This window comes from Heloderma suspectum, chromosome 2 (assembly GCF_057233095.1).
Source record: "Heloderma suspectum isolate Gila_16-S chromosome 2, 16-S_ref, whole genome shotgun sequence".
NCBI lineage: Eukaryota > Metazoa > Chordata > Lepidosauria > Squamata > Helodermatidae > Heloderma > Heloderma suspectum.
Window position 1 is genome coordinate 182684300 of NC_139459.1, and position 60948 is coordinate 182745247.

The 60948-nt window shown below is 48.2% G+C and overlaps 1 protein-coding gene across 1 annotated transcript; it reads left to right on the forward strand.

The window, feature by feature from the left end:
• Positions 1-36588: 36588 nt before the first annotated feature.
• GLI1 (GLI family zinc finger 1) lies at positions 36589-58288 on the forward strand. The gene is made up of 11 exons (XM_084836604.1): positions 36589-36685; positions 40491-40589; positions 41703-41898; positions 43700-43868; positions 44565-44672; positions 48367-48507; positions 49965-50114; positions 52328-52492; positions 52971-53201; positions 55293-55566; positions 56223-58288. The coding sequence occupies exons 1-11, from the start codon at positions 36589-36591 to the stop codon at positions 58286-58288; spliced, it is 3696 nt and encodes a 1231-aa protein (XP_084692730.1).
• Positions 58289-60948: the final 2660 nt, after the last annotated feature.

Genomic DNA, 60948 nt, shown 5'->3' on the forward strand with positions numbered 1-60948 from the left:
AGTCACATTGTGAAAGTCGTTTGTGCTGTCTGCACCTATCTGGCCTCGTTCGTGCTTCATTTCTGAAAGTATTGCTTAATCCAGTGGTAAAAGGAAGAGCTCATAAACCAGGTGCTAATCTTACCCCAGTGTCACTTAATGTTTCAAACTACTATTTTGATATAGGTTTCCCAACTCCCTTCATCCTGCTCATTATCCTCCTCTTTTATTTCTTGAATCTGATTGAACTAATGCCCAGTTAGTCACCAACTTCAGCTGCCCCTGAATTTGCAAAAGACATTGTTTCGTTTCCCATTCTCCAGGACTGTTTATATTCTGCATTAAAAATGAATCTCAAAATTCTGCGCCTGGAAAAGCTCCGTTCTATGATTTGAATGACCTGTTCTAGCGGGGAAGCTGAGTTCGTCTATTACGGCAAAAAGCCACAAGAGAGTTCCAGTGCCACTTTGCAGACCAGCAAGTGTATTGTGGCATAATCTTCCATGGATTAGAGCTCATGTCATCCGATGTATAAAGCTGGCAGAATATTGTATATATGCAGATAAAGAAAGAGAAAAAACCATTGTAATTACTGGATTCAAAAGGCCATGAAATGACAGTGGTCCAGTCTGTGACATTTCTGTGCAAAGTTCAAATGTGTACAAGATAAGCTCAGTGAGCATACATAACAGTTCTAATCGGTGCAGCCTTAGCTTTGCTATGCTTATTTAACACCTATAGCGGAAGAGAAAACCCTGGTTCCAGCTGAGCCCTGAAGAAGTAGAATCAAACTTTCTGGTAAATTCTAGTTCAGCAGTTTCACACTGGAATTCGTTCTGGAAGCCTTTTCATTGAATAATGAGTGACTTTCAGGGTGACCAGTAAGTAGTGTCCTGGAAGATAGAAACATTCTCCTGTGGGTGTCCAGATGTTGCCATTTTTAGTGTCAGTTTTGTGTTCACTTATTCCAGGGATACAGAAGCTCAGGCATGGGGTCCCAATCCAGCCCTCTGTGATTCCCCAAATGCCCTTCCCCTGGCCCCACTCACTTTCCCCCAACCAACGATCACCTGGTGGTTTCCCAGCTTTTGTGGAATGTCCTCCCCATTCTGAAAGGTTAAAATACCTCTCCTAAGACTTCGTTATTGGCAGTAGGAGCTTTAACCAAAAATATGCTTGCATTTTTGGTATTTTCACCCTGCCCCGTTTGCCTTTGGCCCCACCCACCACTGGAATGGAGCCCTCGAGAGCTGAATTTGGCCCTCTGGATGAAACTGGTTCGACACCCCTACTCTAGTGCTTTACAACCCTTAAATCATCCTTGCAAGAGTCCCATGAGACGGGCCATTGTTTTCCCCACTGAACAGGTGGAGAACGGCATCTGAGAGAGAGATTTGCTGAGAGCCAGCCAGCAATCTCATGGCCGTGCCATGGTTTTGAACCCAGCTTTCCCCCAGGCTAGCATTCTATCGGCGGTAGCCCCTCTGGCTCTCAGCAGGAGGTCAGATCTAGAATCTCATGATTTGTAAGCGGAGCTCTTGATTCTGGCAGAAGCACACCGGCTCATGACCCCTGCACACATTTAACAACCCAAATCTTCAGGGCCTCTTCCCTCTCCCTGCCGCCGCCCCCCATGCTATGTGGTAGAAGTTCCTTTGCTCACAACAGATGGAAAGGGATGAACGTTGGGCTATACTTTCAGGACGCTCCAGAGCCCAACATGGGGAACAGAGCATCATGGCTGAAACTGTAACCCAGCCCTGCCCAAGGGCAATGGCAGCAGGGAAGAAATTTTTACAATTGCAGTAGCATTATGGAATTAATCACTAGGGAAACAGAATTGTTTTGTAGTTGGAGAGGTGCGTTGGCTGGCATCTAAGATGCCCAGGTTCTCTTACCAGTCCAGTTGTTGCTGCAACAGACTCAACCGCTCTGGAAACACTTCTGGAAAGGAGGCGCCGTTTAGTGCTGAGTCTTCAAGCTCTGCTGTAGCTATGAGCATTCCTATGTTGTACTTAGCTTGTGCAGTGAGAAGACCTGGTTCATGGCACAGCACGGCATGGCACAGCTACTTTTGTGTACATTGAAGCAAAGGCAAGTTTTCAATGCAGCTGCCTGCATTGAACTAATCTTGCAGATTGTTCAACTCATGGGACAACATGGAGCATGTGCAGAGTCCTTTTTGAAAAGCAAAAATAATCCTGCATACCAACTCTTTAGCAGGGAAGGAAGAATGAGTGGCCAGGGGCGGGGGGCTGAATAAAGCCCCATGTACCTCTTCCCAAACAATCAGTCACTTGGATTTTAGCTTTTTAGAAAGCCAAAAACATGTGCACAGTCTCAGCTGCTGGACTGAAGAGGGGAATCCCTGCACACAGCACTTACTTGCACACACAGTTCCTGATCCAACTGGGCATACGCATTGGGCCCCCGAGCACTTCTCCAAAATTAAATTCGGCTCTCAGGCTAAAAAAAGTTATCCGCCCCTGCTCTAATGAGATCAGGATGGCATGGTCCAACTTTCTTTTCAGGATATGATGTGTGACAACTGGGGCACATGAGGGAGGGAGAAGGAAATTGGGCTAGGTAGGGGTGGGTCTTTTGAAAGTGGAGGGATATATTGTCAGCAAAAAATAGAGGCAACCCACTGTTACAGCTTGCAATAATTCTGCTGTTTTAATAACAAAGCACCCTTTAGCACCTTAAAAGATCCTGTCAAATTTGTTGCAGCATAAAATTTCATAGGCTGGAACCCACTTTGGCAGAGGCACGAAGTGGTTTGGAACATTTGGCAGACAGACGCAGCCAATTGGAAGGCATTATGCAGCTATTTTGTCTTTTTTCACAGTAAGAAAAAAGATAGACAAAGTGGTAGAAAAACACAGGAGGGTTAGGAGTGGAAGATGATGACGTCTAGACCACACACACACTCTGTAGAATTCCGTGAATGAGGCAGGGTGGTGCTGTGATAAAAGCCTCATCTGGAAGCACCAACAGGTTGAAAAACAGCACAAAAAACAGCCTTTTGCCCAAAGCCAGCGTGGGCAAAAGGCAAAGGAAATACAAGAGACAACAGTTCGTGCGGGTGCTTCCAGACAGAAAGCTCCTACTGCTACTACCTAGAAGGCTTTAAGCAGCGATTTCATCTTTCCCTCCTTAACAGATTTTCTGTGGTAAGGAAAAAAGACAGAAGAACTGGTAGGAAAACACAGGAGGGTTGCAAGTGGAAGCCAGTTATAATGTCTGAATCCTGCATAGAACTCAGTGCACCAGGCAGGGTGCTTACACAATAAAATCCTCATCTGGAAGCACCCAGTGGGTGGTTGCAAGAATGGGTCCTTCAGTTATACCTGGAAAAGCACATATTTATTGTTGTTGGGAAGGTCTGATGATCAGGGCTGCATGTATTAAAAGTCCAAAAGATTTGCGCTGAGGTAATGCAATACCTTCATAAGCGGAATTCACAAACCTGGATTCTGCAACCTGGGGATATTCTGCAAATAAAGGAAATTTGTATCTTCATTCTCAGCTTGCGAAATGTATCATGCTTCTGCCTATAAGGAGCAAAGGAAAGAACTAATGCAGATGACCCAAGCCTCATTCCCCAGCCTCTGGAAATCTTCCTCAGCCACCACTCTGGCTTCTGTGATTTCACCAGCCGTTGCTCACTTGCAAACTCTGAAGCCTTATCTTCACAGCCATAAAAATTAGAAACGTGCATTTACCAACAAGAAAAAACATGAATGCTGTGGTTTTTAGCATGCAGAATTCTAGCTGGTATTAGAAATCAGGCTTCTGCACATACTCTGTGTTTCCACAGAATCATGGGATTTACACATAGCCCATGAGTCGTAGAAGCACTAATGGTGGATTCTCTTCCTTAGTTGTTTCTTAGTTCTGGCTAGATGCTTCCAAAGGAATAAGCTATAGCTTAAGATGACTCACAGTAATAAGACTGGTGTAGTGGTTAGAGTGTTGGACTGGGACTCGGGAGATCCGGGTTCTAGTCTGCACTCGGCCACTAAGCTCACTGGGTGACTTTGGGCCAAGTCACTGACTGTCAGCCTAACCTACCTCACAGGGTTGTTGTGAGGATAAAATGGAGAGGGGGACCATGTACATCACCCTGGGCTCCTTGGAGGAAAAGGTGGGATATAACTGGAACAAATAAGGCAGTAGTGTTCCACTGATAATCATCAGAAGCAATGCTTTCCAGTTCCTAAGCAGCAAGGAAAAGCACCAGTAAGATCTGATTGGGTGTTATGGTGCTGTTCCTTTACCATTTGTGGCATGAACTTATAACATTCTCCTATGCTTTGTAGTAGCTATAACTATAAGCGGTATCCAACATTAGTCCTTTAAGACTCATTTAAAATAAAAAAGTTATTCACAACTTACTTAAGTCCCATTCATTTCAGTGGGTCTACTCTATGTAGGGCTAATATTGGATGTTACTCTATATATGCAGATGTGGGGGGCGGGGCTGTGACTATCAAGGAAAGAGATCTTGGGGTTGTGGGGGCAGTTCATGGAAGCTGCCGTCCTCAACACGCTTACAAGGGAGTAAGCCCCACTGAACATAGAAGGACTTACTTCTGTGTAAACATATGTAGCATTGCACTGGCCAAGCATCAAAATCAGCGGGCAGTAGAACTAGGGGGGAAAGGCAAATTCCACATTAAGCATTATTAGGAAAAAGGTTTATAGAAATCTACAGTGTGTCCAGCATATTGTATACAGTTCTAGTTGTTCCATCTCAAAAAATGATCAAAGAAAAGCTAACGAATTGAGGCTAAGAAGTTTATTACGAAATCCAAACTAACTGGGAGGGGGTGCGATAGAGGTTTATAATGAATAGTATGGATTAGATAGGGATAACATCTTATCCATGGGGTTTGCCTGCCTGGTGAAATTGACTGGCAGTTGGTTCAGGGCAAACAAAAGGAAAATATGTCTTCGTGAAACGCATAATTAAATTATGGAACTCACTGCCACTAGCTGAGGGTCAAACTACAAGTTGCATTAAATTCATAGCTCTTTGTGAGCTTTTCCACACAAGACATTTATTGTACACTCATCATTCCCTACTCACAGTTGTTTACAGATTCATTCGACAACAACATGTTTTGCTTCTGTTTTTAAACAGTACTTTCAGCATGCTTTCTAGAAGAGGGAAAATGCTATATTGCTTTTGAAGGTGAAAGAAAACATTTCCACTTGTGTAATTGCACTATTCTACTATACCACAGTGTCACTTAGAAGTTATGTAGCAGAAAAACAGGAAAGGAAATGTTCTTTGTAGAAAAGTTCTGTGTGTTTTTGTTTTAGTTGAAAGTAAGTGCCAGCGGGGGGGGGGGGGGGAGATCCAGATTGGGAAGGGGAGGGTGATTCCTTCCCCAGCCAAGGCTCCCTCCAAAAATCACCTCCTTGTGCTTGGCACTTAGTGCTAGTAAAAAATCCTTCCATTAGTGCCAAAGGGGGCTTTTTCTTTTTTTCTTTTTACTAGCACTAATGTCTAGATGCGGGGGGGGGGGATTTTCAGGGGGATTTGGCTGGGGAGGGAAGGATTAAACCTCTTCTCCCTGCATGCTGCATTCCCAATCTGGATCCCGTCTGCACTTACTTACAGGTAAAATGAACACACAGAGAGAGCTACACACCTCAGATGTAACATACCGTGTAATTTGATCCTGATGGCGTGAAGCAAGGATGGGATGATTTGTCAACAGCCATTAGACATGAATGGCTACCTTCATATAAAATGGAACCTCCCTATTAAGAGACAGTCTACCTTGGAATACCATCAGCTAAGGGCAAACAGCAGGAAAGGGCTGTTGCTTTCATGCCCAGCCTTGTTGTCTTCCAAGACGCATTTAGCTGTCCACTGCTGGAAACAGGATGTTGGATTATAATAGACCAGGTGCAGGGAATGTGATGCCCTCCAGATGTTGTTGGACTGTGACTCCCATCAGCCCCAGACAGCATGGGCCATGGCCAGGGATTATGGGAATTGTAACCCAAAAGCATCTGAAGAGCTGTGCGTTTCCCATTCCTGATATAGTCCCTTAGTAATGGGGTCATGGGAGGCTGTAGCTGAGTGGTAGAGCCTGTGCTTTGCATGCAGGAGGTCCCAGGTTCAATTCCCAGCATCTCCCGGTAGGGCAGGAAAACCCTATTCATTAATTTAGGGGTGAGAGTCACCCATTTAAGTATTATTCTTTTTAAAAGACCATGTATATAAGAAAGTCATATATTCAAACCCACCAATGAGCAATAGTAGATAAGACTTTGTATGTGGAGTGCGGTCAAGGGTGGACACCTACATACACAGAAGCAGTGGCCCAGCCCTCTTGGCTTTGCCACGCTCTCTGAGGCAGGAACTCCAGCAATAGCCCTCCCACTGCTGCCCTCAGTCCCAAATTTGTTTCACAGCATCGTGCTCCTGACCCTTCCACACACACCCCCACACACACTTTGCGGCATCCACCCCGAGCCACCTCTTTCCTCCCCTGCCCTCCGCCTCGCCTCTCCCCTTCTCTCTCCAACCCCCATCGGCGTATTCTTCCTTGGTGACATCCCAACAATGGGCAGAGATGAGCCCTGAAAGGGGGAACTCAAGCGGAAGGCTGCTGCCCTTCGTACCAGCAATGAGACCCTTTTCTCCCAGCGGGGTTTCATTCCCCTTCCCTTTAAAGGGGGGTGGGTGTTGTTGCCCTCTGTCTCGTTCCCTTTTAAAAGCAGCGACTAGAAGGAGGGGACACTCCCAAATGCCACACACAGGCAAACCGCTCCCCCCCACCCTCACGTCATCCTTCTTAGTCAGCTCGTTCTCATTTCTCTACCTCACCTATCTTTCCCCTCAAGTTTTCTTTCTTTTCTTTTTTCATGGGACAAGGGGCTGCTTTAATTGCAGGCAGAGAACCTGTAGGTTTTCCTCCTCCACCACCGCAGCCAGGCCTGTCTCAAAACGGCTGTAGGGTAGCAACCGTGACTTCATGTGTGCAGTACTCACACACACACACACACACACACACACACACGTACCACAACACAACACAACACATAAGAACATGATCTTTCAAAGTCTTTCCAGTGTGCCCTGTAGGAGGCTGGAAATAAAGGTCTTAGGGCTGGTGGGAAAATTACAGGTTGTGTGGCATTGAACCCAGGTCAGTTGCCACCTGCCCTGCCCCAAGTGCCCCCACATACTGAGATTCGGTGGTTGGCTACTCGTAAGCAGGAGTTTTCTGTAGCAGCCCCGAAATTGTGGAACGCCCTTTCTAGAAAGGTCTGCCTGGCGCCTACTTTGTTTCTTTTTCATGCCGGGCAAAGACCCTTTTATTCCCCCAGGCCTTTTAAAGGGCTTTAAAAAAAATCAACTGCTGCTTGTTCTATTTGTTTAATGCTGTGTTATAAAAATTGTCTTTTCCCCATGTTTTAGCTGCTTGGATTTTTATCTCCTCTTTAAAATTATTCTAAATTATTGTTGCTGCTTTTAAAACTTTAAAAAATATTTCAATGTGTTTTAGCATTGGTGTCATTGTATTTTTTAAATTGTGTATGCCACCCTGAGAGCTTTGGCTATAAGGTGACAAATTTAAATACCAACAACAAACATTTCATTAGTGTTAGGCTGCAGTGATTCCCCTTGGGGATTTTTCAGTAACTTCTACTGGTGCTGTTACCTGTACTTACTGCTTCAAGATAGCCTTGCAGATGTGTACTCCTAAGGGTGCTTCCAGATGAAGCTTTTACCATGCCTTCACCCTGCCTTGTTCACCACATTTTATGGGGGCAGCAGGCCAGATGCGGCCAGCTCCTAACCCTCCCATGTTTTCCCACTGCTTCTTCAGCCTTTTTTCTTACCAGGGAAAATCTGTTAAGAAGAAACAGTCAGAATAGATGCACAGTGCTTTCTAACTGGTAGTGCTAGGAGCCCTTCATCTAGAAGTCCCTTTAGATTTATTTTTTGATGTGATCCAGAGTTGTGATAACAAAATCTAGGGCTGCTGTGACACAGAGAGAATGTTAGGAATAGGAACTGATATAAGACAGTCATTCACAAATCCATTTCCCAGCTTGGAATAGCTGCACAACACCTTCTGACTGTTAACGCTAGGAGCCCTCCGCTTGGAAGCACCCTAAGTATTTTTACTCTTGGTAGGGGGACCAAAAAAGTAAAATGTATCATGTGCACAGGCCCTTGGTGGGATATATATGAGAGGAACCATGCAGCAACATGTGCGCGTGCACACTTATGTGTATATGCATTGTCAGATAATAGCTGTGTGTATTGGTTGGTTTGTGTGCGCACACTAATGTTCATAAAAGGACAGAGGGACACAACGTAATACAGTTCAGCAGGGGCAGAAAAGGGCGGTGGACACAGGGATCTTGCATTTTGTCTGTGCCTACATATATGCAACCCAGTCTCATTTATGTACGTATGCATCGTTCCACAAACAGGGATATCTACACTCATAATCTCAGTTTAGAAGCATGTGCACACTGTTATTTGCACATGTGCATACTAATCTCAATACATAAATACCTATGTATATGTGTGATCGTGCATTTTCACTCATTAATTATTGGTGGGCATGCATACTCACCCATTTATGTACACAAGTCAGGAAGTGTGCAAATCTGTTAAAAAAAAAACAAAAACTGGCTGCCATCCAGCATAGAGTTAGGAGTGCATAAGCCCACTGAAATAAGTTCTAGCCCATGTATACACCTGTACACAGCCATTAATATATACATGTCACTCATCCATAATGTGTGTGCACCTGCATTTAGCTGTCAGTTTCCAGGTGTACATATAAGATCCATTAGCAACAGTGGGTATGTCATGTGCCAGTGTGCACCTCTGCATGCATCCAGGGCCATCAGTGTACACAGATGTATGAGCGCGCACACACACATACTAACATTCATACATGCACCCCATGTAGCTTTTTCCCCCAAGTACAGCACTTCATTCTCCCCTGATAGGAGTGAAGAGCATTTATTTATTTCATTTCTATATTAGAGAAAGTTAAGTAGTACTTTGGACCACTGAGGTGGGGCTACTTACTGCCTATTGTGAATTCAGGCAGGGGTCAGGGACAGGCTTCACGGCCTCTTGACTGCCCGAAATTGCAGGGTATTCCCCTCCCTAGAATTCAGTGGGAGCCCTCCCTCCCTCTGCAGATCCATCATGCCTGTCTTCGCATTCCCAACGGGGGCAAACCGTGTTCAGTGGCCATGGAATGTTGAGTACTATGGTGGGGTGGAAAAACGGGGGAGAGGGGATTAGAATGGAGTATACTGGGAAAGGGCATGGCTGCCTGGCTGGATCCATGAACAGGAGCAATCAACACTGCAACATTTTGTTGCAGAAATCCTTCCAGATGGGCTTTCACTGTGCCATCACCCTGCCTCATTCACTGAATATTATGGGGGATCTAGACATCTTCGCCTTGTAACCTTCCTGTGTGATCCTACCACTTCTCCTTTTTTCTTACCGCAGAAAGTCCGTTCAGAAGAAAAAAGTCAGAACAGATGCAGAGTGCCTTCTAATTGGTAGCGCTAGGAGCCCTCCATCTGGAAGCGCCCTTAAATGTGATTCTTGATGTCATGCTAGAGCGTGTGGGGAGAGAATGTTAGGAATAGGAATTGATATAAGACAGTCATCCACAAATCCACGTCAGCTCATCATTGGCGAGTGCTCCCAGCCCTTTGGCGAGCAGGACACACAGCACCACACAGATCCCTGTCCCAGAAGGCTTATTTGTGCTGCAGTTTGAGAAGGTAAGACATAGCAGGGGCTCCTTCTGAGTAGCGGGAGACCCACCCACTGCTTCTCACCTTTATACCCTGCACAAATGAGAGAAGACCCTGCCAATCTGTGCATGTCAGAGGATGCCAGAGGGATTAGTGGTGAACACAAATAATGCCTGGCTAGAAAGCCACACCAACATCTGTAGGCTCCCAGATGTCGATATAGATGTATACACAGATTGTGTGTGTGTGTATATAGATAGATAGATAGATAGATAGATAGATAGATAGATAGAGCAGCCTTCTCCAATCTGGTGCCCCCCATATGTGTGGGATTGCAACTCCCAACCAGCATGGCAATTGGCTGGGGATTATAGGAATTGCAGTGCAATACATATTCAGAAAATTGTCTATATAACAAGTACTTCACAGTGATTCTGTTCACAGCACACCTATCCCGTTATCCCAGTTTATGTCATTTACAGGTGGGTTACTAGGGGAGACTGACATGCCAGGCTGCCAAGGTTTTTTTTCTGGCAGAGCTCTTGTGCCTTTAGCTGCTGTGGGACAAGCAGACATTCTTCTTGTTGTGCAGCTGCTGAAGGCATAGGAATTCTGCCAGGAAAAAAAGTTGGCAACCATCACGACTTGCCGAAGGCCACCCAGTAAGTCTATGAAATGAGAACGCGAGGAAATGAGATCATCATCAGTCCTCTGCCTGCTGTGAGGAAAGTCTGTTGCTGAAGAAGGACGTTTGAACCCAAGTCTCTGCTGCTGCGTTCTGTCCCCTTGAGTACACTGCTGTGGCTGTGGAAGAGGGCAAGAAACAGCACAGGTTTCTAGTCCCTCACATCTGGGGTGGGCAGACGGTAGATCTCCAGATGTTTTGGACTCCAACTCCTAGAAGCCCTTGACAGCATGGCCAATGGTAAGGAATGCTGGGAGTTGTTGTCCAAAACATCTGGAGATCTTTGTGCCCACCCCTGCCTTCTGCTCAATCTGCTCTTCCATCATCTCTGTTATCCTTCCTTACCTGGAGACCAAGCATTCTCATTGTCGTGCTGCAATGGAAACACTCTTTTCTGTCCTCAGTTGGCAGTTGGCTGCTGCTACCCTGCCCTCACCCACCGTGTGCAACATCCTCGGCTGTAAGCTCCAGCAATCGCAGCTGTCAGCTGCTACTTCAGCCTTCCCCAACCTGGTGCCCTCCAGATGTTTTGGACCTCGACTCCCATCCGCCCCAGCCAGAATGTCCAATGGTCAGGAATGCTGAGAGCTGTCATTCAAAACATCTGGAGGGCACCAGGTTGGGGAAGGCTGTGCTACGCCCTGCTTCCCCCACCCCACAACACACACACATGCAGAGCTCCAGCTACAACCTCCCACAATCCTTGCTTGCAGTCACTTCTGCAGTCTCCATCTTGCCACCACCCAACTGCAATACTGAGATGATAATAATATGGTCTACCTTACTGTGCTGTTGTATGGCTCTGGTCTAGTTTAACCTGGAGGGGCAATTTCAGAATATGTGTAAGGGTTGGTGGGTAGATTCCTGAACCTGCACTCCTTAAAGTGGCCAGCCTGTGAGTTCTATCATCACTTTCGGTATACCTCTTTTGCCTCTAGACTGGCAAATTGGTAGGAGTCAGGTGGCACCCCTCAGGGGCCAGATATGACCCAGAGGACTCCAGTTGCTGAACCCTGTTGTAAAGGTTATTGAGGTCCAGTTTAAAAGTGGTGGTTAAAAAATACACACAAAACTCCCTTATCCATATGGGGTTACACCTGGGGATGTACGAAAGTCACTTACCTTTTTGAAGGGTGACATTTGCGGTGCCTGGGAGGCGCTCCGTCCCTCCCCCCGAAATTCTCTCCGGCCGACTCCGCTCCACAGAGATTCCACAGAGCCGCCAGCCGGGGCCACCAGCAGCCGGACATCCGGCCGCTGGGCAGCCTGCAGGGACGCAAATGGCGGCGGCCATAGCCGCCATTCGCGTCCCTGTATTTTGCCGTGATAGGCTACATAAATATTTACGTAGCCTATCACGGCAAAAAAACAAAAACAGTGAATGCAAATGGCGGCTATGGCGGCCACCTTTTGTGTTCCCTTTTTTTTTTTGCCATGATAGGTTATGTAAATATTTACGTAGCCTATTACAGTAAAAAAAAAGGGGGGGGATGCAAATGGCGTCCACTATGCCATTTGCACCCCTCTTTTTTGCCGTAATAGCCTACGTAAATATTTACGTAGGCTATCACGGCCAAAAAAAAAAAAGGGAACACAAATGGCGGCTGCCGTAGCCGCCGCCATTTGCGTTCCCTTTTTTTTTGCCATGATAGGCTACGTAAATACTTACGAAGCCTATCACAGCCTCCGCAGGGACGCAAATGGCGTCCCTGTGTTAGCCGTGATAGGGCTATAGTGATGAAGTGAATGGCGGCCGCAGCTGCAGCCGCCATTCACAAGTCAGCACGAATGGCAGCAGGTAGGCGTCTCGTTTCGCGTGCCTTTCGTGGGGTGGGGGGGCTTTGTTCCACCATGGATTTTGGGGGGCCGAATGCACTGGCATTCGGCCTCACCGAGATCCATGGCGGAATCCTCTGACATCCCTAGTTACACCTGGCCAGTGTCTGTGACTGAAATCAGGTCCCAGCCATTGGCATGAATAATCATATGATGTTGCACTAAAACTACAGTGATGGGGTTGTCCTCTTTTCTATGGCCATGAGAGCAACAGGACAGGCAAAAATTAAACGGGTGCAGTGCATCCCTGCACGCATCTCTTGAATGTCTGCCTTTGACGCAGCTATTGGAGGCATGGAGTTGCTGCCCATGAAAGGGTGGCAGCTCTGTACTACTGATCTCCAATCTATTGTCCTTGACCATTACTGTATTCAGCTTCCCAACAGTCCTGTGAGGTAGGTCCATATTATTCCCATTTTGCAGATGGGGAAACTAAAGCTGAGAGATAAGTGACTTTCCCAAGGTCATGGCAGGGCTTTGGCAGAGATGAAGCTCGAATCCGAATTTCGCAGATCTGGTTCCTTATACACCAGATCCCAAGCGTAGGTGGCAGGGGGACAATGTGGGGGCTGGCTCATTCAACCACAGTCCTTGTAGCTAGTGGTTTTTCCTCTTGCTCAGCTCAAGCCATGCCAACTGAGAGCAGTTTCTCTTCCTGAGCCATTTCTCATTAAGAGACTCCACCATTTTGTGCGTCACTACTCAGTCCGCTTTGGGGGACTTGTAGTGGTATGCAAAATGACTGCAAAGAGACCATTGCTTAGTTATAGCCCACCTATTTTGCATGTACAGGATTCCACATTCATTCCCTTACACTGCTGGTTAAAAGGCAGTAGGGTTGGAAAAGACCTGGAACTCCCTCGGACACTACTGGGTAGACGCTATTTATTTTATTTGTTACATTTCTATACTGCCCAATAGCCAAAGCTCTCTGGGCGGTTCCCAACAATTAAACCATAAAATGACTGCAAAGAGACCATTGCTTAGTTATAGCCCACCTATTTTGCATGTACAGGATTCCACATTCATTCCCTTACACTGCTGGTTAAAAGGCAGTAGGGTTGGAAAAGACCTGGAACTCCCTCGGACACTACTGGGTAGACGCTATTTATTTTATTTGTTACATTTCTATACTGCCCAATAGCCAAAGCTCTCTGGGCGGTTCCCAACAATTAAACCATAAAATACAACACTACTGACCTGGATGGATCAATGGACTGGCTCATTCTAAGGCAGGGCCTATTGTCCCATATCTAGATGACAAGTTGCAAACAGGTTTGAGTCTAAGGAAGAAAGAAAATCCCCGCTAACAACAGTGGTCATGTGAAGTGTCCCCATAGTTTAATGGCAGAGCACATGCTTTGCATGCAGAAGGTTCAGTCTCTGTCATCCCCAGTTAAAGAATCTCAGGAGGCAAGTGATGAGAGAGAGCCCTTTCTGCCTGAGCCCCTGTCAATCAGTACTAAGCTAGATGGACAAATGGGCCCAGTTCAGACATAATTTCACACATGGTTTAGCACTACACAAATGACCCTGCTTCAGCCTTGGGCTCGAGCATTCCTTCTCTTTCTCCAGCATGTGTCAGAGGAGAGATCGAAAGCATCCACTTCCTGGTTTAAACTAACCGCAGTTTGTCGTTACAACCAAACCAGAAACTGAAGTTAGTTTAAACTGTAGTTTCTTGGAACAAGCCCAGATCAGAAACCACAGTTGGATCTTTGCTTGTTTCAATAAATTATAGCTAAAACTAACCACCCTGGTTCTGTTTGGATGTAACACTAAGCCATAGTTCAGTGTGATGTGAACGATCCTTGCACTTGTGTGCTCCCCACTCCCTTCTCCTCTTGTGAAACCACAAGGAGGAGATTGGAAGCATTTGCTTCTCTTTTCAACTGACCGCAGTTTGTCATTTAACCTGAACAGGAACGAACTGTGGTTAGTTTAAACTATGGTTGTCTGAGCAAGTGAAGATCAAATTGTGCTTTCAGATCCTGGCTTGTTCTGTTAAATCACAGTTAAAATTAACCACAGTTCCAGGATCAGACAAAATGACAAGCTGTGGTTAATTGAAAATGGGATGCTTCTGATCTCACTTTGTTTAGCATTATGTCCAAACTAGACCCAGTTTGTTCTTGTGACGTGTAACGAGAAACTGGTTAGCTTAAACTGGAAGCAAATGCTTCCAATCTCTTCCTCACAGCCACAATGAAAGAGGACAGGGCAGGGTGAGCATATGATCCCAAGGCTCACCCAGGCTCATATATGTAACACTAAACTGTGGTTTAGCACTACATCCAAAAGAGGCCAATGTCGGACCTAGTTTAAGGCAACTTTTAATGTTTCTGTTCCAGTGTACCAAATACACGGACATGTGAGAAAGCCACTTGTTCAGATGAAGAGATTCACAGCCATCCATGATTTCTCAGTATTAAAAAAGCAATGTTGATTGAGAATGAGGGGATAGGGGAGTTCACTTCAGCATAGCTCCTTCAGTACCACATCCGGGATGGACCACGGACCCAAGGGATGCTGTCTTCCAGCCGTATATGGTATCTCAGCACCTTCTGAGCATTCTGACTGTTCCTACCCTCAGTATTCTTGAGAATTTCTTTAGCAATGCTTTGTTCCCCTATCCTTTGATTCTATTCATTTTAATTCAAAGCCTGGGAATAATTACAGCAGCGCATCCTCTGAGCTTTCTAAAGAAAGAGTGGGGGTGGGAGGATATTAGGATAATCAGCACAAATGATGGCAAGCCCTACACTAGAAGCCAATCTTGCCTAAAGCATCTTTTGGGCCGCAAGTAACCTTAAGGGATAATCCAGCTATTCTCCCTTAATTCATGGGCTGTCAACCTAAACTGAATGCAAGAACCAGTGTGATGTAGCCAGTAGCGTGCTGCACTTGGAGCATCATACGACCACATCACCCAGGATCAAGAAAGTAGCTTGCAGATGCACATAGAATCATAGAATAGTAGGGTTGGAAGGGGCCTACAAGGCCACCGAGTCCAACCCCCTGCTCAATGCAGGAATCCAGGTCAGAGCAGCCCTGACAGATGGCTGTCCAGCCTCGTCTTGAACGCCTCCAGTGTGGGAGAGCCCACCACCGCCCTAGGGAATGGGTTCCATTGTCATATTGCTCTAACATGTTCAGCCGGAATCTGGCTTCCTGTCACTTGAGCCCATCATTCCGTGTCCTGCACTCTGGGATGATCGAGACGAGATGCTGTCCTTCCTCTCTGTGACACCCTTTCAAGTCCTTGAAAAGCGCTATCCTATCTCCCCTCAGTCTTCTCTTCTCAAGGCTAAACAGGCCCAGTTCTTCCAGTCTCTCTTCATAGGGCTTTGTTTCCATTCCCCTGATCATCTTCGTTGCTCTCCTCTGAACCCTCTGAGCGCCAGACTCTCAGCACTGTAAATATCTGTTCTTGACACTCCCCGACAGATCCACCTCCACGCCGTCTCCAGCTCTCAAAATAGGTGGCTTCTTCGGGGTCACTCCTTCTCAGCACGTCATGGACAGCAGGACCACAAAGTGGCACCATCCACTCCCTGCCAAGGCTTCCTTGCCAAATATATCTGTGGGTGGGATTAAGCTGCCCAACCCAGTGGAGGAAGAAATCTATCAGTTAGCTCAGTGCTGGCCCTTGGGCAAGACCCCCCAGTGGGCCCCCTCCCTCACTGAGTCTACCTTCTCACTTCTCACCAGCTGCTCTTGCTTCTCTCCTCCTCCTGTTTCCCATCATTGCTACCACTTGCTTGCTTGTCAGGCAGGGAGCAGGGAGGCCGTGGCATCTCCTGCTCCTCCTCCTCACCACCGCTGTTGTCAGGCCCAGAGCAAGAGGCAGGCGAAGAAGCAGGTCACAGTGGTGCAGAGGAGGAGCAACTCTGGGGGGCTCTTGCCAGTGGGCCCCTGCTGGGGTGCCGGCCCCCAGCAGGTCCCCGACCATGCCTACCCTTGACGCCAGTCCTGGGTTCTGTCCCAAATAGCAGACCTCCGCTTTTATGCTCCTTCTACCATCATCCTGTCATGTTGACTCCCACTCCTTGTCGCTCTACAAAGCGATATAGTCCCTTCCTCCAGGGTCCAGATTGGCCCTCAGAGCAGCAGCTCCAGCAAATGATATCTCTTCTAGGCACTGCAGACCACAACTGAGCCAGCGGGCCCATAAGCAGTGTGTGCAGCCAGAGCATGGGCAAGTCCACCCCCTGGGTCTTGGCGACAGATCCTGCCCTCTCCAAGTGGAGGAATAAGGACTTTCCATCTGTCAGGGGCACAGTCCTCCTGCCTAGAAAAGAGACAAAAATGAGCATGAAGGCAGCCTTTTCCATGGACAACAGTGAAGCTGTATGTCTGGAGGGCCAGATACTAGCAGACAGCTTAGGGTTAGAGTAACAGAATGTTAGTTGGGATCATGGAGGTCATCCAGTCCAGCCCCCTGTTCAATGCAGGGTGCAACTACAGCCTCCCTACCAGTTGGCCATCCAGCCACTGCTTAAATACCTCCAGCAAAGAACGCACCACCTCCCGAGGCAGTCTGTTTCACTGCCGAACAGCCCACACTGTTAAGACGTTTCTCCTAATGTTCAACCAAAATCTGCTTCCTAGCTATTTCCATCCATTAGTTCCATTCCTGCCTTCTGGAGCAACAGAGAGCTTCTCTACTGAGGCTGTTAATTGCTGTATCTACCTTTGGTTTCGTCACAGAATTGAGATACAAGCTCTATACAAAGAGCTTTTCCTTTCCTGCTTTTCTGCTACATGACCTCTAGGTGGTGCTGTGCTATAGCAGAATAGTCCAAATACACAAGGAGAAAGAGTGCTTTCAGAAATACTACTGCATTTTCCCCATTCTAAAAGAAACCCAGGAAAATGCTCTGAAAAAACAGAAGTGAAACTGGAGGATCACAACATCATCTAAGGACCGCGTAAACAACCATGAGTAAGGAATCATGAGAGCACAATAAATGCCTTTAGAAAAGCTCCGAGAACAAGTCCGCTCCATCTTCTATGTTGGAGCACTTGAGATATTTGAAGAAGGCTGTCATGTCTCCCCTAAATTGTCTCTTCTCCTGGCTGAACATACCCAGTTCTTTCCACCATTGCTCACAGGTTTTCAAGGCTTTCCCTTGCCACAATCACATCCAAGGCACATGATCAGTGAAGAGCATATAAGCAGTTGGAGCCATCAGAAAAGGGGATTTGGAGGAGATCTGGAGGGTTTCCAGGGGGAAGGAGAGGACATGGAAGTCCCGTTTTGCCAGCAGTATCCATTCCACGGGTGCTGTGACAAAACTGGATGCAACCCACTGAATTCTTCTGTAGTGGGTGTGGCCTTCTGCTGTACCTTGAGTAAGGCAATCTCACCAGGCCAATATCTGACTTAAGTACAAAATAGGGTGCTCTTCCCTACTGAAGGCTTGTCATAAAAGTAGGAATATTGTTTCCATTGGTTTAAGACCAGAACTGGCCCCACCTGCACCCCTGAGCATAAACGCATTTAGCCATGCTTTGTCCATCCCTAGAATTCACATCCAGGGATCTCAAAACCAGAACAAGTGAACATGTGTTTCATCATCTGCATCTGTGCTTGTTGCTATGGGGCAAACTACATCTCCATCAGCTGCTGCTGCTGCTGGGAAGTCAACTCTTGTAGGCAATTGCATACTGTTTTGGGGATTGCATAATGCACTGCTAATCCTCCAACCATGCTTCCACATTTGTGACACCTTGGGGTGGAGCCCCTGGGCTGGGAAGAGCCACATATTTTGTCTTACTGTGACTGGGGGCTGCCTTTCCATCGAAAATAGCCCACCCACCTCCATATTATGCCCAGATCACAAGATCTGGAAAGTAGCTTGCAGATAAACACATTTGATTGCCAGAGCAACACAGAATCTTGTGGCACGAATATGCGCGCGCAGCTGAGATATACACATTCCCCAAGGCTGATGGAGATTATGAATAATGGCCTGAGAATGTGCACAATTCTCTCTTCATAAACAGATTATAAGCACATTCTCCATGAAGCGTGGTGAATCTGCATAATGGCTGATAGTTATGCACATTAACCATTCAACTCACATTATCCTCTCTCTATATATATATACACACACACACAGGTGTAGATTACACTGTAGAGAGAAAATAAGGGGGCCAAATGACAATGAAATTCCCAGTGACCTCTTGCAAGCTAACCCTAGGTCGCTCCTGCCTCTTTCTGCCCCTCTTCTTACCATCTAGTGATATTGGTTTCACCATATGCTCCCCGCCCCCACGCTGGGGTTTTCTGGTCCCTTTACTTGTGTGTAGAAGATTGGCCCAATGATCAGTCATGCTTACCAGTGAGTGATGTCATTTTTGGGTGCCACAGGCCACAGCCAAGTCAAGCAGGCCCATCAGTGGTTGGAAGTTAGATCACTTGGGTCCCCAACTTGCTATTAAAGACACCAGTGCTGAAAATCTCATAACACCCCTAGAGTTTCATTCAGAGGTCCACCGCTGTTCAAAAGCAATTCTTCTGTCTTTTTGGCTTCAGTTTGAACCCAACATGTCTTGCCTACAGCAGATGTGGGGAAGCACTAATCCACATAGCCTTCTTCTTCATGTTGTCTTTGAGGCATTAAGCCCTGTTCCTCATGGGAATATTTGGAGAGGGTAAGGACAAGAAAGAGTCCTCTGGAGGCATTGATGGCCCTTTGAGAATGGGGGGAAAGAAGGCCAAGATTACGGTTTGCAGTTGGTTGGGCTACAGTGGCCCATTCCTTCTCCCCAGCTGACCTCAGCCTCAACCTTACGCCTGGCCTAGGGCCATTCCTAGCCAGCCTGTCTGCCCTTGACTGCCACAGTGGCAGAGAGGTTACCAAAGGCCAAGAAAATAGGACATCCGCCCTCTAGCGCTCCTGAGGGTGAAATCAAAACCAGAGGTAAGGAAACCCCATAACTTCTGCATCCCATCTCACCATCCATGTCTCTGACAGCCCCTCCAAGCCTGGAGGGAAGAGATTTTAAGTGGGGGGAGGAAAAATATTATTGACTGATTGGTTTTGAGAGAGGTTTCCTAAAGTAACCATTAGTCTTCAAAACAAAGCAAGGTCATTCATCATTTTTATTTTGTGTCCTCCCACATAAGCCGTTTCCATCCCAAAGAAAAAGAAATGCAAGAAAGCAAAGTGGCTGTCTGATGAGACTTTACAAGTAGCTCACGAAAGAAGGGAAGCGAAAAGCAAGGGAGAAAGGGGAAGATATACCCAACTGAATGCAGAGTTCCAGAGAATAGCAAGGAGAGACAAGAAGGCCTTCTTAAATGAACAATGCAAAGAAATCGAGGAAAACAACAGAATGGGAAAGACTAGAGATCTCTTCAAGAAAATCGGAGATCTCAAGGGAACGTTTTGTGCAAAGACGGGCATGATAAAGGACAAAGAAGGCAGGGACCTAACAGAAGCAGATGAGATTAAGAAGAGGTGGCAAGAATACACAGAAGAACTATACAGGAAAGATCTGAATGTCCCTGATAGCCATGATAGTGCGGTCACTGAACTTGAGCCGGACATCCTAGAGAGTGAAGTCAAGTGGGCCTTAGGAAGCATTAGTAACAACAAAGCTAGCGGAGATGACAGTATTCCAGCCGAGCTATTTAAAATCCTAAAAGATGATGCTGTTAAAGTGCTGCATTCAATATGCCAACAAATCTGGAACACTCAACAGTGGCCACAAGACTGGAAAAGGTCAGTTTACATTCCAATTCCAAAGAAGGGCAACGCCAAAGAGTGTTCAAACTACCGCACAATTGCGCTCATTTCACATGCCAGCAAGGTGATGCTCAAAATCCTACAAGCTAGGCTTCAGCAGTATGCGAACCGAGAACTACCGGAAGTACAAGCTGGGTTTAGAAGAGGCAGAGGAACTAGAGATCAAATCGCCAACATTCGCTGCATCATGGAGAAAGCAAGAGAATTCCAGAAAAACGTCTATTTCTGCTTCATTGACTACGCTAAAGCCTTTGATTGTGTGGATCACAACAAACTGTGGCAAATTCTTAAAGTGATGGGAGTACCAGAACACCTTACCTGTCTCCTGAGAAACCTGTACGAGGGTCAAGAAGCAACAGTCAGAACCAGAGATGGAACAACCGATTGGTTCAAAACTGGGAAAGGAGTACGACAAGGCTGCATATTGTCACCCTGCTTATTTAACTTATATGCAGAGTACATCATGAGAAATGCCGGGTTGGATGAATCAGAGGTCGGAATTAAGATTGCTGGGAGAATTATCAACAACCTCCGATATGCAGACGATACCACCCTAATGGCAGAAAGCGAAGAGGATCTCAAGAGCCTCTTGTTGAGGGTGAAAGAGGAGAGTGCAAAAGCTGGTTTGAAACTCAACATTAAAAAAACGAAGATCATGGCATCTGGCCCCATCACTTCCTGGCATATAGAAGGGGAAGAAATGGAAGCAGTGACAGATTTTACTTTCTTGGGCTCCAAGATCACCGCAGACGGTGACTGTAGCCCTGAAATTAAAAGACGCTTGCTTCTTGGGAGGAAAGCTATGGCCAACCTAGACAGCATAGTAAGAAGCAGAGACATCACCTTGCCGACAAAGGTCCGTCTAATCAAAGCTATGGTTTTCCCAGTAGTAATGTATGGCTGTGAGAGCTGGACTATAAGGAAGGCTGAGCGCCGAAGAACTGATGCTTTCGAACTGTGGTGCTGGAGAAGACTCTTACGAGTCCCCTGGACTGCAAGGAGGTCAAATCAGTCCATCCTAAAGGAAATCAACCCTGAGTGCTCATTGGAAGGACAGATAATGAAGCTGAAGCTCCAATATTTTGGCCACCTAATGCGAAGAGAAAACTCCCTGGAAAAGACCCTGATGCTGGGAAAGACTGAAGGCAAAAGTAGAAGGGGACGGCAGAAGATGAGATGGCTAGATAGCATCACGGATGCAATGAATATGAACTTGAGCATGCTCCGGGAGAGAGCGCAGGACAGGAAGGCCTGGCGTGCTATGGTCCATGGGGTCACGAAGAGTCGGACACGACTGAACGACTGAACAACAACAACATAAGCCGTTAGAGTGGCATCTAAGTCCAGAGTTGGCCAAGAAAAAAAATCTCTGGCTGACTGGCTTGGTCTCATACAGCCTTCCCTAACCTGGTGCTCTCTGGATGTGTTGGACTACAACTCCCATAATTCTCAGCCAGCATGGGAATTATGGGAGTTGTAATCCAACACATCTGGAGGGTACCAGGCTGGGTAGACTGGCCTTGTAGCTCCTCCTCTTTTAAGCACACCCATTTAATACCAAGCCCTCCCATCTTGGCCATGCCCCATTCTTAATGTAGAGCACTGTTTATACAATACAGAAAAGTTCCCACACAGAGCATGTGCAGACTGCCTTTCCCTCACTACAACTGCAGCCCATCCACAGGAACTTAGAAAGAAGGAACAAGGCTTCCCTTTCAGGGCAGATAGCAAGCAGGAGCCCTGCACCAGCTTTTTTAGACATTCAGCTCTGTCCTGTCCTGCCCCTCCCGCAGCCTCCCTTGGCACCATTCTGAGGATGTAGCCCAAACATCGTGAGAGCGTATGAAGGTCTCCCAACCCCCTGTCAAATGAACTGTACCCCTTCGCGTTCACCATTGGCCTGACTGCACAAGCAACCGCATGCCTTCCAAAGCCCCGTGGTTTCAAAGGGATGGTGTAGCTGTGCTATCTGGGAGTCACACCCCAGTATCTGTCCAGAAGAGCCTTCCCCAACCTAGTGCCCTCTAGGTGTTTTGGACCACCACTCCCATCAGCCCCAACCAGCATGGCCAATGGTCAGGAAACCTGGGAGTTGTTGTCCAAAACATCTGGAGGAGGGTACCAGGCCAAGGCTTAGGTCTGCAATGGTTCAATTGGTGCAGTGAACATAGGAAGCTGGTTTATACTAGGTCAGACTGTTTGTCTATCTAGTCCAGAATTGCCTACTGCAGGGGTCCCCTACAAGGCACCCATGATGCCTTCCACTCCCTGCCTCCTTCAAAACACTGTCTTTAATTTAAAAATGTGAAAAATGTTAGGACGCCTTGCTCTTTTTCTCTTCTTTCCCAGCCCCTTCTCCCATTCTCTCTCTCTCTCACACTCACACACACACACATACACAAAGACTACCTTCCAGGGTGGGGGCTGAGGAGGAAGTAGGCACAACAGTGTGGTGAGCCTGGGGTCAAGGTAAGGAAAATATTTCCTTTCCCTTCGGAGTTGGGAGTCATTTTCCTTACGTTTGGAGCTGGAGAAAGAAGGGTGTGCGTGTGCGTGTGCATAGGATGAAAAGAGCAATCCTACATAGGTCTACTCAGAAGTAATTCTCATGGTCTTCTGTACCCATTTAATGTTGCAACCTTAAAGGACTGTTTTGTTGTGCTTCTGTAGGGTCAAATATATGGATCAACTTTAGGGTGCCTCTGCTTCCACTCAGAGACTTGGGTGAATTACTTGTCTTCTGACTAGCCAGGCCCTCACGGCAGCCCTTCTGTGACTAGCCACATCCCCTGCGGGAACTGTTTTGTGGTGGTGCCCACAGAAGTTTCTCAAATTCTGAAATGTGCCCATGGGTCCATAAAGGTTGGGGACCCCTGGTCTACTGTGATGGGCAGCCACTCCCCAGAGCTCCAAGCAGAGAACGGTCTTTTTCATCTCCTGCCATCCTTTTAACTGGAGATGTCAGGGACTGAATCTGGGACTATTCTCCCCCACTAAGCTATGGCCCCTACCCAAGATTGTGGTCAAGTGACTAACAGCCCACACTATACATTTCAGGAAGTTGCCAGTTCGAGTTTTGCTGCTGCTTTAGGCAAATCACTCTCAGCCTCAGCCTTCCACCTATCATCTATGGGGATAATAATACTGCCCTGCCTTACAGGGTTGTTGCAGTGGTATGTGTGAAGAACTATGAACACTCAAAAGCGCCGTACAAATGTCATTGTTCTTCTTTCGTGTAGTCATTTGGCATGGCATAAAGGGTTTGGAGCGGTTCTTCCAATACCTACGCTTTCTTTCCTGTCAGACCATTCAACCGTCTCATTTGCCTTCTTCCAGCTTGAGGGTTGACTGTGTGGAAGGTTGCTTATGTGCTGAAGCTAAGCCACCCTCCCAGACCTGGTGCCCTCCAGACGTTTTGGACTGCAAATCCCATCATCCACAGCCAGCAGGGCCAATGCTCAGGGATGCAGTCCAACACACTTGGAGGGCACCAGGGCTGGGGTGAGAGAGGGTGTAGCCCATGTTCAGAAACTAAGACGCTTCTCTTTTGTCCATGTCCCAGAACGGTTTAAAAACGAGCAAAAAACCCAGGCCTGGTGTCTTCCTAGAATTTCAGTATCAGGCTGCATCATGACTTTCAACCTGCCTACCTCACAGGGGTGTTGTGAGGATAAAATGGAGAGGAGGGCTACTTAAGCCACCTTGGGCTCCTGGCAAAGGTGGGATATAAACATAATAATTAATACATAAACAAATACCCACCCCCAATCTGAACAGGAGACCAACCGGGGAAGCAGGAATCAAATAGGGGGCTTAGTGGCCGGACGCGCCGAGCTCGGAGGGGCGCTACCCTGCCTTGCACAACCTGTGCGACGCGTTCCTCGTGCAGCGGGTCTACTCTGACGCAGGACTAACGCTGGCTGCAACGCAGAGTTTGCGGGGCGCTTGGTTTGACGGGGGCCTGGTCCGCGTTCACACGCGTTGTCCCAAGTTCGCTGCTTGGGATTCGGCGCGGGCGGGGAGCGGCGGGGGAGCCCCCCGTCCGCAGCGAGCGCGCCGCTTCTCTCCGCCGAAGCCGCTCGGCGGGAGGAGCGGAGCTGTCTGCAAGGTCTGCCATTATCGGCTTCCAAGTCATAACAAACGCGCCGAGAACACCCACCTCGCTGCGAAGGGCCGCGGCTGGCGGGGAAAGCCGGAGCGCGGCCGCGCGGACGGGAAGGAAACGCCTCGGAGCCGCGCTCCAGCGGGACGGGGGGAGAAATGGAAGGCAGCGGTGGAGGCTGGCGGCTCCGATTTCGGTGGGGCGGTGGCGCCCTGCTGGCGTTCAGTCAGGCCCAGCCAGAACTCTTACGGCAGCTATCCAAGGCGCTGAACTTATTTCGGGGTGGGGCTCAGCCGAGTGGAGTGCAGGAGAGGAAGGGGCTGGTTAAGGGGCATTCCCCTCTTGCAGTTTTGCACTCCAATGCCCCCTCCCCATGCTTACCCACGTGCAGAAGAAAACATAGGGAGCTTTCTGTTTCTCTCCCCACCCACCCCACCCGCCTCAGAAAAGCAATTTGGGGGTGCTGTTGAGCAAAGATGGAAGGGAGAGGGTTAAGCAATCCTCCCCCCCCCCGCATCCCACAAACACACGTAGTTTTAACCCCCCAAATCAGACTTCCGTGCAAGATTCTCTTTCAAGAAGCTTTTTCTTCAGACCCCTCCTGTTCCTAATCAAATACTGTAGGATTTAGGGCAATGTTGGACTTCAGCTCCCACCATCCCAAGCCAGCATGGCCAATGGTTGCAATCCAAAACAGCTGGAGGATACCACCCTTGGGGAAGTGTGCAATCATTCACACACTTATCTGAGCTTAAGCCCCATTGAACTCAGCGGGACTTGTTCCTGAGTAGACATCCATAGGATTGCACTGTTAGGCAGCAATCCTAATCACTCTTACAGGGGAGTAAGGCTTGCTGAACTCAGAAGGACTTTCTTCTGAGTAAACACCCTAGGACTATACAGCCCTGTTAATGAATCTGCTATAACCAGTGCTTCCGTTGAGCTGGATTCCACCGAAGCTTAACCCCAGAAGCTGTTCACTTGTGCTTAGTCTTAATAAAATAGCCTTCCCCAATCTGGTGCCCTCCAGATGTGTTTGACTATAACTCCCAGCATGCCCCAGCCAGCCATGTAGTCCAACATGTGTGGACGATACCAGGTTGGGGAAGGCTATTATAAAATGTGAAGAAAGAATGCGCACGACTGTGCTTTTAAGAGTCCATTTGAACATGTGCAGGAAGCATGTGACCACAATCAGCACTGCTGCCACCCCTTCCCCAACCAGTGTAAGAGATTTCTACATCTTCTAGGTAGGTAGACTTGGACAGGAAAGCCCTGCGGACTGCCCATAGGATCCTCCTGGAACCACACAAGTGGATGGTGCTAGTGGGTGAGGCTGCGACAACACCACAGTTTCATGCACACGTCAGCCATTTACACCACAGACAGGGCCAGCCCTACCCTGAGGCAGAGTGAGGGAGCTGCCTCGGGCAGCAGATTTAAAACAGCAACAAATTGTGAGCTACTCAGTTCGTTAATATTGTATTGTATTGCTAGAGGTAAGGCAAGGTGCTTGTGGGGGTTTCCGCCTCATGTGCCCAAATTATGTGCCTGGCTTTGCATCCTATGCACCTTGACTTGGGTGGGTGAGGGACGCTATTTGGTGCTCCATCTCAGACAGCAAAATGTCTTGGGCCAGCGCTGACCCCAGACACACTGAGACAGGGTCACTGGGAGGAAGGAGAGAGGCTTCAACCTCACCCCCCTGCCCCCGCCCCAGGCACAGACAATAAGGATTGCTGTTTCCCTCCTTCAGTTAGCAGCACAGGAACAGCGATCTTGAGCAGGATCACTGGGTTTGGGGGCGGGGGAATAGGGTGTGCGAGAAGAGCCATCCCTGTGCACCCTATTTCCCACCAAAATTGGCTGGCCGTGGGCAGCCAATTTAATAAATAAATAAAGTTGGGCACATAATTGTGACTGAAGTGTATGGAGAGGGAGACCCTTGTGGAATACATGAAAAAAATAAAATAATATTTAAGAAATCTAAAAGAAAAAAGCAGACTCCACATATACAACAATGGGAGCAGGGTTAAGTTTCACTCACTGTTGTTGGTAGAAAAAAAATCTTACAAGTTGCCCTTAATAGTTCTGTCCCACCTCCTGTAACTATGTCTTCTAAGTACTGCCTCAGCCTCGTCAACGAAACAGAACATTTAACTCCAATATAATATAATTTATTGTGTAATTTCTGCCCCACCTTTTGACCCAGAAGGATCTCTTAAGGCGGTTTACATAAAAGACAATTCAACTATCTAAGCTACCAAAACATGCAATTAAAAAACCACCTACATATTTCCTCCCTCTTTTAGAAAAGGCCCTTCCCTGCCACTGCTTACTCTTAAATAACCTTTGACTGTTCTCCTCCCACGCAAATGTGATCCGAATGGAGAATGTGCATAAAAACTGGTTGTTGTGCATATTCACCAAAGACTGTGGACAATGTAACATTTTAATGAGAATGCCCAAGGAATTTCTGTGCAACCTTTAGCACAACCCTCTAGTCCAGGCCCAGACTTTGCTGTAACTAAGCCTAATTTCACTGAGTCTACTCTGAGTATGGCTAGGTCTGCATCCAAGCCATTGACCAACGAGGACTCAAGGTTTCCGAGTGAAAAAAATGCTATGGGCCATGTATGAAATACCCTTTTGGTGGCTGGGATGTTCTGTACACTTCCCAACATCATTCAGATGTTCTGCATATTAGCCAAGCAATATGCAAATCTCCTGCACTTCATTTGTGTAGGCATTCTCCAGGATGTCTACTGAATGTGCACACTGTCTAATCTTTATGGACTAGCTAGTTCTCCAGCTATGTAGGTGGTTTTTTGTTCGCCAAATTGCACAGATCACAACACACACGAGCGCTATGGCCATCCACTCCTCCACTGTTTCACCCTCTTCCTTCTCCCATTTCTACCAACACATACTCTCTGGCTCCCATAACCCATCTTCACACACATAGCTACCTTTGGAGAATAGCACCCCTATGACATAATATCACTTATATCTCCCAACCAGAAATGCCCAAACAAAGGCAAACTTTTTAAAAGCAAAACTTTTCAATGCTTACAGCAGTACTCCATTTCTGCCCACTCTATCTGCTCACTTTCACCGTTGGTTTCACTCTACCCCAGAGTCAGTGTTCAGGTTCTAGGTTTTTATAAGTGATAGGGTACGTTCATAAATTCATTCATATTTTTTATTGCTTTATACTGTACTTAGTGGTTTTAATTTTTGTGAACCGCCCAGAGAGCTTCAGCTATGGGGCGATATAGAAATAAATAAATAAATAAATAAATTTGTAAAATAAGGTGGCGATAAATAAAAATAGGGATCTACAACCCAGACTTGTTATTTTGAATAAGTCCCTGAAATTTTTACAAGCTGGCTCACCCATCTGGCTCCCTGGCTCTAACCATCCCAACCTCCTGATCTCTGTGCCCCTTCTTGTCAATAGCGTTGACCCTAGGCTCTGTGTGGATGCCCCCCACCCCGCCCAGCTTTAACGGATCTTCTGTTTCCCTCACTGCAGTTGAACGAAGGGCCAAACTTCCCTTGACTGGATCGTCTGACATTTTGCCCCTTGGGCTAAACGCAGCCCCCTTGGGGATCCCAAACTGGCCCTCCAGGTTTTCCCAGATGGCCACGCCCCTTTCCCCCTAGCCCTCCCCCTTTCCCCTGACCGCTGATTGTCTGTTGATTGTTTGGCAGCTTTGTGGCTTTTGCACAAGTTTTTTTTCCCATTCTAAAAGGTTGAAATGCTTCTCCTACAGCTTAGTTACTGGCAGTCAGAGCTTTAAACTACAATATGCTGGTATGTTTGGCCCCTCCCCTTTTGCCCTTGGCCCCGCCCACTACTGGAATGTGGCCCCCGAGAGCTTCTCTGAAATGGAATTCAGTCCATGGGCTGAAAGAGGTTGTCCGCCCCTGACATAAAAGCAACTGCAGGGTCCCCAGACTGGATCAATGCCAGGGCATTGGGGGGTCAGGGATGATGGGAGTTGTAGTCCAACATATCTGGAGGGCAAACGGTTGGGGAAGCCTGCTCTAAACAGTTCCCGCTCTCCAAACAAAGCCCGCAGTCTGCATTTCTGTCAATTCATTGAAATGACAAGCCCCGATGTCTGTAGGAGGGAGGAAGAGATCTGCCTGGCCCTGTCCACCTGCCAAATGTGTCCCAGCAGCTCAGGACAAACCAAACGTGATGTTAATTGCATGACTGCAATTAACCTGGCTCCTTTTAAAATCTTAAATAGCAAATGTCGGGGGAGGGAGAATCAGGACTGAGATCACAGTTTGTGGGAAGGGAGGTTAACTCCCCGCATGAGAAATCTCAATACAAATCTGTACACCCCCCACCTGTCCCCCCTTCCCCCGCTTCCAGGTTGCCATTTGCCCCAGGAGCAAAGCTTTGCCACTAAGGCAGCCAGCAGAACTCCACCTCAGCTGACAAGCTGGCTTTGTGCATGACTTTCTCAAATGGGGCCAAAGGATGCTGGCTCTTTGGGGAAGCGTTTGGGGTGAGATGTTCATCTGTGAACATTCATTTGGGGTGAGATGCTCAGGGGTGAGATGAGATGTTTGAGATGAGATGTTTGTATGTTTGAGATGAGATGTTTGTATGTTTGTGAGATGAGATGTTTCATGAGATGTTTGGGGTGAGATGTTCAGAGGTAAGATGTTCGGGGTAAGATGTTCGGGGTGAGATTAGATGTTTGAAGTGAGATGTTTGTATGTTTGAGATGAGATGTTTGTATGTTAGATGAGATGTTTCATGAAATATTTGTATGTGAGATGAGATGTTTCATGAGATATTTGTATGTGAGATGAGATGTTTCATGAGATGTTTGCAGTGAGATGTTCAGGGGTGAGATATTCATCTGTGATTCATCTGTGGCAACTGTTCAAGAGCATTTAGTAACAGCAATTAAGTTCCTTACGTCACATTTGGATTCCTGATATAGGTACAGAAGAAGAGCCATGCTGGATCAGACCAAAGGCCTTTTCTAGCCCAGCATTCTGCTCCCAAAGTGACCAACCAGATGCCCCAATGGAAGCCCAGAATCAGGACATGAGCACAAATAGCACCCTCCTGCTTGTGTTCTCCAGCAACTGGCCTGCAGACGTACTGCCTCTGCTACTGGAGGTAGCATATAGCCATCAGGACTAGTAGCCACTGATAGCCTTATTCTCCGTGAATTTCTCTAATCCTCTTTTAAAGCTGTCCAGGTTAATAGCCATCTTGCGGTAGCAGATTCCGTAAATTTAATGTTACCGCTGAGAAAACCATCTGAAGATATTCAGGTGACATTTTCAACCAAAGGTGGAATCTGAAATAACCTGAAGGCAACTCAAATGGCAATGAATGAAACTTGCAGCAAGAGTCACTAAGGCTTTGCAGTATGGCTGCAAATAAATCCCACTGAGCAAATGGGAGTAAAGTCCAGTGATGGAAGTAAATAAAACTGACTTCTGGGTTAATATGCATAGGATTGGGCCATCAGATGAACATCCATTTACCCGTGGAGTGATGATGTAGCTTATTTGTTTTCAGCTGCTCTGAGCCTGTGAGGAAAGCAAAGTTATATCAGTGCACTGTAGTAGCTCAAACTGGTTGGATGAATGGTACCATGCTGAGGAATGTGTTGCAATCATTTCTTGCTGCTTGGGGAAACTACAGAAGAGAACCGGGGCAGAAAAAGGGATGGACCTCTGAAACTGGTGAGGTGTACTAGTCAGAATCAGATTAGGACCAGGGAAACATGGGCTCAGATCCCCACTTAGCCAGAGAGTTCCCTGGGTGACCTTGGGCTACTTGCTATCTCTCAGCCCTAATGCTTGAGTTCCTTGGAGAAGGGAGAGGATAAACATGTAATACAGTGGTGCTGAACCGCTTTCAGCCCACATGATGTGACACAACTGAAAAAAAAGTTGGGCCATGCCATCCTGATCTCATTAGAGCAAGGGTGGGGAACCTTTTTCAGCCTGAGAGCTGAATTTCATTTTGGAGAAGCTCTCAGGGGTAGCATTCCAGTGGTGGGCGGGGCATAAGGCAAACGGGGCAGGGCCAAAATACCAGCATCTTGTAGCTTCAAGCGCTTCCTGCTAGTAACAAAGACTTAGGAGAGGCATTTCAACATTTTAGAAGGGGGCAGGGGACTGCAAATGGGGTGGAGCCAAAGGAAGGGGGCATGACCATCTGGGCAAGCCTGGAGGTCCAGATTGGGACCCCAGGATGTCCGGATTTGGACCAGGGGGCTGAGGTTTAACCCCCGTGATGTATTACAAGTACATTCATATTACTTTTCTCTCAAACATTAAGCACTGAAATATATTCAGGATGATAAGGGCCAAATTTCATGTTATGCGGGAGATCCATGCCAGGATCTACTGATATTTATTTATTTTTCATGAAAAACAGCCCTGGGTGGCTGCCGATTTCTTTGGAGCAGGGACAGAGGGGGACATGCTATTTCCCCAATAAAAATCAGCCCTCATGACCTTTGATGTGAGTGATAAGCCTTCCCCAGCCTGTTGTCCCCCCCCCCCCGGGCCTTGGCTGTGGCCTTGGCATAGGGCTCCTTCACACCGAGCTTTTATCCTGCTGTTGAGATAGCACGCTCTTGGAAGTTTGTGGGCCCTTTAGATGACGCCATTAACCTCCAGGGCGTCTCTTGCATTAAATGGCCTTTATTCTGTTTTTAAATAGATTGGAGATAATGAGCTATCAAATTACCTTGCTCGAGTTCCACCTCAGTTTCCTCCATGAAAAGAGAAAAAGCGGGGGCAAGAAGAGGAGCGAGATCAATGAAAGATAACAGAAGACTCAGATACAGGGAGAAGGAGGGGGAAGGGGGTAGGGGAAAGGGAAGCATGTGAAAAAGGGTGTCGTCGTGATCCTGCAGTTAAAATGGAAGCAGAAAGCCCTGTTTTAAATGGTGTAGAGATGCTCATAGTACAACACATCTAGGAAGGTATCTGGAGATCCCACGTGAAGGAATCTGGTACTATTAAGTGCATGTGGTCTTGGCTCCCTCTGCTGGAATCCAGGAGGCGCTGTGGGTTGTTAAGAAACTCCTAATGGGATGCAAACCCTCATGCAGCGACATGCGTTGCTTCTGTGCCAGAGCCCTTTTCTGCTGCCGAAGCATTGCCTTTTTGCAGTCAGCTGGAAGCGAAATCGAAACAGGGGTTCCACTCAGAACCTAATGTCACCCCACACTCCCCATAACGGTCCCACAACACCAGTCTGGACGGCAAAGACAAAACTGGGCGGCACATTACTTTGCCAGCCATAGCACATGTTTGCCACAAAAAAGGGTTGAAGACGTTTCCAGATAAAGCTTTTATTATGTGCTGTTTTTATTCATTGTTTTATTGTTGGCATTTTATGTTTGTAATGTGTTGAACACCATCCGGGGCGGTGTTTCCACCAGCAGTTTACTCCAAGCCGGCTGCGTGTTGAGGTTGTTAGGGACAGATGACGTCGTGGCTGTCCAGCAGCCACTCCGGAGCTTATGGTGGAAAAAATGGGTTTCCTGAGACTGCTTAAAGTCCGATTCTTTTCCTAAAGTCAGGTTCTCCCCGGTATAGTTGTTGTATGCCCCCACCCCCACCCGCCCCACCCCGCATGTAGCTCGGGTATGCCAGCCCTGTCCAGGGGTGTGTTTTTCACCTTGACTCCAGGCAAGGGGTGTTTCCTCCCATTGTGCTGAATGAGGCTTGCCCTCTCAATGACCACAGAAATAACAGAGAAGCCCCTCCATTGACACGGCACATATCAAAGCCCAATTCCTTAAATGCGATTCAGCGCGATCTTGAGGCTTCACAGCTTCCTTATAGATATCCTGTGGGTTACAGTGGGGGTTGGTCTCTGCCTTTGTGTTTACTGGTCTCTTTCCCACAACAAACCCATTACTGTCTCATTAGAAGTAGCTCCCATTGTGGTCAATGAGGTCCTCTGGGTTAAAATGTGGGCTGGTTTCCGTCTTTGTGTCCCCCCCCCTTTCCCAGCAAACGCATATGTGTGTCTACTCGGAAATAACTCCCATTGTGCTCAATGAGGCTTGATCCTGAAATTCAGGTGCATCTGGACTTTCAGGGGAAAGCAGAAAGCGGGGGGGGGGGAGCCTCTCTTATTGACTGAGCAGCCCCTGCCAGTCAGATGACGTTCACTCCAACCCCCACCAGGAAGTATGTTCTGTGAAGTGAGTTTTACTGGTCCGGAGAATCTGCTCATGCAGCTCTGCTCACAGCAAAGCCGATTCCTTTTTAAAAATCCAGTACTCCTCTGTTAGCTTCTCCTTCCGTTGTCATGGAAACACGGCCCAGGAAACTCTGGTTCTTGGATGGTTTAAAAGTGTGTGTGTGTGTGTGTGTCTGTGTGTGTGTATTAATCGCCTTGGCTCATTTACAGAATTTTGCAGCGGATCTGGATGACTTTGTCTTCCATTTGTTAACATGCATACTCCCTGTGTTTTCCCACCACGTCTTCTATCCTTTTTCTTACCGCAGAAGGGAGAGGAAGACAGGTGCACAATGCCTTTTGATCGGTAGAGCTAGGAGTGCTCCATCTGGAAGCACCTTAGTTGAGTTCAGGGATGCACACAGCTTTGCTTTAAAAAAAAAATGGCCCTGCACCTGTGGACAGCAGGCTGGCCTGCACACATTAAGTCGGTGGCTCTTTCTCCCTCACCTAATCTACATGCCAGGAGACGTACTCCCTACTTAATTGCTTTGGGGCGGCCGGGCAGACTGCCAGTAATACAGCTCGGGTCAGATATTGGGACCAAAGTCCAGGGCCCCTGCAGCCGGAGTGGGGGGGCGGGGAATTAACCTCCAGAGAGCAGCAGGCAATGGGGGAAGTGGCAAACAGGCCCTATGTCAGAAACTGGGACAGCACGGGCATGCCAGGGGCCAGCAGGGCTGACTCTGCTTGCTGCAGCATCCTTTCTTATTTTTAAAACATTTTTAGGGGCAGCTGACCAGGCACATACATGGTTACAGATGCTCAATGTATTATTTTTACTTTAAAATATATTATCTTTTTCTACAACAAAATGGTGCTTATTCCCAAAAGTTTTTAGCATCAGGGCTACAGAAGCAAACTCCATTTTATTTATTTATTTATTTACTTACTTACTTACTTACTTACTTACTTAGGGAGCAATCCTGTGGCCACTAGACACCGTCTAGAGGGCCATAGGATTTTTGAGTTTCTGGGAACCAAGGTCAGAGCCAGGGCTCCGAATGCAGTTCCCAGGAACTGCACTCCCTGCCCCTGCCCCTCCCCGTTGTAGCTGGCATGGTTCTCTCCGCGCCAGCTATGTCTCTGTGCTCGTAAATGGAGCATAGAGATGGGGAAAAGGAGGCGGTCCAAGGGAAGGGGAGGAGACTGCGGAAGCTGCGTTACTGTCAGGGTGGACACAGAGCCCATAGAATCCCAGAGTAGTTCTGATTCTGAGGAAGAGCAGCTGCTCCTGGGAGAGGAGCACGCTCATCCTTCCCAGGGCCAACAGCTGGCAGGGATTCCTCCCACCGGCATTCCTGGCATAGATAGCAGTCCCAGGAGTGAGAGAGCGCGGGAAGCAGACTTGCTGGACGCGCGACACCAACGCAGGGAGTGGCACCAAATGGAGGGCGCAGAAAGGAGGCGTAGTGCCCGGCTGGCATGCAAACAACGGTTGCGCCCAGAGGATCCAAGGGAAAAGGGGAGGGACTCTCCCTAGCCCATAAGTTCAGGGTCTGCCAGTGATTCTCCTTCAAACGGGGACCAACTGTTCCAACTTAGGGCATAGGTACTCTGCTGCTCATAGCTAGTTGCTAACAGTACAGTTGTTAAGTTGTAAAAGAGGAATAAAGCTTTGAAAAGAATCCCTTCGTCTGTGTCTGGACTTGGCTACTGGATTAGACTGAGAGAGGCCTCCAAGGAGCCCTTGACAGCTACGCAGCTTCCTATGTGCCGCATGGCCTCCTTCCCTTCTCCTCCCTGAAGCCGCAGCTAAATAGCCAAAATCACCCATCTAGCCAAAACTGCAAGGTGGTTGGAGCACAGAGGAGAGGATCCCCTCTGTGCTCCAGCTGCCCTGCATAAGATAGTCAGAAGCCTCCGATTTCGGAAGCTGGCGACTATCCAGATAGGATACTGTACCTTTAGTCCTGTAGGCCTGATGGTGCTATGATTTAAGTGAGTTTAAAATGCAAAACTGCACATGCTCAGAGTATGTCTTTTTTGGCAAACTTTTTGTGGTTCGTGCTTTAATTTATTGTACACCGCAACAATATTTCTCTATCTGGAGTCATTAATAAATTTTATAACAAATAAATAATATCAGGAATGCAGAACCAGTTGTGAAGCAGGGAATGGCGGGGAGAGAAGTGTTAGTTGTGTGCTTCACAACTGAAGTAGTGCACAAGGCCCTCTAAAAGGGGACCCCATAAGATCATCAAGTCCAGGCCTAAAATTACCTAGCTGAACCACTGCGGGTTGCTGTTAAAGGGACAAGGGACAGAGCAGCCCTTCTTTGTGAGGCCGTTTGAAACCCCGTCTTACGGGAGCCTGTCAGAATGCATGGGAAGTACCTGGGCCTGTGCTGCACTTCTCTGTGGGTGAGCGGTGTTGGGCATTTTCCATGCATGCCGTTGCCCCTGGCTTAGAAGGAGAGCCAAAGTTCTCCCAGCCACCTGGAGCTACAACCGTGTCTCGGTCGTTCCAAGCTGTCATAGAACGGTAGGGTTAAAAGGGGCCTGTAAGACCATCGAGTCAAACCCCCTATAATGATGCTATATTGATGCTCTGGGTCAAAGATTCGAATTGGGCCTTGGTGACCATAGCTGATGGGCCACTGTCATTTGAATGGTAGGAAAGCCACTCTCCTCAAGCTTGAATTCACATTTCAGGGATGGAGTTTCATCCTCTGCGCAAGGGTGCTATTTGGTGCGAGCTCAGGGCGGGCTGGGGGCTGCTGATTATTCCTCAGGACTGTCTATATCAATGCTGGGGAATCTTTTTTCTATGAAGGGCTGTTAACGCGCAGGAAAGTTAAATCAGGTGCCATAGCTGATGGTGGGTGGAGCCAGAGATGATAGTGGGTGGAGCCGGAACCAACAGAAGGTGGGGGATGCAGCACTGCAGGATTGTATAGCGTGCTTTCTCTCCCTCTCTCTCTCTGCTACCCCATTTCCCCCACTCTCTCTCTCTGTGTCACCCCATCCCTGTGGGCCACATGAAATTAGGTCGAGGGCTGCAGGTTCCCCACCCCAGATCTATATCTATTGATAGGTCAATGGCTGTAAACATGGACAGTTTAAACCTGTGCATGTTTTCTCAGAAGTAAGTCTCACTGGGCCTGTTCAAACGATCGAACAGCCCATTGTGGCTTATTTAAGCCACGGTGGGCTGTGGGCCTGCCGGTGGCCATTTTGAATATTTAAGCCACGATCATGGCTTGTTGTGTCATCCGAACCTGGTGGGGATGAGTTATGTGAGGGTTAAACAACCCCCATAGAACCCATGACCTGTTTTAAGGTTACGACCCACCCCCTCTGGGTTCGGACGACACAACAAGCCACAGTTGCAGCTTGAATTTTCAGGATGGTGCCTGCGGGGGCCACAGCTCATTGTCGCTTAAAATAAGCCACAACTACTCGCAGAGATTGTGCAAACCCAGTCAGTGAGTTCAGATGGGACTTACTCCCAAGTAAGTATGTCTAGGATGAAACGGGCTTTTGTACAAGGTATGCAGGCCCTTTTGCTTAAAAATGAGAGTTTGTTTATGAGTCTGTTTGTCCTGTGCTGATAACATTGCTATAGTTACGATGCAGTATAAGAGAGGAGGCAACCACAATAAATCCTCTTAAAATGCATTTCCTTCCTACCACCACCCCAATTTAATCTTGAATATATCAAATAAGCCTTTGACTCCTTCCCTCCTTACTGGAAAACTCTTTGCCTGCTTCTCTCAGAGAACTCAGGCATCCCTGCGTCTGTATCTGTTTAAGGGCATACGATACCTTTAGCCAGATGGAGTCAGTCATAGAAAGTATGCATTGAACATATATGAACATAGGAAGCTGCCTTTTACTAAGTTGGCTCAGTCACATCTATTCTGAGAGGTAATGGCTCTCCAGGGTTTTAGACAGGGTTTTTTCCCAGCCCTACCTGGAAATGGTGGGGATTGTACCTGGGGCATTTTGCACCAGTGATCTACCCACTTAGCTACCATCCCTCCCTGTCAGTGCTGCAAACGAGGGTGCTTGGATGGATTGCAGAATAAGGCAGGAAGAATTCTAGAGCCGCAGCATCCATGACCATGGATTCCTCGATGCTGGTTTCTCCATCTTACCCACGTAACTCACTGCATTCTCTCTCTTACAGATCTGGACCCCCCAGCCAGAACAGTGCCACTTCCTGGCCCACCTTACCAGATGTGCCCCTGACTGCATCCAGCCTCTGACGAACCATGTTCAACCCAGTGAACCCCCCAGTTAGCAATTATGTGGAGCACTGTTACCTTCGGCCTCTCCACGGGCAGGGGCAACCCAGCACCATGGTGGAAGGTCAGTCTCCCTCAGGGGCGTCGCTAGGCCTGGGCCCTTGGCACCCCAGCTCCCGAGCTATTTCCCAGAGCGTGGAGTACCTACTGGTGCCAATGGAAGAGTTTTTACTAGCTTAATTGCCATACAAAGAGCAATTCTCAAGGAGGGTTGCAGCTAGGGAGGGAAAGGTTAATCCCGCCTCCGCCTCCCCCCCCCCCCCCCGTTCCCAACATGCTGCAGCCCCAGCCCCAGCCCACCCCAAGCCAGTTCAGGGGAAAATGAAGAGGAGCAACTGATTTGGGATGACCTGGGGTGGGTACAAATTAATTGAATACTCTATTTGGATGAGAAATCAATTGGCAGGCTTTTCCTTCTGTGGAATTTAAATAAATCCTAGTCGTTATTTCTAAATGTGCATATATAAAGTTATAAATTAGCATTAGCAGATTTTATACAGATTTGCATCGTAGGGGCCTCGTGTTATGGTTTAGGGACTTCGTTTGAGTTATCTGTCTATAGTTCGGTATTTTGAGAGCATTAGGCTGTCTGTTTACCACCTAATAGCAGATTAAATACTTCTAAACAAAGTGTACACCTAAGATTGTTTCATGGGTTACAATCCCAGTTTTGTACTAACAGGGATTAGCACAGGAAAATCTTTTTGGATCCATGTTTTATTTTTATTAGAAATATGCTTATAGCATCACATAAGAATGTGACTTGCATATAATGACATTAAAACATTTCTTGTTGTTAAACAGAGCTTTGCTAAAAATCCTGAGATCTTAATAGCTTAAAAAGAAATACAACTTCTTAAACATCTCTAGGTTTTAGATTTCTAGTCTAAAACCTTAAAAAGGAGAGATCTCATTCTAAGTATCAAGTTCCCTGTTCAATACTAAATAGGCTATTCAGAGGACAGGTACACAGGGGTGAAGAGCTTCTAAGAAGAAGCTCCCGCATTCTAGAATCAGCACATATTTATACTTTTTGGTGTAGAAATTACCTCATAACTAATATTACCTACTGTCCCATAAATCAGGGCTCACAGTCTTAATTATCTCATTGTTATTAAACATTCTTTAAAAATTGGAACATACATAAAAGACTTACAGGTACACCTTTCAGGCTAGATAAGATCAGTTTTGAATTATACCTTTGAGAAGATAACTCTTTACCCAAAATTTGCCAATTAAACCTGGGTACATACATCTTTCTAGTCATCTATATATCAAGGTTCTTGATGTGTATACCTTACACAATATTTTTTGCTCATTAATTGATAAGCAAAAACTTTCAGTACACTTTTGACATGGAATAATACAGTCTCACACCTATTCATAAATCAAATAAACTTTTTGGCCCAAGTGGTAGGTCTCTAAATAAGGATTTTCTTGTTGGATACCATCCAGGGCAACTTGACCATTATTTTTATGCCAGTTACCCAGAATTCATTGTGAACCTGCTTGTGTCTCTGTATCTTCCCTTTAATGCAATTTAATACAATACTTCTTAGTTATTTACATTTTCAAATTCTTAGTTTATTGTTTTAAGAGAGGTAGGTTAGCCATTTTTCAATAGTCTTCCCAGCATGTCCAATGAAACAAAGTCAGCTAAAAATCCATGACACTGGGCCCCAGTGCCTGGCAACACCCCTACTGCAATCAAAGGGACATTATACCATTGCTCATCACTGCACCCCATCTATCTGTATGGCTCTCCCTCCAGTCCTGTACAAGGGTGGTCTTCAAACTGTGTAGCTTCCCAGGATCCTTTCCATGTCGATTTGCCTGCTGAGGAACTCTTGCTGACCTTCCAGGGGACCCCTTCATTCTGTAGATAGGGCATTTTAGAGTTGCACTTTCAGCTTAGGTGGCCTGCAGGGCTTCATTGTTATTCTGTGCAGCTGAGATGGTGCCCATCTGCCCCAGAACACACTCAATACATATACACAACCGTAGAGGTACATATTGCCAAGGAAGAGAAGTAGTGGCGAGCAAGTAAGTATTTTGGGAAACATGTCTGCCATTGCTGCTCTTCTGATGGAAGAGCTCCTGATAAGCCCCAAGGAATCCTGGAGCTCCCTACAACTCTGTCTGAAGACCACTGCTATAGGCCACCTGGTGCCCTCCAGATGGTTTGGACTACAACTCCCATAATTCCCGAGCCTTGGCCATACTGGCTGGAGCAGATGGGAGTTGTAGTCCAAAACTTCTGCAGGGCACCAGATTGTCTACCCCTGCTGTCCAGCAGTGGTTTTCATACCTAGTGCACAATTTCGCCATCCCCCCACCTTCCCTTTCATCTGTAACTCTATTCATCCACATTTGCATCTATTATCTATCCATCCATCCTCAGTGCATTAGTTCATCCATTCATAGACATCTCCCGCCCCTCATGTGAGTACATCAAGACATACATTGCCATATATTCATCCATCTGTCCCAGTCATTTTCAACCTGCATACTGGAATCTTATCAAGGGTCCCTCAATAAGAAGATAGCTATTATTTATTTATTTGTTTGTTTGTTGCATTTTTATACTGCCCAATAACTAACACTCTCTGGGCGGTTCACAACAATTAAAATCATACAATACAAGACAATAAAATATAGTATAAAATTTTAAAGTTTAAAATTACAATATAAAAATAAAAATAATAACCAAACAGAAGCTGGCAGCAGTGCAAAAATGTAAAATACAATACCAGATATAAAACAAACAGAAAAACTAACTATGAGCTAACTTAAGTAGATTTTAGAACCCCTGCAAGAGTGGGAAACACACACACACACACACAAAACAGCCCAACAAGGACTAAACTGTATCACTGGGCCATTGCATGCTGAGTGACTGTTGTGGGGAGATGAAAAACCAGGGGTGGGAAGAGGAAATGGAATCGTGTGGCTGGAATCCCGAACATGCAGCACTCTGTGCTGCAACACTTTGTTGGAGGTTCTACTTGTTGGCCATAGTAGCTAAATAGATCTGCCACATTCACAGGCAATACACCACTGAATACCAAGTGCCTGGGACAAGCAACAGGGGAAAGTCTTAATTTCAGGGCATGCTTGTACACTTCCAGAAGTATCTGTCCGGCTACTGCTGGAAACAGAATGCTAGACTAGGGGCTCCTTCACACGAGCTTTTATCCTGCAATTGAGATTGCGCCTTCATGGAAATTTGCAGGCTCTTTACATGACGCCGTGATCTTTCGAGGCGTCTCCTGCTCTAAATGCCCTTCGTTCCATTTTTAAATAGATCGCAGATAATGAGCTATCAAATTACCCCCTTGTGTTCCGCTTCAGTTTCCTCCATGAAAAGACTTAAAGCGGCAAGAAGAGGAGCGAGATCAATGAAAGATAACGGAAGACTCAGATATGGGGAGAAGGAGGGGGAAGGGGGTGGGGGGAAAGGAAGCATGTGAAAAAGGGAGTCATGGGCATCTCTACACCAGCCTAAAATGCTGCATTTAAAACAGGGCATTCTGCTTCAGTTTTAAATGCAGGATCACAACGACCGTGCTCCGTGAAGAAGCAATCTCAATCGCAGGATAAAAGCTCAGTGTGAAGGAGCCCATTGTGATCCTGCATTTAAAGGGGAAGCAGGAAGCCCCGTTTTAAATGCAGCATTTTAGGCTGGTGTAGAGAGGCCCTAGATCGGTCTTGGACTTAACCAGCAGGGCTCTTCTTGTGACACGTGAGTCCCTGTGTTCCTGACTGCTCCAGCGGCCGCCTGAGCCTTGAGCTGGAGCAGCATAGGATATTCCAGACTCATGGTTGTCCCCTCTTCCATCCTGAATGGCTTACTCCGCTCTTTTTCCCAGGAATCAGTGACTTGCCGTATTACCACCAGGCCAACTCAGTGGGGAACCACCACAGCTATGGGATGGTGCCTGGAGGGGACCATCCTTCTCATGCCGAGGGTGAGTTTTTTGGAGGACGAATTGGTGCAGAATGGGGCTCCGGCAAGATAAAACAAGGCTGGGGTCAGGGAGGGGGGGTACAAGAGGAACATTAAATCATTGCAGGCTACAGCAGCTTTCTCCAACCTGGTGCCCCCCAGATGTGTTGACTTCAACTCCCAGAATCGCCCTGAAAGGCGAGTGAAACAATAACAAACACAATAATACCTAGAAATATTGCCAAGTTTCTGCCTGTGCCTCTATCTGCATCTGTCTGTGCCTATATCTGCCAAATTTCTGCCTGTGCCTATACTGCCAAGTTTTTCCCATTAGATATTGTCCCTATATCGTCCCGTTAAAAATTTGCAAGTTTCTGCCTGTGCCTATGACACATCATACGGAGCTTTTATCCTGTGATTGAGATGGTGCCTTCACGGACATTTGCGAGCGCTTTACATGATACCGTGACCCTCCTGCACTAAATGCCCTTTGTTCCGTTTTTAAAGAGATTGCAGATAATGAGCTATCAAATTACCCCACTGTGTTCCGCTTGAGTTCCCTCCTGAAAAGAGGAAAAGCAGCAAGAAGAGGGCGAGATCAATTCTAGATAATGGAAGACTCAGATACAGGGAGAAGGGTGGGGGAAGGAAGTGCATGTAATGGGAGTCAGTGGTGATCCTGCATTTAAAATGGAAGCAGCAAGCCCCGTTTTAAATGCAGGATTTTAGGCTGGTGTAGGCTGCCCTACATCTCTCACCTCTCCAAGTCTGTAGCCCAGGCTTCCCCAACCTGGCACCCTCCAGATGTGTTGGACTTCAACTCCCAGAATTCCAGATATGTTGGACTCCCGAAATCAGATTCTGGGCATTGTAGTCCCACGCATCTGGAGGGCACCAGGTTAGGGAAAATTGGGCTACAGACTCAAGAGGTGAAAGATGCAGGCACAGGCAGAAACGTGGCGATAATTCCAGGTATTATCACCATCATCATCAAGAAGTTTTTTCTCTGTAACCGACCTTTCAGGGCACACTGCCAGTCACCACTGACAGGACTGAGCTCGATAAGTTAGTGGTCTGACTCGGTATATGGCAGCTGCCTGCGTTCTTCCTGTTTCCCCCACCCCCACCTCAGGAGGTACTCGTTTTTCTACACCCCGGAGCACAGCCAAGCTGACCAAGAAGCGGGCCCTGTCCATCTCCCCACTCTCAGATGCCAGCATTGACCTGCAGACGGTTATCCGCACCTCTCCCAATTCCTTGGTGGCTTACATCAACTCTCGCTGTGCCTCAGCTGGGGGCTCCTACGGGCACCTGTCCATCGGAACCGTCAGGTAAGTGTTCCCTTCTGGGGATGGGGTTAATGCACCCCCCTCTCCCCACCCACTGCTCTCCAGGTGTGTTGGGCTACAACTCCCACCATCAAATGGCCATGCTCGCTGGGGGATGATGGGCATTGTAGTCTAACACCCCAAGATGGCACCGGGCTGGGGAAAGCTGGGTTACTGGAAGGGTAGGCCCCTCCCATCTTTCTGAGGAACTCTCTGCACAATACAACCTACTGTGGCTCCAAAAGAGGAAACCTGGGAACCTGTCGTTCTGGGATTTCTTTGGAGGAAATGAGATGGCTGAACAGATCGGAAATGGTTGTAAATTCAAGTATATATAAGAGAGCCAGTGTGGTGTAGTGGTGAGAGTGTTGGACTGGGACTTGGGAGATCTGGGTTTTATTCCCCACTTGGCCATGAAGCTCACTGGGTGACTTTGGGCCAGTCACTGACTCTCAGCCTAACCTACCTCACAGGGTTGTTGTGAGGATAAAATGGAGAGGAAGAGGAGGAGGACCATGTAAAGCCACCTGGAGCTCCTTACAAGAGGAAAAAAAGGTGGGATATAAATGTAATAAATAAATAATAAAGATTTGTGTCCTAAGAAGAGCTGAAAGTGCTGTGAGCAAAGCTCTAGGGCCTAGTTCCAGAAGTGAGGTTTGCTCTGTTGAGATATAGCTGGAGAGACTTTTTCTTATTGGTTGTTTGTCCGTTTATTACATTTATATCCCAACTTCCCTCCAAGGTCCTCAGGGGCAGCATACCTGGAGTTCCCTCCAAACAAACCTGTGAGATAGGTAGCGACTGGGCCAACACCACCCAGTAAGCTTCCTGGCTAAGCAGGGATTGAAACCCGAGTCTTCCCAGTTCTTCTTGTTTCTGCCTCAGTTCCGAACCTGGAAAGTAGAGGAGGAATTGATGGGTGACTACACAGAAGGTATTTGGAAGGGAGATGAAACTGAATCTAGTCAGCGCTCTGGTCAGTGTTGTGTAGTGGTTAGAGTAGTGGAGTAGAACCTGCGTTCAAATTCCTACTTGGCCATTAAGCTCCTTGGGTGGACTTAGGTCAGTTTCTCTGTCACACTGTCAGCCTAACCTACCTCACAGGGTTGTTGTGAAGAAAAAGAAAGTGTGTGTGTGTGTACACACACACACACACACACACAAAATACAATCAAGATCCAATAAAACACTAAAACATTATTTCTTAACAGAAAAAACAGAATAGCAAAACAACAGAACCATAAGTACAGCCATGTCAGAGATAACACAAGGATAGCTTGCTTGAGTTTAAGATAAGCTGGGTAAGGGAATGAGAAACAAGTACTCTTTGAACAAAATAAAAACAGCTCTAAGCAAATGCTAGAGGTATGAAATAACTTTCTGACATATTAATTCTAGTTCTCCCACTGAGAATGTCCCCCAGTCAGAAGTTTCGTCAGCCCCAAGCTTCATGGCTGAAAAGCATCGCCCATGCCCTTTCAATTTCAAGAATAAGGACTAGAAACTTGGCTTGCCTTTTCAGCTCAAATTGTTATTAAAGGGCAGTACTTGTGCAATGCTCTGCAGGAATGGGGTTATATAAACTAATGTACTTTGACGAAATACCCTACATATCTTAAAATCAGTGCCTCTGCACACTGTCACAGCATGTAACCAACCTTCAGTGGTTTTGGAGCCTGAGTCCTCCTTCAGTGACTGCAAACGCGCAGCACTGATATTATGCAAATACTTGTGGTGCAAACGCAGCATGATGTAAGTACTCGTTACGCACATGACCCTCGCTTTCTTCCGTCATCCCCTGCAGCCCTTCCCTGGGGTTCCAGAGCCCCATGGGCCACCAGAAAGCTCAGGGGATGTCATTTGGCCACAACCCACCAGTGGTCCCCTGTGGGTCTCACGAGCACACGCCCGGTCGGCCAGGGATGATGCACCACCACATGCCGCCACCCCGTGGGATGCTGAAGCACTGCCAGGTAAGGGGCTACCACGTCTGCCATCCCGCCCTTCTCAACGTGCCACTCTAAAGCAGGGGTGGCGAACCACGCTCGGACTGAGAGCCAAATTCCATTTCGGAGAAGCCGGGGGTGCGGGGAGGGCTGGGCAGAGACCAAAGGGGCGGGGCTAAAATACCCCAAATGCCAGCATCTTTTGGCTTCCTGCTCTTCCCACCAGGAACTCAGCCTTAGGAGAGGCATTTCATCCTTTCAGAATGGGGAAGATACTGCACAAAAGATGGGGAGCCACCAAACGATCGGTGGTTGTGGGAAAGGGGGTGGGGGCAAGGAAGGGGCGGGGCCACCTGGGGAACCCAGAGGGCTACATTGAGACTCCAGGAGGGCCGTATTGGGCCCCTGGCCCTGAGGTTCTGCCTCCACCAAGCTAAAGCACATGAATGCCAAAAGCCCCCAGTGTGACGACAGCATACCTGTTGTGCAGAGTACCGAGACCCACAAGCGACTCCCTACGCCAACCGGCCCCCAGCATTTTTCTTTTAAACCCAGGGTGCCTTAGCACTCCTGGTAGGCCCTTAGAACAACCTGTCCAGTTAGTTTGGGGGAGAAGGAGGGGCAGCTGCACAGACGCAGGGGGGTGAAGGGCCTCGTTTAGGGATGGGGCTGTAGCTGGAGAGGGCGTCGTCGCCTGGAGCTCTCGCCGTCTCTTTCCCACAGCTGAAGTCAGAGCCCAGCCTGGGCAGCCCTCTGGATGCCCTAAGTGCCAAGTGCCTGGAGGAGTGCTCGGAGGGGGACATTTCCAGCCCAGCCTCTACAGGGACGCAGGTAACACCAGGCCATGGTGGCTTCCTCACACACACACTGATGAGCCCTCTCTTCACATCTGTAGACCAGTGTCAGGGATTGGGGCGTTTCCTTCAGAGAGTGAGAGAGAGAGAGAGAGAGAGGTTCTCACAACCAGTGTTCCATGTAAATACCATGATGTCTTGATTCCATACATGTGCATACACCCGACAATGGTGTGGTGTAAAATTTAGGGGGGCAGGTGCTCATCATGACAGTCAGGAGTGGCCCTAGACTAGTTGCCAGCGAACCATGCAGTTGGTGCCCCCAAACCCCAAGGGAAGGTCTAGGCTGAGGTTTTTGGTAAACTGGGAAACATTTCCCCCCTGTTTTCCATTTAATGTTTTTTAAGCATATTTATTTAAACAGAGTCATTATTATTTGTTTTTTCTATCCACCTGTCTGTCCGTCCAACCAACATTTCTGAGATCCGATAAAACAGGGACACAAAATTTTCATTTTTATTTGTATTTTTTAAGATGTGTATTTATTACCTCAAATTTGGCTCTCCACTTAACTTGGCGCCCTAGGCGACCACCTAGTTCGCCTGTATGGACGGGCCGCCCCTGGTGACAGTCCATATAGCTACACCCCCCCTCCTGCCCCAAGACTACAAAAATGCAGGCAGGTGAGTTGATCCACACCAACAAACCAGCTCTAGCAGTTTTCATCTCCATGAGGAACAGGCCTTTTGTGAAGCTAATAGTCTTAATTGCCCATTCAAAACCAAAATAGTTTGCCTTACAACAGGGAACAATATATTTTGCTGGAAAAAAATCCTGTTTCCTTCCCAGCTACTGTGAGGATTGCAGCTAAGCTCAGAGGGAACAGTCTGAGGAGTGTGGCAGATGAGACTAATAAAAAAGTGCTGGCGCTGCATCCCCGTGAGCCCGGTTCCACTACACCACTGCCCCCTGAATGTGTAAATCTCACAGTTGGATCTATCTATCTATCTATCTATCTATCTATGTATATCAATTCCATCTTTGCCTCTTATTCGTTAATGCAGGGTGGGCAACTTGTAGGCCAAAAGAATCTGAGGACCACAACTCCCATCAGCCCTAACCAGCATGGCTAATGTTGAGGGATCATGGGAGTTGTAGGTCACAGCATCTAGAGGGCCACAAATTCCCCACCTCTGACTTAACGGGTGAGATAAGAACCAGTCCGCACTGCACAGGAACCAAACTATACAGGCAGCAGGATCATGTGGTACAGATTTTCCTCAACATGGAGGTGTCTTATGTTTCAATACGCCTATGGGAATGGCAGGGTTAGGGTGGGGGAACTGTCTGCACACAGAAAAATAACATGTTAGGGAGAAATATTCTAAGGCTCCAGTCGTATAAACACTTACCTGGGAGTAAGGCCCATTGAAATCAGCAGGGCTTACTTCTGAGTAGACATGTATAGGATTGTACTGTAAACTGGCTAACTCACTGGCATGCTGGTTTTCTATGTGTAGGACAGGTCTTGTTTGTGAGGGGGCCGGGGGGGAATAGTCAATTATAAGATTCTCCTGTTGGCAGTCTAACATAGTATAGCCCAGGAAAAACTGTACCGTATGTTTCTGCTGCATATGTCGATCTGCTTTACAAGCTAAATGCTGCACCGCATGACATAGTGATGGCCGCCACTCTGGATGGCTTTAAAAGGGGGTTGGACAAATTCCTGGAGGAGAAGGGTATCAATGGCTACTAGTCCTGATGGCTGTGTGCTATCTCCAGTATCAGAGGCAGTGCACCAGTTGCTGGGGAACATGGGCGAGAGGGTGCTGTTACATTCGTGTCCTGCTTGTGGGTTTCCCGTGGGCAGCTGCTTGGCCACTGTGTGAACAGAATGCTGGACAAGATGGACCCTTGGTCCGATCCAGCTTGGCTCTTCTTACGTTCATATGTTCTTACGCACTTATTACTTGGGAAACAACCCTTCTCTGCCTGTTTAGAATCCCAAAGGCTCTCTCCTTATAGGCCAGAGAAGGTGAAGAGATGTGCAGTACCCAGTCACTGATCCGTTGCCTTTTCCTGCACTCCTGGGGATGAGAAAGCAGAGTCATAAGGAAGAAGAAACTGCTGGCTGGGCTTTTCCTTTTAGTCTGTTCTCGTGTGGCTAATCTTCCCTAGCAATTGGGAGGGAAGAGAAGATTAGCTGCAAGGGAGTGATTCACGTCCCTGCCTGTAATGAGGGAGCCGTCAGGGTTCTAGCAGTGCAATCCTGTCCGTGTCTTCTCAGAAGTAAGTACTGTTGAGTTCAATGGGACCAACTCCCAGGGAAATGAGCATAGGATTGTACTGTTAAACATGCTAAGCCAGGCGACTTTCCACATGGTGTATTACATTTAGCCCAGCTCTAAGAAAGCAGGATCTGTGATTGTAGCACAGCCAGTGGCAACAGGTCTCACACAACCATGTTGTCGAGTGTTAAATGTAATGCTGACATGAACAACAAAATGTGTGAACTCTGTGGACCTCCTTCCATATACGCCACAGGGTTCTTAACATGGCTGGAAAGCATTGGTTGAAAATCTCATCTGAGCAGCAGCAGATTCTGATCATGTGGAGCAGTACCTTCCCAACAGCTGCTCCGTGTTGATCAGATTCCCTTCTACTGGGGGTTCAGTAGAGCCCTACCACGAGCTCGTTTCAGGAGATGTGTAAGACCCTTTGGCCTGGATAGGCAACTGATGGCTGGAGTTACTGGGTAGATTGGGGACGGGCTATTTTTTTTACTTATGTTTCAGGTTATTTTTTAATGGTGTGTTGGCCCCTGCCTTTAGCTTTTACAAGAAGGTGTGATTATATATAGGTACAAGTAGCTTAAAAGGCTGGCAGGGAAAAGATAGAGTCCTTATCTCCACTGGAAAGGAAAGTCACACAAACAGACCAACCATAACTACTTTCTCCACACAACCGGTTGCCCACGCAATGCAATTGAGAGCCACAGGAAAAGCATTTTCTGTGAATTAAGTAGTTTGGGTCCAAGGTTGATGCTCCGCCAGCAGAACTGATACTGCTGGTGGAAAGGGACTTTCCCCATCCTCTCCTCCCCCCTGCAGCCCCCACCCCCAGCACACACCTTCCAAGCCTGCTCCACAGGGATCCCCCACCCTCTGAAACAGATTTGGAGGGCCCACAGGGGGGATGCTGTCGGGAGGAGAGGACAGGGGAAGTCCCAGTCCACCAGCAGTATCCGTTCCACTGGCAGAACATTGACCTTGGACCCAACCCAATATATAGGAAACCACCTTATGCTGTGTCAGACCAGTCCAACTGGCAGCTGATCTTCGAGGTCTCAGGCAGTGACCTTTCCTTTCCCAGACTGAGATGCTTGGAGATGCCACCGATAGAACCTGGGATCTTTCGCATGCAAAAATATGTGCTCTTGATGCCACCGATAGAACCTGGGATCTTTCGCATGCAAAAATATGTGCTCTTGACCACCGGGCTACAACATGTCGCTGTGTGCCAGGGTCAAAGTGCTGGCTTTCACAGCAGTCATGTGGCCTGTAAGGGGGTGCAAAGGAGACATGTGGACCTCGCCTCATCAGTCCATGGGACTCTTGTGGGGTGGAGAGGCACAGTTAGCTGCCCCCCATCTGGGGAGAAATGGGCTAGATCATGGATGAATTGTCCTCCAAGAACTTCTGGACATGCTTCATATCTTACCTCCATCCCAGGACCCCTTACTAGGCATGCTTGATCCCCGGGACGAACTGGAGAAAGAAGATGGGAAGGTGGAGGCCGAGGCGGTGTATGAGACCAATTGCCATTGGGAAGGGTGCACCAAAGAATTCGACACGCAGGAGCAGCTGGTACATGTGAGTGAAGGGGTGCCTGCATGTGCCTTTGGGACTGGGAGCGCCCTGCAGTTGACCAGAACATGTTGTGGAACATCCTGCAAGTGACACCAGATATACCCCGAAGAGATGCCTACTTAACGTTTTGTAATGTTTTGCAATGATAAGGCAGGATAAGAACCACAGATACAGAGGATGAATAGGATTGGCAGCTCCCTGTCTTCATAAGGTGATGGGTTTTGCAGCATTTCTCTGCAGAAAAGTAAGGATGGTGTGTCCTCTCCTGGGTTCTGCTGAAGAAGGTTGGACAGGGATGTGGAGATTCAGACTTGCCCCACATTTAAATCATCCCCCATGACCCCACAGGCTGATTCTAGAAGAAATCTTCTGTTTGGGTCTAGGGTTTTATACCAGTTGTGACTTCACCCAAAGCATCCTGGGAGTTGTAGTGTGGTGAGAGCCCTAGTCCCTCTCACAAAACCACAGTTCCCAGAATACTCTGAGCCAAAGAGAATATGACCACTAAACCAGTTGAAGTTGATGTTGTGGATTTGCCATGTTTCATGTTTCTCGTCTGTAACCAAGCTAAGAGACAGTATGGAATCGTAAGTCAGTATCCAGGATGAGAGAGAGACTGCCCTCTTTCCTCAAGCACCTGAGAAAGGTACCTGCATGGAGGCACCGGAATGTGCAAATCTATTACTTCATTGGTATTCCACCTTTCCTTGGAAATTTACATGGGATCGTTCCATTTTCTTCTCATGACATCCCTGTAAAATAGGTTAAGCTGAGATAGTTGACTTGCCCAGGGATTTGAAGCCAGGCCATGTCCAACATGAATTGCCACAACACACAGCCTCTTATATGATTTAAATGTAATTGATCCGTTAATAATTTAAATCCAAACAATTTGTTTGTTCGTATGTTTATTGCATTTATTAGTCACCTATTAACCTAGTCCTCTAGGCAACAGTCAACCACTATTAAAACATGAATCAAATAATACAATAAAATATCAAGTCAGGTAAACACAACATCAGCACAAAACTTACAAATTCATAAAAAGGGCTACAATAATTCCACAGGGGTTACAGATATTGTCAGCGCAGAGACTAAAATAATGATTTCAGCTTTCAAATAAACTTTGATACGTAATATTAAGTACCGTAGGTTACTTTAGAACAGTCTTCCCCAACCTGGTGCTCTCCGGATGTCTTGGACTACAAGCATGCCTCAGCCAGCATAGCTGGATGAGGCATGCTGGGAGTTGTAGTCCAACAAATCTGGAGGGCACCAGGTTGGGGAAGACTGCTTAAGTCAATACATCTTTCTAATGGCTCACTAGCCATAATTTAACTCCCATAGTTGTAGTCCTGTCGTCTGTACATGGGAGGTGTAACTGCTTGGTGACGAATCCCAAAATGGCCTCTTCCACTGACTTCTAGTCTTTGCACTGCTTCTCTCCCTTGTCGCTGCAGCACATTAACAACGAACACATCCATGGGGAGAAGAAGGAGTTTGTGTGCCATTGGCGCGACTGCTCACGGGAGCAGCGACCGTTCAAAGCTCAGTACATGCTGGTCGTCCACATGAGGCGTCACACGGGAGAAAAGCCCCACAAGTGTACAGTAAGTAGAATGGTCATAACCAGCTACCTGGCTTCTGGGCCTGGCTGGAGCGTCTGAAGAGATAGGGAGGGCGGCTAGGTTGGATTGGGAGAGGCACAGCACAACGCAGCCTGCTGTGGTACTTCCTTCTACGAGTTCACTCAGGGCTGCTGAGACAACCTCTTCAGCATGTGGTGGCCACAGGAAAAGCCTACACAGGTGGCAGATAGTACACAGCCAACCCCATTCGTGCTGCGTGAGCTGGCCATGAGCTGAGTGCTGCTATGCACAAGATGTTCAAGTGCTGTCCGCATAGATACCACACGCCCTGTGTGAGGATTTGGGTAGCACAGCTTCTTTCACTGCAGCACAGTGACCAAGGTTTCTGTGTGTCCGATGACCACACTGTGCAAGTACAGATATTGATACCGGCTGCAGAATGCAGCATCCTGAACAATTTTAGCTTGCTTTCTTTCTTTTTTAAAATAGGAAAGCAAGTTTCACACCCTTAAGGCTGCAAAGAAATGATTGAAAAGATGGATAGTGCTTAGTGAAATCTCAGAAGCCAGAGGGATTGCTGAACCAGATTTCCCAGTGGCCAGGGCTGGAGCTATTCAGTGTCCTGTCTAGGTCTTTTCCTTCCTCGTGAATGGCAAGAAGTAGGAAATGTTTCGCAAAATATATTCAAACGTGCTTGAACTGCATACATTACGCAGGTTGAGGAATCCAGCTTTCCTTGCCTCAGAATTCTGTTGCTCCTGACATAAAATTTAGGAGTGGAGTGGGTAGGTAGCCCAGAGTATACACCAGCCTGAGTGTAACAGAAAAGCCAGCACTTGCTGAAATCCTCTTTGCTAAGTTATCATGAAAGGCATGCAGACCCCTGTCCCCTACAAAATGTGGCAACTGTGTCACATAAGGTGGCCAGATGTAAAGGAAGACAGGGCTCCTGTCACTTTTAAGATCAGTTATGTAGAAGCCTTTGTTTTTATGTAGAATATTTGTGTCGAGGTGCAGCATTTCTCCCCACTGCATCTGCCAACATTCCTTCTCCTACACAATTATTAAAGGTACAGGAGTCCTGTCATCCTTTGCAGGTGGTCACTCCCCAACATGGTACCCTCCAGATGTTTTGGACTTCAGCTCCCATGAGCCCCAGACACCGTGGCCAATGGTCAGGAATTCTGAGCTTTGTCCAAAACATCCGGAGGGCACCAAGTTGGGGGAAGGTTGTCCTATTATTACATATTGCCTATAAGTCAGAGTTAGAATCCACATTGGAGCCCTTTTCATTTCCAGGGCACCGCTGTGGCAGTATTTTTCTTTTCACAGGCAACTGCTGTTCTGTGACCACACATTAATGGATACAGTGCAGTATCCGCTATGATTGTAACGCCATCAAGCGCCATGCACCAATGCATAGTGTTGTCATTGCGGGGAAAGTAGGAGGAGTTTGAAACGTCACGTGTGCTTTATCATTGGGGTTGATGGCAATAGCACAGGCCACAAGCCACAGCATAGTGCTGCAATTGGGAGGGCATGTTGCTGGTTCGGGGTCCTTTAAAAAACACCTGTGCAGCTGTACGGAGCCCAGGTTTTAAAATGAAAAGACTGTGGTTTGCGCAGCTGCGCACTTAAAATTAACCTCCCCGAAAAAGAAATAATGGCTGACCAACCACACCTTTTATCGAAAGACAGGAAATGGCAGGCAGTGATGGACTTCCTGCCCACAAATCCTGCCTCCCCCCGACTTCAAAGGTGAAGGTGGGGGGAAATGTTGCAAAACAGGTTCTACAGATTTGAAGCCCACTGGTGAGAGTTATGATACCACTAGATTGGAACAGATTTAACTCGGTGGTGCAAGGAAACCACAATCACCTCCCCCCGCCCCCCCAATTGGCCTGGAAGAAAAGGGAATATTGAGGGGGAAATAACATCATGACAACAGGTTGGGGAGTGCACTATGTGGTGTGCAAGTGAGCCAGATATTGGAGTACCAAGAAAAAATCCTTGTGTAGATTGATTGGCCCAGAGTCAGTACCATTTCCACAATGTATCCCTGCCAGGGAATAGATGTAGCAGGATGCCCCAGAGGAAGAGAAGGAGATTGGGGCAGGAGTGTCTGTATGTGAAATAAGCTACACATTTGGGTTGGCAGAGAGGAAGAGGGGCTTGAGGAGGGTCCATCATCTGCCATGCATACTGTCATGCACACCCCCATTGCTGTCTTACAGTTTGAAGGCTGCAGTAAGGCCTACTCACGGCTGGAGAACCTCAAGACCCACTTGCGCTCCCACACGGGCGAGAAGCCCTACGTCTGCGAGCACGAGGGCTGCAATAAGGCCTTCTCCAATGCCTCGGATCGGGCCAAGCACCAGAACCGGACACATTCCAATGAGGTATGGACAGCTGCCTCAGGTAAGCCCTGACCCTGGGACCTGGGGTGGCCTCACTTCAGACAGGCGATACATGCACATACATGTGGTGTGGTGTGGTGTGGTATGGCGCAGTGCTTCAACCACTCCATCTAGAGCAGCTTTTCCCAGCCTGGTGCCCTCCAGATGTTTTCGACTTCCAATCCTGTCAACCCCAGCCAGCATGGCCAGTGGTCAGGAACGCTGGGAGTTGTAGTCTAAGACATGTGGAGGGCACCAGGTTGCGGGAGACGAATCTGGAGTTTAATCTGGAGACTAATCTGGAGACTAATCTGGAGGTTAATCTGGAGACTAATCTGGAGGTTAATCTGGAGACTAATCTGGAGATTAATCTGGAGGTTAATCTGGAGGCAGCCTTACCACAAAGCAAAATGAGGCCAGGCAGCCTTCTGTGCGCTGAAGGTGCCCAGGAGGGCTGATGATCCTCTTCGTGTTCCGACAGAAACCCTATGTCTGTAAGATCCCAGGCTGCACCAAGCGCTACACAGACCCCAGTTCGCTGCGCAAGCACGTCAAGACCGTGCATGGACCAGACGCCCATGTGACTAAGAAGCACCGTGGAGACACGGTGCCCACCAGCCGGACACTGGCCCTCCATGGGGACATGAAACAAGAGAGAGACAGTGAGGCCAGGAAGGAAGAGGGCAAGCTCATGGTGCCTGACTCTAATTTGGTAAGCAGCTCGGGGTGCTTCCCCCAACCTTCTCTCTGTCCCATCAGCCAGGACAGCTAGACTGGTGGGGACGAGGGAGAGGGCCTTTTCTGTGGTGGCCCCCACTCTGTGGAACTCCCTCCCTAGGGAACTCCGCCATGCCCCCTCTTTAATGAGCTTCCGTTGTGCATTAAAAATGTGGTTGTTCAGGCAGGCATTTGGGGTGGGTTAGGGTATTTTAGAAAACGTTTTTATTGTAGAATTTTATTGTTTTAAACTGTTTTATTATACGCTGTACATTGCCCAGAGTGGCTGGGTGACCAGCCAGATGGGCGATTAATAAATTTAATAATAAATAAAATAAAACCTGGTGCCCTCCAGAAGGGTTGGACCGCAACTCCCATGAATCCTAGCCATTATGGCCATGCTGGGTGGGAATCATGGGGTTGCGGTCCAACCCTTCTGGAGGGCACCAGGTTGGGGAAGGCTGGGATAGAATCAACTGCGCTCAGGGAGCCCACCATGGACCACTTCCCACATGACCTTTTCTTAACCTGTGTCTTGTGGCCAAAGAGGAGCAAAGCCATTCTGTCCATTCTTCAGTGCACAGCCACACACCTGGAAAGCGGGCTAGGAAGGAAGAGGGGCATTTCGTATTCCACAGCTGCACAGTATTTTCCTAAAAAGTGTTATGGGGAGTGTTCTTCAGCACTCTGAGGATTTCAGCTCTCTTTTTTAAACATTATCTTTTGTTGGTTGGGGGGGACCCCAAACAGCCCTTAAGGCTAGGAACATTTTTATTTATACATTTACTACATTTATATCCTGGCTTCTCTTCCAAGGAGCCCAAGGAGGCGTACATGATCCTCCCGCTGCCCATTTTATCCTCAGAACAACCCTGTGAGTTAGGTTAGCCTGAGAGTCGGTGACTGGCCCAAAGTCACCCAGTGAGCTTCATGGCCAAGTGGGAACTTGAACCTGGGTCTCCCCGGCCCTAGTCCAACACTCTAACCACTGCACCACACTGCCTCTCAAGGTGGGCATGAAAGTATCGGGGTTTAGTGAAATGTCAAAAGTCAGAGAGGACTGAGTAAGATTTCCAGTAATCAGAGGACAATAGGTTTAGTGCCCTATATAGCACCCTGGCCCCTCCTCACAGTTAGCAGAAGTAGAATAAATTGTGCCAACATATGCATTATTTTTAAAAGCTCAAATTGTACAGATCGCAGAATTCAACCTCAATAGCACAATACTTGAATTACTTTGGCATAGAATGTTTATTTTATTCTTCTTTATTCTGAGAAATGGGTGCTGGAGCAGAAAACTGTGGGTTCAAAAGAGTAGTTTTCGAGCTCAGACCACACCTCTGCCTTATACTTCGGTTCTTGGGCAAGTTACTTTTCTTTTAGTCTCACCACTTTACCTTCTGGGAAATGGCTGTTTTGTGACTGGATACACCTACCATGGTAGCCATTTTGTGATAGTGCCCATGACCATCAAAATTCCAAATGTGCTCACCAATCCAAAAAGCTTGGGGCCCTTTCCCCCTGGGCTGTGGCCCTGACGAAAACTCTTCCCTCCCCAAAGCTGCTATTTGATGAGGGAGGGAAGCCGCTTGGCTTTGTACTGATTTGACTCTTCCCCTGGGAAAGAGGGAATGACTGTTAATCCAGTTTAAGTCCATAGTGTAGATATTCACAGAGCACGCGTCTTAGAATGTCACCCATAATCCCCTGGGATCTGTAGCGAACATACCAGGGATTCCTGGACGGATGAGTTGATGCAGAAAGGATTCCCTGACTAGAAAGTTTGAAAGCCATTGCCCTTAATTCATTGCCCCCTACACTGATTAAAACATACCCACATCAGGTAAACCCACACCCTTGAGTCATCAACTAAACTTTTATCAGTAGATTAACTGAGTAAGCTTTAGCTACTGATCTACTGATTAAAGCTGACAGCCCTGTTTTAATCTTAATTTCATTGTCACACATCTTTGGTTCCCTTCCCAATGTGCCTCTGAAAAAGCAACTTGAGATCATTAGCATGGAGTTGTCATCCGGAGTTGTCATGCTAACGGTGTGATGTGGCTGTGCTCCCACCCCCACTCAGAAATCGCAGCCCAGCCCTGGGGGTCAGTCATCCTGCAGCAGCGAACGCTCCCCCTTGGGCAGCGCAAACAACAACGACAGCGGCGTGGAGATGAACGCAAACGCGGGCGGCAGTTTGGAGGACCTGTCGGCACTGGAGGAACCGTCGGAGCCCATGGGCAACTCCGGGATGTCAGCGCTGCACAAGCTGGAGAACCTGCGCATTGACAAACTCAAGCAACTGCGCAAGCCCCTGTCCGTGAAGGGTGTCAAACTGCCCTCCATCCCTGGAACAGGTGTGTGGGAAGGGCCTGGTGAAATCTTGGACCCCAGAGGGACATCTGAGTAGGGTCTTGGGCCCTCTTTTCTTCCTTTAACCATGCCCATTTAGCATTACCCCCTTCCAATTTTGACTGTGCCCCCACCCTTTTTAAGAACTTGGCCAAGTGTATGGTCTGGGGGCACCTGAATCTATTATAATGCATTACATTAACTCCAAACCGGAAAGGACAATGGACTCCTGCCTTGGCCGAGACCCGCACAGAAAACAGTTGTGAGGCGGTGAGACCTACGGGTGTCAGAGAGATGTCAAGCAGGTAGCTGGGAGGTTGAAGGCAGCCAGGTAGAATCTAGGCTGAAGATCTCTTCTGAGACTGTAGGGTGGCACTACATCGAGGGGGCGGGGGGAATTGTGGCCCTCCAGATATTTTGGCCTACAACTCCAATCATCCCTCACCATTGGCTATGCTAGGTAGGGCTGGTGGGAGTTGTAGGCCAAAACATCTGGACTAGGGTCACAAGTTGCCCACCCCTGCTCTAAATGACTGGCAGATGCCGGTCTGAGAACAGGGCCCCCTTCTCCATTCTTTCAGGACTTTCTCAAAATCATGTCCTTCACTTAGGCCTAGCCATTTTCTTGGTCTTTTTAGTCAGCTGTTCTGTTTCTTCACAGGCTCCGCAAGGGAGATGCCTGGCCTGTGTGGGCCTCCTTCTGCTGCCTCTCACCGGCGCATCATGGAGCTGTCGTCCAGTGACTTGCCCTCCCTCCCCCTGCCAGGTGAACGCCGCGGTAGTACCACCAGCACCGTCAGTTCGGCCTACACAGTCAGCCGCCGCTCCTCCATGGTGTCACCATACCTGCCAGCAGGGGGAGCCCCTAATGGGCTAGGCCCGCCTGACGTGTACGACCCCATTTCCCCTGATGCCTCGAGGCGCTCCAGTGAGGCCAGCCACTGTGGGGGTCTTCCGGGGCTGGGTAACCTGACCCCGGCGCAGCAGTACCGTCTCAAGGCCAAGTATGCCGCTGCAACGGGTGGGCCACCTCCAACCCCTCTACCCAACATGGAGAGGGCTGCTCAGTCTAACCTCCTGAGGGATTACCCAGGCGCAGGCCTGCCTCCTTTCATGCGTAGGCACAGTGCCAATGAGTACCACAGTTACAGCGCCAGCATCCTCCACCCCCATGTGGCACTGAGCCATAACACCCGGCGAGCCAGTGACCCCTCCCAGTCAGTGGGCGAGGCCCATCCTCCTCCCAGAGTGCAACGGTTCAAAAGCCTCAGCAACGTGAGCCCGGCAGGGATGGGCAGAGCCAACGGCCCAGGTATGGGGGGCTCTGACGCCAACCTGCAGCGCCACCTCTTCTCACCACGGCCGCCAAGCATCAGCGAGAATGTCTTTTTGGAAGCTGCAGCCATGGAGAGCACCAGCCCAGCTGGAGAGCAGGAGCTGCTGGAGATGGAACCTTACCTCGGCTACCAGGAACAGAACTACCCATGCCAAACAGCGGGCATGGGGCTACAGGGCAACGTGGCCCATCGCGGCATGCTCAGGGCAATGGGTGACTTGCAGATGAGTCCGGCAAGTCATGAGGTGCTGGAGGGCAGCTTTGAGCAGCCGAATTATATCCCATCTCAATGCCAGATGAGCGTGGCTTTCCACACAATGCGGCAGTGGGACAGCGACAGCTCAGGGATGCATCCTGCACCACCCACTGGCCTGGGGCAAAGCCACTCTGCCCAGTACCCAGTCCCTGACACCAAGCACCTGGGAGTGGAGCCTGGCAGTACAGGCCAACAGGGGACATTCCAGTTCGGCCAGCCCCACATCAAAGCCGAGCAGCAGTTCCAAGCAGCCGCTCCAGCTCTTGCCTCCTGCCAGGGCATGAAGCAGCTGCCTTACAGCCAGGCCCAGCCTGTCTGTGGAGGTGGTGGGTACCAGCCCGAGAGCCAACAGGGCCCTTGCTTTGGTGTGGGGCAGCCTGCCGGCAGGCGATCCCAAACCCCAATGCTGCAGGTCAAGGAGATGATGGTGCGGAGCTACGTGCAGTCGCAGCAAGCGCTGATGTGGGGCGAGCAGCCAGGCAGTAACATCATCGATGGCGTGGAGAGTGGGCAGTGCCAGCAGCACCTGCCGTACCCTGGCCACAAGTACCCCAACTACCCAGCTAGACCCCCGCAAGCAATGGAGAGCAAGGCGCTTCCGAGCCCCGGCAGCCAGTGTTACAACCCGGGGATGGTCCCCCATCCGCCTGGGGCACCCAAGCCACTGAGCCGACAAAGCAGCTTGGGCTACCCCTCGTATGAGCCCCCCAGCAACGGCAGCCCTCACCGGATGATGCGCTTGCCCCCTCTCCGTAGCCCCGAGGAAGCCGGCTTTTCCAACCCCATGCACATGCAGCTCAGCAAAGCTGCTGGGCACAAGTTGATGGATGCCCATCAAAGGCGCCATCAGCCGCCCAGCTGCGTGGCTGAGGATCCAGGTGGGCCCTACGCTCCCGGGCTGGATGTCCTCAGGTCGGACTCCTTCTCTTACCTGCCAGAAGAGCAAGTGTCCAACAGCTTGGACACTCTGGACCTAGAGAACACCCACTTGGACTTCACGGCCATCCTAGATGATGCAGAGGCCCTCAGCCCCACCTCCCCACCCGGCGGCTTAGCCAACATGGCAGTGGGGGATATGAGCTCCATGCTGAACTCTCTGGCAGGGGAGAACCAGTTCCTGAGCTCCCTTTCCTAGTACGATCAGGCTTATTACGGCTGTGATGATGGGGAAGACTATTGATCTGAACCAGACTGGTTTAAGAAGAGACGATAAGGTTCCCTCTTACCGGGCTGGACTTAATAACTGAAGGTTGGGGACGGGTGGGGGGCTTCGCAGAAGGAGAATCCAGCTAGTGACTTCCAGGGCTGCTCTTGGTACCAAACTGCATCTGCCTTGTATCCCCAGACACCCTAGAAACGTTGGGATCTCTGTTGTCGAGGGCTGTGCTGATGCTGGTACTGGATGGAGGATGGGCGCCCATGGGAAAGGAAGGGGATTCAGTCCCCTCTCCCAGCTGGTAGAGCAAAACTCAGGAGCTCCTAATTTCATCTGTCCTCTTTCTTCTCCCCACACCTGCCTTTTCCCAAATGAAACCAGTATTCTTGAACGATAAGCATCACCCCCTCAAGTGCCTCTTCCTCAGACTCCTCTGTACATTAAAAGGCAGGGTGTTAATCTGTACTCCAGAGAGTTTGTTGACATGGCTGCATACCTAGGGACCATTTAATCTCAGACACATTGTCTCTGTGGAGGAGGACTTGCCAAAGCAGAGTTTTTAGGCAAATCACAAATTTTGTCTGGATTTTGCAGGAGAGAGCTGTGGGCTCCTGAAGGGGGGAATGTTGAATCCTGTTCATGGATCTTTCCTGCAAAACCCAAGGAGGGGAAGGGCTCAAGTGGAGGAAAGAAAGTATATTAGAACTGGCACAGAGGCCTGTCAGGCTCAAAGTATCTGCTGATAAGTCCTTTTTTTGCACATAGCAGATGCATTTCAGGCCCACTTGGACCTTTGACCTTTGGCCTCCCGCCCTACAAAGCATCTAGCCTGGCTGAAGCCCAGCTGGCAAAGTCAACCCCACATTCCTGAGCTCCACCTCAACTTGGGCTTTCACCATTAGCTCTTATCCTGCAATTGCTGCCAGTACAAAGCCCACAATATGACAAAAGCATCATGCTGAGGATATGCGTATGGGCTGCTGTCCTGTAAGAACTTTTGCCCCGGTGGCTTCTGTCTGCCTAACAGTTCTGAACATACCGCTCCCCCATCCCTTACTGTGTGAGCTTAGCTAGATTATGGCATTTGGCCAAATTGCACCAAAGGACCACACATTATATTTTTTTAGGTGTACACAGACGGCCCTTCTCCAGCTCAAATTGCACATGTGAGTAGCTGTGCCAGAACATGAATGGGGATGCATGTCAAATTCATGCCCATAGTTCCATCTCCAGAGGAGTTCCATGTGTAACTCCTTTTCGGGTTGGGACAAGGATGTTTTACATGTACATCTAAACACATAAACGTGTGCATGTGAGGAACACGTGTTCACAAACACACCTTTTATATAGGTACACTCCGGGACCTGGGATTAGCTGTGGATCCATGTCCCGTGTACACTTACGTGGTGGCAAACATGAGCTTCCCACCACTTAGGCTGCAATCCTATGAACACTTCCCTGGGAGTAAATCCCATTGAACTCAAAGGAACTTACTTCTGAGTAGATATGCATAAGATTGTGCTTATGCATATCTACTCTCAGATGTCGGGGAGGTTGGACAGAGAATAGAATCCTAGGGAAGGATGTTTAAGAAGCCCACATACACAGCAAGCTGCTACAGGTCAACACATGCAGACCACAGTGAGCTAAGTGTAGAAAGTTGGAGGAACAACATGGCGTACAAGAGTGCACTGCCTGAAGACCAAATACCTCCTCATAACTCAGGCAAGTGAACCAACTTGCAAGGGGCAACGAATCCCCAAGACCTGCCCCCTCCCCAGTTCCCTCATCAGTCTAGCCCACAGGCAAATTCCCTCTCGACCCCAAATCAGTTAGTTAGGGCTGGTTCATACATGCATGTGCATCACTTGATTTTACTACACTGTTCATGACTGGCAGCTGAATGTGTAAACTGGTGCTGCTGAAGTGCATTGCAGCCGAGGTGCTCGTGCAAACTTTGTGGTGCTGGACCTGTGATCGCTCAGTCAGCCCTGCAAAGCCATGCTTGATGTTGCATTCATTGAGGGATCAATGTGCATGTGTGAACCGGGCTTTAGATTCTGAGAAAAGCCCACCTATTGGGAATTCTGAAAGGTAACTTGATTGGGGCACAAAGACCCATGATCTGTCTCTAGTTTGATAAGTCAGAGGAAGGGAAGCTGTGCAGAACCAGTGAGGGAAGGCAGGACAGATTGTTAAAGGGCAAAGCTGCAAAGGTAGAGTTCCCAGGTTGCATGCTGGAGAACTCCATATCCTGTTCAGTCTCCCAGTGGGACAGGAAGCAAGGCAGCCACACCCCCTCCTGCCAATTCCCTCCAGCTTCCCATCGTCAACCTCCTCCCATCAGTGCTAATGATTAGGGCTCCAGGTACATCATATAGCAAGCAGGGGAGAGGGGTGAACTCCAGGGCCAGGGTGAGAGGCTGGGAGGGGCTGCTGCTGCTGTCTTATCTCCTGCTGCAGTTGGGGATTTAAAGGTATCTGAAGTTCTCCAGATTGCAGCTACCTGGCAACTCCACATATGACCAAACATAATCCCTTCCTAGCACTGGGGACTGAGCTACCAACACCTGGTCTCAAAGTCAGAGAAACATTAGGTAGATCCAGCTCCTGCCACCCCAAATGGCACTTTGATGGGA

Excerpts from the sequence above, each read along its gene's own strand:
- GLI1 (XM_084836604.1), top strand. The coding sequence starts at position 36,589 with ATGTTCAACCCAGTGAACCCCCCAGTTAGCAATTATGTGGAGCACTGT. Across the intron at positions 53,202-55,292 it reads TGGTGCCTGACTCTAATTTG|AAATCGCAGCCCAGCCCTGG; the intron begins GTAAGCAGCTCG and ends ACCCCCACTCAG. Across the intron at positions 55,567-56,222 it reads GCCCTCCATCCCTGGAACAG|GCTCCGCAAGGGAGATGCCT; the intron begins GTGTGTGGGAAG and ends GTTTCTTCACAG.